This window comes from Schistocerca americana, chromosome 6 (genome assembly GCF_021461395.2).
Source record: "Schistocerca americana isolate TAMUIC-IGC-003095 chromosome 6, iqSchAmer2.1, whole genome shotgun sequence".
NCBI lineage: Eukaryota > Metazoa > Arthropoda > Insecta > Orthoptera > Acrididae > Schistocerca > Schistocerca americana.
In genome coordinates, this window is record NC_060124.1 from 485906643 (window position 1) to 485978731 (window position 72089).

General features: G+C 43.6%; 1 protein-coding gene across 1 annotated transcript; it reads left to right on the forward strand.

The window, feature by feature from the left end:
• The first annotated feature begins 3299 nt into the window (after positions 1-3299).
• Positions 3300-45824, forward strand: LOC124620235 (facilitated trehalose transporter Tret1-like). The gene is made up of 4 exons (XM_047146902.1): positions 3300-3541; positions 20879-21158; positions 34859-35146; positions 45321-45824. The coding sequence occupies exons 1-4, from the start codon at positions 3300-3302 to the stop codon at positions 45822-45824; spliced, it is 1314 nt and encodes a 437-aa protein (XP_047002858.1).
• The last annotated feature ends 26265 nt before the right edge of the window (positions 45825-72089 follow it).

A 72089-nucleotide genomic window follows, 5' to 3' on the forward strand; every position in this document is an offset into this window, starting at 1 on the left:
TCAACGGCTGAGGTCATTAGTCCCCTAGAACTTAGAACTAGTTAAACCTAACTAACCTAAGGACATCACACACATCCATGCCCGAGGCAGGATTCGAACCTGCGACCGTAGCGGTCTTGCGGTTCCAGACTGCAGCGCCTTTAATCGCACGGCCACTTCGGCCGGCTTGCACGGTTTCCGCATCCCCCCCCCCCCCCCCCAAAATCACGCTTTACATACCCTCTATTAATAGCGATTCCACTTGCACGTTGACATCGAACATAGGTGGCGGTCACATTAATGACTGGCTCGTCTGTGAAACAACCTACGAATGTTTGCCATTACGCATTGTATACTATAAAGTATAAGTGTACTGTAAAGCAGTTGTGTACATAATTAAAATGGGAAAAAATTAGATGTGGAAACAAAAAGGGGGGGGGAGAAGGGCGAGGGAGATAACGGTGGAAAGAAACCAGTGATTGGAGGGGTACGGGTGGAGGAGGCGGTGCGAGGGAGAGTAATAAGAGGAAAGTGAAAATATGAGGGAGGGATTTGATGGGCAGGGTAAGGAAAGCGGAAAAGAAAAGGATTAGAATGATTCGACATTCGCCTCTGCTCCACTTACGCTCTTTTCTCTTCGTGTCACGCTCCTGCAACACCAACATGTGGCATTTCATGTCGCGGTGGGCAGTGGGGATAATGTACTGGCTCACCAGTGTGTGTACCACAGGCGAGAAGAAGCGTTAAACATTCCAACGAGGGACAATTTTGATCTCGAACGCTCGGAATAACACTCGATCAGAAACAAAAATAGTGGTGTGTGTCACTTCCATGTAAAAAGTTAGCATTGGGCCACAAGTGACATTCAAAAAGTAACATGATATCAATATCATAGGAGAGAATTAAAAGTAATTCAGTGACGTCAATGTATCATCACATTTCCAATCAACAGTGCAAAAAACCCTTTGCTTAAAGTAATTATAATAGCGTAAAACACACTTGTCGCACACGTCTGATAGTGCTTATATTCTTCCTTATAGAACTACAGATTTCGATGAAGTGGTTAAAACAAAGAGGAAGAGAACAGTGTGCACACGTCACTATAGCCACGTTATTAAATTTAGAGTCGTTTTCGCACTCTAGCAGTCCAATATCAAAAGCCACACTAATTAAATTTTCAAATGATGAGATGGGTATATCAGTGTCATAACATGCCTTTTACCAATCATACTGCAACATAGACGTATACTTTGCTGCAGAAAATTAATTGTAAATCGCAGAATGAAGTCTGATGATTAAATGACGACCATGTATCCTCACTTGTGGTTTGTCACACTGTAATCTTACGAAATCAGCAATCCTTCATTGAGCTTATATTGCCGAAAGAAGTAGACATCAAGGGATTGGAAATATTTTGTTGTAATCGGTGGCAATATCTTCAGCATAACTTCTTAGTGTCGAAAACTTGCATCTGCAAGTGTACGATCTGTATTACCTGACCAGGAATCACACAGCAATAGCCTCTTTTCACTTGTTACATGTTCGCCATGGACTGGAGTTAGAAAAAGTTTGAAGTTCTTTAGTCATTTTTCTACTTTTGCTGGCGTGCACATGCATGTTTCGTGGACAGCTGTTTCGAGTTTCTTTGAAATATTTCGGCCAAAAGTGCCCTGAGCCATTTGAAAACAGATGTATAACTTATTTGCTAGTCTGCCTGTCAGTGATAAAGCCACATCGGTTGTCTACACGTGTCACTGATAAAGTCCCATCGGTTGTGTACCTGTATCACTGATAAAACTACATCGGTTGTGTAGCTGTGGGTAGAGCTACGTACAGACTGCAAAACCCTAGCTGTAGTTTTCTCTCCTCTGTGAGACAGTGTTTATGAGGAAGACATTTCACATTGGAAATTATTCTGGTCACTCTTCCAAACATTTTCTTTCCACACCCTGCTCTCTGATAAAGGTGTTCACTTCTTTTATAAACTTTTGTGCCTTCTGACGTTATTGTCGCCTTCTTACTTGTGACAAATGTAGAAAATATGCCTGGATGTAATGCCACATTTAGTCTTAACATTGTCGATAAGAGAAATCGAAGCTTTGAAATTGTCCAGTCCAACAATTTTAGAAGCTTTCTAGTGCCCACATTTGCATATGCCAACAGTGAACTTAGATCTAGATGACCTTGGTCTATCAAATTGTACCGCGCTAGTTTGGTCCCATAGGAACTTACCACCACCACCACCACCACCACCACCACCACCACCACCGTGTGTGTGTGTGTGTGTGTGTGTGTGTGTGTGTGTGTTTGTTTGTTTTGTCCTTAGTTTTAAGTTAGATTATGTAGTGTGTAAGCCTAGGACCGATGACCTCAACAGTTTGGTCCCATAGGAACTTACCACCACCACCACCACCTATCAAACTGCATTATTACATGGTCTTTCATAGTTTGTAATTGCGACCGTCTGTTATCTTTGAAACGAGCTCCTGTTCGCCTTTTGCTACATACATAATTTAGAATTAATCTACAATTTAATTTACTTTTAATGCACCTACAGCGCTTCATTAGTTTGCTCTAGGAACTAAAGCCACTATTGTAATGATCTTCATAAGTGTCTTCTAGTACGCTGTCATCAGTATCTTCTAATACACTGGGCCTCGACTGTTTGGCAGGAGAGAGTTCGTCCTCAGTTTGACTGGATTGTTTCAGTTGCTCTATGGATGAACGTCGTGTATTGCTTGAACAGCCACTTTCAGGTTCAGGTTCTTCTTGTCCTTCAAATTCAGTTTATCGATCTACCTTAACGTCACGTATTTCTGTGTCATCCCATTTCTGAGTTATTATGTAGTATAATACATCCACGAACTCCTTATCTTCGACCCTGATTTCATTTTCATATTCAGCACGCCCCAACTTTGCCCCCAATATTTGGACCACATTCATCGGACTAAATCTCTTGATATCATTACACACAGTTTCCATAGTAACTCGTATCCGAACACTCCAAGAGACAGCTATACCATTCACGCAACTCGAGAAATTGTTAGTGCAGCTGTAACATGCCATCATCTGATGGAGCTAGCAGACAAGTGCGGAGTTTTGCATGGAAATAACACAGACCACTGTGTTTTACATGGTCGAGCGTTAGTCTAAGAATGGTTCCTCGCGTTCTAGGTCAAAGACGTCCCTTATTAGTGTTAAGCAGGTCAGTTAGTAAGTGGTGCAGCAGCGAAAGACGTCTGCCACTCTCGACACACTGTTGCGCATGCGCAGTGAACCTGAACATGTTCGCCCTGGGCTCGTCCATGGGGTGGCCGGCGATGGCGCTGCCGCAGCTGCTGTCTGCGGAGGGCGACCTCAGAGACCGGCCGTTGACGGTAGACGAGGCATCCTGGCTGGCGTCGCTCATAATCGTGACCACGCTCGTGTTCGTCCCCGTGTTCTCGGCGGTCAGTGCACACATCGGCCGCAAAATGCTCGGATATGTCGCGATAGCTCCGCTGTTGGCCAGCTGGATCGTCAAGGTGTTCTCGACTTCCGTTGAAGCCCTCTATGTAGCAAGGTAAGAGTGAAAATCTTTAGACAGCATGGTCACTGTATTATGAAATCCTAATTTTTAAGGTTTTTTGGGTTCCAGCCTACTAAACTGGTAAAAACGTCTGTCTGTATGTCTACTAAGGCCCTTGTTTCGCAGGAATGGCTAGAGGTTTCAAGATGAAATTTCTATCAAATAATTAAGTCTACTGTCCCTTGGCGTTGTACGAGATTTAAGTTTCTAAGTCATCAAAATCTGTAAGGTACTTCCCGTTCACATAGAATTATGAAATTATCTCAAATATTTTGGTACTCACAAATTAGCTCATCAAAACCTATAGGGTACTTCCAGTAGACTTAGAATTATGAAATTTGTCAAGAAGCAAAGTTTCACAGGAAAAGTTAATTAAAAAACCCGAAAATTGTTAAGTTGTAAGTATATCACAATTTTTTTCATTTGTTGTCAGTCTGTCTATCTGTTAAGGCTCCCCCCCCCCCCCTCCCCCCCGCTTCACCTCCTCTTTCTTCAGAAACGGGTTGAGATATTAACTCCAAATTTGTGTCAGATACTATCTACTATCTACTCATTGCAATCAAAAGACACAGCCATTTATGTCGTATGTTTCTATACTCGTAAACTCATTGAACAATATCTGTAACCGGATAATTATAACTCAGGTCATGGCAGTTAGACATTGAAGAAACTCTGACGGTACAATTGTACATCGGGGACATCCTGCGTCGTCCTGTGTTACTGCTCATTCATCAGTATTGTGGTGCCATTTTTCGAAAGAAACATGCTCCTCCACACATGCATGTGTCTCCATGAACTGCTTGTGTGATGTTCAGACGTTCCCCGGGCCAGCAAGGTCCCCGGAAGTGTGTCCAATGAAACATGTGTGGGATCAGTTCGAATGTCAACTCCATCCCAGTCCCAGTATCAGGGCATCAAGGACGAGTTACAACAGCTGCACTCCAAAGAGGATACAACGGCTTTATGACACCCTTCCGAATCGAACCAGTGCGTGAATCCAGGCCACTGGTTATTGACCTCATACTGGCAAGTTCTTTGTACTTCGACTTCATTTTGAAATCATTGACACAGTATCACATACTTTCTCAACCTGTGAAGTTCGATTTGCTTTCCTCCTCTCCTTCTGGGTGCTTTATTTCTTTTTGTCAGAGATTTTTCACTCTAAAAAGGACGCACCACAATGTAATTATCCGAATGAGACGGAAATCGGTTGATGTGAGTTACATGTACATACAAAGAGATGACCACAGTTTCAGAAAAATGGACGGTTTATTCAAGAGAAAGAGTTTCACGAATTGAGCAAGTGAATAACGCGTTGGTCCACGTCTGGCCGTTATTCAAGCAAGTTCGGCACTGACTGGTAGAATTATTGGATGTCCTTCTGAGGGAAATCGTGCCAAATTCTGTGCAACTATTGCTTTAGATGGCCAAAATCCCAATGTGGCTGGAGGACCCTGACACTTCTTTGGCCTGGAATCTCTTCGACTGAAGTAAAAATGTCTTCAGCCCCCATGATCAGCGAATACAGGTCTGGAAACGCCACTGACAGAAGTGGAATGATAAGTTAACTGTCGCCAGCAATATGGCCCGGCAACCAGTAGTGATGGTCTGGGACACCATAGCTTTTCGTAACAGGTCCTCAAACCGTCTTGTGATTCTGACGATCTAAAACACCAACAGGACAGAATTTGGCTAGAAATCCCTCAGGAGAACTTCCAACAACTCTATCAATCAATGCCAAGAGAATAACTGCTTGCATAAGGGCCAGAGATGGACCAAAGCGTTATTGATTTCCCCTGTTTGTGACGCTCTCTCTCTCTCTCTCTCTCTCTCTCTCTTTTGAATATGTCATGCAATACTTCTCAAGTTGTAATCATTTCTTTCTCTGTACATGTTCTCACATCTAGCGATTTCCTTTTTCACAATATGCATGGTTACATACAGGGTGTCCGTAATTAAACTTCCTGTTTCAAAACGCTGTAGAAATAACATCAGATTTGAACAGCATGTATTGACGCATGGGACAACGTCATGGAACAAAAAAAAAAGTTTAAAGTTAAGAAAATTTGACCAATAGCGTCAGGATATGCACACCACCAGAGGCGTGGCACACAGCTGCTCTCAGTTGGAGTTCGAGACGCTCAGCGTGGCTGTTTGCATGAAGGATTGCGTACCGCTGGTAAAGCTCTTGTGCAAGAACGGTGACTGTTTGCCAGTGGCCCAGTAGAAGTACCGGACACCCAGCGGTATGAAAAATGGCTTTGGCCAGATATCTGCTAAGAGTCTGGACAAAATTATTACAAAATTCGGAAAGACAGGTTCTTTTGAGGTTAAATGTGACTGGGAGAGACAAGCAATTGCTGAGGCATCCGTCGAAGATATGGCCACAGCATTGCAGGAGTGGTCGAGTGGTGGTGTTCAAACACGCAATGCAAGAGGAATTGACCGGACGTTGGACATGGCTGCAAGCACGGTGCATAAAATCCCACGAAGCATCCTGCATTGCTACCCATTCAAAACCACCCATCTTCAAGAGTTGCTTCTTTTTAGCCTGCCAGGAAGACAAACATTCCCTGGAACATTTTGTGGACAGACGAAGCCCATTCCCATCTCCAAGGACATATCAATACGCAGAATTGCGGAATAAGGGCAATGGGAAACCCCTCACGCACATCAGCCGGTACCATTCCATTCCGCAGAAATGACTGTATGGAGCGGCTTGATGGCATCGTTTATCGGGGTGCTGTATTTTTTTGAGGGATGAGTCGTGCGGGTCCTTCTGTCTGTACCGTCACTGGTAAACGCTATGAGAGTCTTTGGCGCACCAACGTCATTGCAACCCTTCAAAATGGTTCAAATGGCTCTGAGCACTATGGGACTCAACTTCTCAGGTCATCAGTCCCCTAGAACTTAGAACTACTTAAACCTAACTAACCTAAGGACAGCACAGACATCCATGCCCGAGGTAGGATTCGAACCTGCGACGGTAGCGGTCGCGCGGTTCCAGACTGCAGCGCCTAGAACTGCTGCAACACTTCAACAGGGTGAATTTGTGGGTATGAGCGTTTTTATACAAGACGATGCTCCTCCCCGCATTCCACAGTAAAGCGCTGCTGCAGAGGCATTTCGGTAATGCTAGAATTATCAGCCGTCATTTCCCTGCAGCCTGGCCGTCCAGATCACTCGATCTTAGTCCGCGTGACTTCAACCTTTATCTGAAAGATGATGTACTCACAGCTCCAGATACTAACGTAGCTGAACTGAAGGCATACATTGCGTGATGCATTCTGCACTTGATCCCGGAGACACTCCGATCTGTACAGAACACTCTGCTTCTCGTTACCTGCTTCTACCAGAAAACGGCGGACAGGCTATTCAACATGTCTTGCGCCCGTCTCACGGCGTTTAGAAACCATTGTTATTTTACTTTTTATGCAGTTTTTGGCCTCAGGACAATTAAAAGCTTATTTTCCCCGCCGATGTGATGCGATGTTGTCGTGGTGGATGGGCTTACCTAACAAGCCCATAATTGTTGACTAACGATCTTGTGCAGTCATGCACATTGAACAGTACACATGGTGTAAATGAAACCCAGACCACTGACGCCGTGCCGGCCGCGGTGGTCTAGCGGTTCTAGGCGCGCAGTCCGGAACCGCGCGACTGCTACGGTCGCAGGTTCGAATCCTGCCTCGGGCATGGATGTGCGTGATGTCCTTAGGTTAGTTAGGTTTAAGTAGTTCTAGGGGACTGATGACCACAGTAGTTAAGTCCCATAGTGCTCAGAGCCATTTGAACCATTTGAACTGATGCCGTTTGTCTATCATCGTAGCCGAACGACCCCATTTACGTCAAGACTATGACAGCACCATCTATCGGTAAAATTTTCGTTAAGTGTTCTTTTTGTCATGACGTCTCCCACTGCGTCAATAATATGCTGTTTAAATTTGACATCATTCTGAACACTGGCTCTCTTTCTACAGCGTTTTGAAGCTGGAACTTTAATTACGGGCACCCTGTACTTTGTACACCAACGGCCTTGCCGCAGTGTAACACCGGTTTCCGAAAGATCACGGAAGTTAAACGCTGTCGGGCTTGGCTAAAACTTGCATCGGTGACCATCCGGCTCTGCCGAGCGCTTTTATCATCCCTTGTGAGACCAACTGAGTAGCTACTCGACTGAGAAGTAGCGGCTTCGGCCACGAAAGCTGCCTGCGGCCGGGAGAACGGTGTACTGACCCTCCGTGTCAGCATCTAGTGACGCCTATCGGTAAAGGATGATATGGCGGCCGGTCGGTCCCACTGGGCCTTTCGAAACTTGTTCGAACGGGGTATATTGTTTGATCGCTAGTTTTCAAGGCGTCCAAAGCCGAGAAACTATGCCCTTAGTTTTATAAGCACGAGGTCTCTAAATCGAATCTCGCTGCTAGTACTTCTTTCTTCATTCCCACATAATTGTGCCAATGTGCGATATAAAGTAATCCCTCCAATAAGTCATCCAACTCGCGCAGCCTTGCGACATTCATTTTTATAGTTAGGTGAAGAACCATACAAAACGACTAAAGTATTGCGCTTTCAGTATCGAACAGACTAGAGAGAGCTTGTCGAGAGGATTGCATAAAAGTTCGTTCGATCGGACACCATTGTCTGAACCAATATTGGGTGATATCCTTCGATATGCGAGGTATGCCGAGCAATTGTGTGATGACCGAGGACTGTTTATGAATGTAAAAATGGTTCAAATGGCTCTGTGCACTATGGGACTTAACTGCTGTGGTCATCAGTCCCTTAGAACATAGAACTACATAAACCTAACTAACCTAAGGACATCACACAAATCCATGCCCGAGGCAGGATTCGAACTTGCGACCGTAGCAGTCACGCGGTTCCGGACTGAGCGCCTAGAACCGCTCGTCCACCGCTGCCGGCTATGAACGTAAACGAAATCTGTTTTACAATAGGCACACTGGAAACACCACGCACAAGAAAAAAATTCGCCGTTCATTACATGTGGGGTATATCACAATGGTTACTGTTTCCCATGTTTTTACGATCAGTAACATCCTTAATCATGCAGTCCTCTGTAGGTTACAAATTCTAATTTTCACAACTGTAGGGACATCAACATGAGTAAAATGGCTATTCAAAGTTGTCCTGTTTCCTACTTTTTATTTCTCATTTCCTTACTAAACAATTTTTTGTCCTTTTTCCCGAATAAAGATTATGAAAATACTAAACGAGCACGTTCAACCTACCTCTTCAGTTATTTGGTGGATGTATTCCATCCTCTGTCTTCCTCAACAGTTTTTACCCTCTACAGCTTTGTGTACCATGGAAGTTATTCCCAGATATCGTAACACATATGCCATCATCCGGTCCTCTCTTCTTGACAGTGTTTTTCCATACATTCCTTTCCTCGCCGATTCTGTGGACCGCCTCCTCAGTGCCTTATAAGTCCACCTAATTTTCAGCACTCTTCTGTAGCACTATCTCAAATGCTTCGATTCTCTTCTGGTCCGGTTCTCTAAAGTACATGTTTCATTTCCATACAATGCTGTGCTCCAAACACAGAATTTCGAAAATTTCTTCCCTAGACTAAGCCCTGTCTATGATACTAGCAGACTTCTCTTCGCCAAGAATGCCGTTTTTGCCTGTGCTAATTTTCTTCTTATGTCCTCCTTTCTCCGTCCATTACGTGTTATTTTTCTGCCTCACTGATTCTGATATTATGCTTCTCGCTGTTCTTATTTATGCTGCTTCTCATTACTTTCGCCTTTCTTCGATTTATTCTCAATCCGTATTCCGTACTCTGTTCACTCAGCTCAACTGGTAATTCTTCTTGACTTTCAGTAAGGATAGTAATGTCATCAGCGAACCTTATCACTGATATCCTTTCACCCTGAAATTTAATTTCACACTCGAACCTTTCTTTTATTTCCGTCATTATTTCCTCGATGTATAGATTGAACAGTAGGGGCAAAAGACTACATCCCTGTCCTACATCTTTTTTTTAATCAGTGCACTTCCTTCTTATTCCCTCTTTGTTCTTACAGATATTATCTATTACCTGCTATACAAAGTATATGAGCATATCTAAAATTTGAAATTCGATTTTCTCGAAAATGGTTGAGTTGTTTCTTCATGTTCACATATGTTGAAGTCCTAGACGTATCTCGCATCAGTTGTCAGTATGAATCAAACAAGTGGTTGGAAGTTAGTACGCTCCCTCTGCAAGCTACACACAAGCTAATTCTTAACCTAGTGCACTCATTCGATTTTTCTCGTGACAGCCACTGAGCAAAGCGGGCAACCTCGATAACGTAAGCACGTTGTTCCGTACAACCAACACAAGGGAACTAATTAGAATACACCGCGCGCCACAGCTGAAGTATCGCTTGTTCGAAAGCTCATAATTGTCCCACTGCGACATATGAATTTGAAGTTGGCCTAGAACGTTCGTTTGCAATGGTGCCAAAGCGTGGAGCTTTGCGACGTCACCCTCGGGCTTGGTGATATTTCAAACAGCAAAGTGTCAATACATGCTAAAAAAGGCCAGAAGTTCATGTGCTGTCACATTGGCACCAAATTTCGCCACAATAATACCCAACGCCACCGTGGATGTGTCATGCAATGGGTATGTCGTCACACCCAGTTTTCCCCCCATTTCACCCCTTGTTTTGACGCCTCTGAGATAGTCAGAACCGCAACGCCGAGCGTTGGAATCATGCGATTTTCTTATGGGCGACCGGTGAAAATATTTGAAACACACCGCCGCTAGAAATCGACACGAGATAGCCTTAGAATTGCCCCACATCTCCCAGTCGCAAACAAAATTTCCCAGCGTGATGAAAGCAGGACGCCGTCCATGACGATCTTTGACTCTACTGATACGTCCCGTATGGTTCAACCGGTTTCAAAGGAGATCGTAGGCTAGGATCCCCACTGAACGTGGTCGCACCCCTTCGGAATGCAGTGCAACCATAATGTTTGCTGCGGTGTACAGGGTGAAACCAATACCGACTATTCAAAAACCAGTCGATGAAATTTGAACGGATGCGTAGCAGCAAAGGTTGCTTACGCTTCTACTGCTCTCCTATGTCGCTCCCTTCTGTTGTGTTGATCATAGAAGGGTGGGATGTTGATACGTTGACGCCTGTGTGAATAAAAATATAAAAGGATTGTTCTAAGCTCCCCTCCCCCCCCCCCCCACTCCTCCCAATTTAACACCACCCTCGGTGCCATCTGCCCACCTTGTTGAGCACCTTAAAAGTGTACCTGTATGAAGAGAGTCCTTGACTAGAGTCTTAGGCGCTTGCGGACGGGCTACGCTACTGCTGGTATGCCTGCTAATAAACCACCCATAACGGAGGGTTATCGAAGGGACTGCCTATCTGTGAGCCCGTAGGACTTCGTCATGGGTTGTTTCCATACAGGTATATTTTTAAAGTGGTCAGCAAAGGCGAATGGTTTGCACCGAGAGTGTTTCCATCTTGGGGTGGGGTCTGGGTGGGGGGGGGGGGTATTTCTTAGATGGATCACCGTTTGCCTTTTTATTTACGCATGTGTCACAGTCACACCCACCTACGGTCATTTTACAGGAAAGCACGAAACAGGAGGGCTGTAAAAATATAGGTAACCTTCGTTGCTTCGGGTCGAGCTCACATTTCGTCGAATGGGTTTCAAAGGTCCCTAGTAGTTCCATCCTGTACACCAGATCAAAAACTGAGGTCTCACTGCGCCACAAAGGGATGCGATCACGTTCAATGGGGTTACTGCTTCACGATGTCCTTAGAGAACGTTTCAATCGTCCGGGTGGTGTCAGTAATGTCAAAGGTTGTCAAGGTTGTCACACGACGAAAATGCAAAAAGGGTGGGAATCATTGCCTCAAGGGAAGGGTAGTTTCATTGACGTCCTTTGTGCCACCCTTTATGACCATTTAGTTTCGATTATGAGCTGCGGCGAATCTGAAATATTTTCCTCGTCCACCTCGGCACATTCTGACCTCCATCGCAGAGGCGTCAAAACAAGGATTGAAATGTGGATAACAGCGTGTGAGGCGATCGTAACATCGAGTGACACGTCCATGATGGTGTTGGGCAAAATTCTGGTGAAATTTAGTGCCAACGTGCTATCATTACCCCACCTTACACTTTACATGAACTGACCTGTGACCTGATTTTCGCCTGTATCCACAACTCACAGTTTGAAGCGTCGCTGACCCCGAGCGTGAAGTCGCAGGGGGCCAATCAAAAATGGCTCTGAGCACTATGGGACTCAACTGCTGTGGTCATAAGTCCCCTAGAACTTAGCACTACTTAAACCTAACTAACTTAAGGACATCACACACATCCATGCCCGAGGCAGGATTCGAACCTGCGACCGTTGCTGTCGTGCGGTTCCAGACTGAAGCGCCTTTAACCGCTCGGCCACTCCGCCGGCAGGGGGCCAATCTTTCGTATCTTAACAGAGGTAGGGTGCAGCCACCTTTGAGCAAATTTTCAAACCTATGCCTCGCAATGGGTTATACGAGGTTCAAAAAGCGCCAGATAGCTTCAGGCCTAAGTCCAGAGATTTTTATATTTGTTCTGCTCTGGTTCTTTCGTTTCCGAGCATAGTGACAGGGCACCATGAGACGGCTTTCCCTTATTGTATGCTTGCAGCACGTCTATCCGTCGCCAGATGACTGCCGGTGTTAAAAAGACGATACACTGGCTTTCCGTCTTTTACGAATCAACACTCTATGTGAATACGAACGGGCCTCTGGGACCGTTGTAGTGTACGGCTGTTTACGGCTTGCGCGTGAGGTCCTGTTCTGCGCTGCTATGCATGTTGTCACCTCCATAAGGTACGAGGTGCATTCAAGTTCTAAGGCCTCCGATTTTTTTTCTCCGGACTGGAAAGAGAAAGAAACATGCAAATTGTTTTAAAACGAGGACGCGTTCATTGTCAATACGTCCCAGAGATGGCAGCACCGTATGGCAGATAGAATTTTACCGCCAGCGGCGAGAATGAGAACTGTTTTAAATACTTAAAATGGCGACGTTTTCCTTACTCGAACAGCGTGCAACCATTCGTTTTCTGAATTTGCGTGGTGTGAAACCAATTGAAATTCATCGACAGTTGAAGGAGACATGTGGTGATGGAGTTATGGATGTGTCGAAAGTGCGTTCGTGGGTGCGTCAGTTTAATGAAGGCAGAACATCGTGTGACAACAAACCGAAACAACCTTGGGCTCGCACAAGCCGGTCTGACGACATGATCGAGAAAGTGGAGAGAATTGTTTTGGGGGATCGCCGAACTACTGTTGAACAGATCGCCTCCAGAGTTGGCATTTCTGTGGGTTCTGTGCACACAATCCTGCATGACGACCTGAAAATGCGAAAAGTGTCATCCAGGTGGGTGTCACGAATGCTGACGGACGACCACAAGGCTGCCCGTGTGGCATGTTGCCAAGCAATGTTGACGCGCAACGACAGCATGAATAGGACGTTCTTTTCGTCGGTTGTGACAATGGATGAGACGTGGATGCCATTTTTCAATCTAGAAACAAAGCGCCAGTCAGCTCAATGGAAGCACACAGATTCACCGCCACCAAAAAAATTTCGGGTAACCGAAAGTGCTGAAAAAATGATGGTGTCCATGTTCTGGGACAGCGAGGGCGTAATCCTTACCCATTGCTTTCGAAAGGGCACTACGGTAACAGGTGCATCCTACGAAAATGTTTTGAAGAACAAATTTCTTCCTGCACTGCAACAAAAACGTCCGGGAAGGGCTGCGCGTGTGCTGTTTCACCAAGACAACGCACCCACACATCGAGCTAACGTTACGCAACAGTTTCTTCGTGATAACAACTTTGAAGTGATTCCTCATGTGCCCTACTCACCTGACCTGGCTCCTAGTGACTTTTGGCTTTTTCCAACAATGAAAGAAACTCTCCGTGGCCGCACATTCACCAGCTGTGCTGCTATTGCCTCAGCGATTTTCCAGTGGTCAAAACAGACTCCTAAAGAAGCCTTCGCCACTGCCATGGAATCATGGCGTCAGCGTTGTGAAAAATGTGTACGTCTGCAGGGCGATTACGTCGAGAAGTAACGCCAGTTTCATCGATTTCGCGTGAGTAGTTAATTACAAAAAAAATCGGAGGCCTTATAACTTGAATGCACCTCGTAACACGCACTTTCAGTTCCTCCTTCGATCTCTACAAATGTCTGATCCCGATGATTTTACTTCATTGACTTTGAATGTTTTCCATATAGGTTGTCGTGTAGTATGTTTTTTGCTGTATCATGCCTTCTTGACAGATGCTGTTTGGCAGACAATTTCTGATTTTCAACGTGATTTACCGGGTGATCAAAAAGTCAGTATAAATTTGAAAACTGAATAAATCACGGAATAATGTAGATAGAGAGATACAAATTGACACACATGCTTGGAATGACATGGGGTTTTATTAGAACCAAAAAAAATACAAAAGTTCAAAAAATGTCCGACAGATGACACTTCAGCTGGTCAGAATAGCAATAATTAGTATAACAAAGTAAGATAAAGCAAAGATGATGTTCTTTACAGGAAATGCTCAATATGTCCACCATCATTCCTCAACAATAGCAGTAGTCGAGAAATAATGTTGTGAACAGCACTGTAAAGCATGTCCGGAGTTATGGTGAGGCATTGGCGTCGGATGTTGTCTTTCAGCATCTCTAGAGATGTAGGTCGATCACGATACACTTGCGACTTCAGGTAACCCCAAAGCCAATAATCGCACGGTCTGAGGTCTGGAGACCTGGGAGGCATGACGAAAGTGGCGGCTCAGCACACGATCATCACCAAACGACGCGCGCAAGAGATCTTTCACGCGTCTAGCAATATGGGGTGGAGCGCCATCCTGCATAATCATCGTACGTTCCAGCAGGTGTTTATCAGCCAGGCTGGGAATGATGCGATTCTGTAGCATATCGGCGTACCTCTCACCCGTCACGGTAGCAGTTACAAAACCAGAATCGCGTATTTCCTCGAAGAAAAAAGGCACGATAACGATAGATGTGGTAAATCCAACCCATACCGTGACTTTCTCGTCGTGCAATGGAGTTTCCAAGACAGTTCTAGGATTCTCGGCAGCCCAAATTTTGCAGTTGTGGGCGTTGACAGACCCTCGCAGCGTGAAATGAGCTTCATCGGTCCACAACACGTTACTCAACCAATCGTCATCTTTCGCCATGTTTTGAAACGTCCACACCGTATATGCCCTCCGCTTCACTAAATCGCCAGGTAACAGTTCATAATGCCGATGGATTTTGTACGGATAGCATCGGAGGGTACGCTTCAGTGCCAACCAAACGGTAGTGTATGGAATGCCGGTGCGACGTTCTACTGCACGACCGCTGAATTCCCCGTGCATAGACGAACCCGCTACAGTCCCCATTTCTTCCTGAACTGTCTCAGCAGCATTACGCCTTGTGCTCAGTCGGCCACTACGGGGTCTATCGTCGAAACAACCCGTGGCTTCGAACTTCGAAATCATTCTCGCCACAACTGCATTTGTCAACGGACCTTTACCCGTTCGTATCCCCTTTCTATGACGATAGGATCGTAACGCTGAACTAGCACATTCCCCATTCTGATAATACAGCTTCACTAAAAGCGCCTTTTCAGGTAACGTCAACATGCTGCGACTGCTGGCGCATCTGATTATCTCTCTTTTTTTTTCCTTCATTGTGATTTTAAACACCTTATACAAAGGCGGGCTGTCAGCAGCACAATACGCCGCTCTTCAGCCTTGAGTTTGACAACAAGTAGTACATAAAGGTGGCACAGAGTAGACAGTAAAAACGGTGGGCAAAAAATGTAGACAGTAAAAATCGAAAAAACATGGAGCCGTTCACGCTGGACGAGAAACATCACTAACACGAGGCGACACGGTGCACATAACATGGATGATGGCGACGGCACGTGAACGGTGGTGGCGTGACAGCGAACAACACTACACACAAACGAAAGCACACACACGAAACACTGACGGCGATGATCTCCGGCGCGCGAATGTCCACTGAGCGTGTACGAGTCTGGGGACCTGCCAAGAGAGGAGGTGGAGGAGGAGGAAGGGGAGAGGGGAGAGCAGAGATGCCATGAGCAGTGGAGAGAGGGGGAGGGAGGAAGGGGGTGGGGAAGCCCGGGATAGAGGGGAGGAAGGAGGGGGGAGATTATCTCTCTCTTTACAGCTCCTTTTATACACGATTGTCATGCGCAGTCACTGACGTTTTGCTATCCAGCGCCATCTGTCGGACATTTTGTGAACTTTGTTTTTTTTTTTTTTTTGTTCTAATGAAACCCCATGTCATTTCAAGCATATTTGTCAATTTTTACCTCTCTATCTACATTATTCCGTGGTTTGTTAAGTTTTCAAATTTATACTGACTTTTTCATCACCCGGTACATTACGTTTCTCTGCATAATTTTATTCAGTCGGGTTTTGAAGGTTATTTCGCTTTTATAGTAGTCCAGAGTATGGACGCGCCGGAGTAATTTGTAGAAAGATCTTATGGGACCAAACTGCTTAGGTCATCGGTCCCTAAGCTTTCAAACTACTTAATCTAACTTAAACTAACTTACGCTTTGGACAACGCACACACCCTTGCCGGAGGGAAGATTCGAACCTCAGACAGGGGTATCAGCGCGGACCGTGACAAGGCGCCCCTGACCGCGCGGCTACCCCACACGGCCGACGCCGCAGTTGTAATATAGTCGCCACTTATATTTTCAGATAACCTGATAATACCCTATCCAGTCGAAACGCTTCCTTCTTAAGTTAATAAAGAACATTCTGCAACCTATTGCTTCCTAAATAGCAGCCAATAAGGCGAAATTAGGTGATCTTTGAGAAGGCCGGCCCAAACGTTGACAGAAAATCATTGCTGGTGGCCACCGACGAGGGTGGCGTGGGGATTATCCTCACTCCAGGCATGGCTGATGCGGCTGTTGAAAACACCATCAATGTTGAATGAGGCCTCACTCTTGAACAATACAAACTGTACGAAGTTAGGCATTACGGCACTGCGGAGGATAATCGCTTGACAGATGGGAACGTGAGGCTCAAAATCCGTTGGTCCCAGTGCTTGCAAACGTTCTTTACCATACGAGACTAATACCTCGTCCACCAAAGTTTGCATGCGGCTTTTCGCGGATGATGCTGTAGTATACAGAGAAGTTGCAGCATTAGAAAATTGTAGCGAAATGCAGGAAGATCTGCAGCGGATAGGCACTTGGTGCAGGGAGTGGCAACTGACCCTTAACATAGACAAATGTAATGTATTGCGAATACATAGAAAGAAGGATCCTTTATTGTATGATTACATGATAGCGGAACAAACACTGGTAGCAGTTACTTCTGTAAAATATCTGGGAGTATGCGTGCGGAACGAATTGAAGTGGAATGATCATATAAAATTAATTGTTGGTAAGGCGGGTACCAGGTTGAGATTCATTGGGAGAGTGCTTAGAAAATGTAGTCCATCAACAAAAGAGGTGGCTTACAAAACACTCGTTCGACCTATACTTGAGTATTGCTCATCAGTGTGGGATCCGTACCAGATCGGTCTGACGGAGGAGATAGAGAAGATCCAAAGAAGAGCGGCGCGTTTCGTCACAGAGTTATTTGGTAACCGTGATAGCGTTACGGAGATGTTTAATAAACTCAAGTGGCAGACTCTGCAAGAGAGCCGCTCTGCATCGCGGTGTAGCTTGCTCGCTAGGTTTCGAGAGGGTGCGTTTCTGGATGAGGTATCGAATATATTGCTTCCCCCTACTTATACCTCCCGAGGAGATCACGAATGTAAAATTAGAGAGATTAGAGCGCGCACGGAGGCTTTCAGACAGTCGTTCTTCCCGCGAACCATACGCGACTGGAACAGGAAAGGGAGGTAATGACAGTGGCACGTAAAGTGCCCTCCGTCACACACCGTTGGGTGGCTTGCGGAGTATAAATGTAGATGTAGATGTAGATGCATTTCGCTGGAAAGTTGACGGGTGCTTGTTTCTGAGTGGCCAGGCGACTCAAACCCCCCTCTTCGAAGTCTGGTGTTCCGACATTTCTTTGGCGGGAACCTTGGCCGGCGCTCTGCGGCGTGCCGGCCAGTGTGGTCGAGCTGTTCTAGGCGATTCAGTCCGGAACCGCGCGAGCGCCCCGGTCGCAGGTTCGAATCCTGCTTCGGGCATGGATGTGTGAGATGTCCTTAGGTTAGCTGGGTTTAAGTAGTATTAAGTCTATGGGTCTAATCACCTCAGATGTTAAGTCCCATAGTGCTTAGAGCCATTTGAACCATTTTGAATCTCTGCGGCGTGAACTGTTTCTCACGTAAGTTGGTATCCAGTTAAGATGACACCCGTTGGGAAAGCGTTCTTTGCACTTTTGTGCTTCTTTACTGGCACCACATCCTGCCTCACCATACACTAAATGCATGTCTGCCAACTCTCGCGACGAGTAGTTTTCCATCTTTGACTCTGCATCATGCACTGTACACAGAAACGCAGCTCACCATGAAAACACACAAGCTGTCATATGCATTGGACAACTGACATCAGGGATAGTGGTGTGCACGTGGCGTGCCGGCCGCTGTGGCCAAGCGGTTCTAGGCACTTCAGTCCGGAACCAAGCGGCTGTTACGGTCGCAGGTTCGAATCCTGCCTCGTGCATCAATGTGTCTGACGTCCTCAGGTTAGTTAGGTTTAAGTAGTTCTACGTCTATGGGTCTAATGACCTCAGATGTTAAGTCCTATAGTGCTTAGAGCCATTTTGCATGTGGCACAGGTTAATGCAGCACTGCGATACGTGTTGACGTTACATGACACACGAGCTACGAGCTAAATCTGGTCGTCCGCTACTTGTTCCAGTCTACAACAGACACCGAGGATCTACTTGCGCCTTTACAATACATGCATAGAGACTGGCAGTCTTTACTTTCAATGGTTAGGAGGAGCTACTTTGTTGTTATGCTGTGTATGTCTATAACACGATAAATATGCATTTCCGACCATTGAGTTTCTATCTCAATATAATCGTTTGTGACCCCAGTAACCCCTGTTTCAGTTTGACCCAAAAGGTATATGACTCCTCTGTAGTCTTGTTACAATTGGTGTCTGTGTAATAAGCCATACAATACAAAATATAGTGATAGCTCGCAAAAGCATTAGTTTGTGAGCGTAATAGATATTCAGCCTAAGAATTCGCGATGAAAGTCCGTAATCTTGTTTCCACCGAACAGCCAGGCAACTTAAATCACTGAAACTTCCTGGCAGATTAAAACTGTGTGCCCGACCGAGACTCGAACTCGGGACCTTTGCCTTTGGCGGGCAAGTGCTCTACCATGTGAGCTACCGAAGCACGACTCACGCCCGGTACTCACAGCTTTACTTCTGCCAGTATCCTGTCTCCTATCTTCCAAACTTTACAGAAGCTCTTCTGCGAACCATGCAGAACTAGCACTCCTGAGACAAAGGAGTAAAGCTGTGAGTACCGGGCTTGAGTCGTGCTGCGGTAGCTCAGATGGTAGAACACATGCCCGCGAAAGGCAAAGGTCCCGAGTTCGAGTCTCAGTCGGGCACACAGTTTTAATCTGCCAGGAAGTTTCATATCAGCGCACACTCCGCTGCAGAGTGAAAATCTCATTCTGGAAACTTAAATCACTGTTTGGTCATGAGCACACCAAGCCAGACTGGCTCTTTTCTGCCAGTCTGTTTCTTCTCCACGTCGACCCACCTTACTGCACCAATTCTATTAAACCGACTGCCATGTGTAAACCACATAACTGCGATGACTTAATTCAGCAGCAGACGATCATTTGACCGCCTGGTACTAGGTTTACGTTTCTTACAGAGCTCCAAAACAACCAATGTTTCCTTTTAAGGACGTCACCAGTATTGTGGTCACTGAGCTCACATCCACAGCTCCTGAAATTCCATGCCACAGTTCCGAAGGAGTGCTTACAGTGAGGTGACAAATGTAATGGGATACCTCGTAATGTCGTGTCGGAACTCCTTTTGGCCAGTGTAGTGCACCATCTCGACATAGCGTGGACTCAACACATCGTTGGACGTCCTCTCCAGATGTATTAAGTCGCACTGCCTCAAGAGCCGTTCACCCTTACGGAAGTGTTGCCGGTACAGGATTTGTACACGATCTGGCCTTCCAATTAACGGTTCAATGGAATTCATGTCGGGGGATCAGCGAGGCCAAAACATTCGCTTGTATTGTCCAGAATGTTCTTCGAACCAGTCGCGAATTGTGACCTGGTGATACAGCCAATTGTCATCCATAAAAATTCCATCGTTGTTTGGGAACATGAAATCGATGAAGGTCTGCAAATGATGTCCAAGTAGCCAAACATAACCATTTCCAGTCAATGATGGATTCAGTTGGACCAGAGGACCCAGTCCATTCCACGTAAACTCAACCCCGTTGGGACTGTGCCACACTCGAACCCTACCAACAGCTGTTACCAACTGATATCGGGACTCATCTGATGAGGCCGCGGTTCTCCAGTCGCCTAGGGTCCAACCGATATGGTCATGGACCAAGGAGAGATGCTGTGGGCGATGTCGTACTGTTAGCAAAGACGCTAGCGGCGTTCGTCTGCTGACATAGCCCATTGACGCCAAATTTCGCCGCACTGTCCTAGCTCCTAAGATCGTCGTAGGTCCCACACTGATTTCTGTGGTTCTTTCATGCAGCGCTGCTTGTCTGTTAACAATGACAACTCTACGCAGACGTCGCTGCTCTCAGTAGTTAAGGCCGTCGGTCACTGTGTTGCCTGTGGCTATGTTGTTTGTGGTGATAGGCAATACCTGAAATTTGTTTTCTTGGCGCTCTCTTCACACTGTGGAATACTGAATTCCCTACAGATTTCCAAAATGGAAAATCCCATGCGTCTAGCTCCAGCTACCGTTCCACGTTCAAAATTGAAATGGCTCTGAGCACTGTGGGACTAAATATCTTAGGTAATCAGTCCCCTAGAACTTAGAACTACTTAAACCTAACCAACCTAAGGACATCACAAACATCCATGCCCGAGGCAGGATTCGAACCTGCGACCGTAGTGGTCTTGCGGTTCCAGACTGCAGCGCCTTTAACCGCACGGCCATTTCGGCCGGCTTTTATATGAATCACCTGAGTACAAATGACTCCGGTAACGCAGTGCCTTTTCTATACTTCGTGTACGCAACACAACCCCAGTCTGCATATGCCCGTATCGCTATCCCATTACATCTGTCACCGGAGTTTTAGTTTTAAATCCGTACGGTTGTGTGTCTGTGTCGTCAGTATCTTGCACCTCTGCCTGCAGGGTGCTGGCCGGTGCGCAGAGCGCCGGGTCGCTGATGCTGACGACGCTGTACGTCAGCGAGACGACCAGCGACGAGGTGCGGGGCAGGTTGGGCTGCCTGCTGCCCCTGCTGTGCAACAGCGGCCTGCTGTTCGCTTACGTCACCGGCGCCGTCCTGCCTTACTATACCGTGCTGTACGTGAACATCGCCCCTGCAGCCATCTTCATCATCTGTTTCGCCTTCATGCCTGAGACACCGTACAGGCTGGCAACCGTTCATCGGTATGACCAGGCGAGAAAGGTAATAGCTGCTGCAAGGGCTGTTTTTTCAGTTTTTACGGCAACAATCTAATAACTACATTTTTCGTACAAATTGTATTATTGTTTCTCCCACCTCACACAATTTAATGGCATGTATGGATACAAGCGGCAGCAGTCTTACAGCAGTTGTAACACTGTTTCCCTTCAGATCACCAAAGTTCAGCGCTGTCAGACTGGAGTGGCACTCGTGTTTGTGAGCGTCCGGATCCGTCGAGCTCTAGTCGCAAGTGGGGTCCATTCAGCACCTGGCCAGTTGAGCAGCTGCTTGATTGAGTAGTGGCCCCGGTCACCAAAACTGACGATGCCCGGGAGACCAATGTGCCGACCATTTACTCCTCCATATCCGCATCCAAAGATGCCTATCGCTGAAGAAGACACGGTGGTTGGCCGGTACCAGTGGGTATTCCGAGGCCTGTTCAGACAAAATTTAAATGATAATTAATTGAAACCCTCAGCTGCCGACAGGTGTTGTTGACATACTTCAATGGGGACCGTTGAAAATGTCTGTCCCGACCGGGACTCGAACCCGGGATCTCCTGCTTACATGGCAGACGCTTTATCCACCTGACCTTCGTCTGTGCGAATGGGCACAGGTTGCCCGAACTATTACGGGAATCGTCACCTTGGTGGGCGCTAGTGATGAGTGGAAGGGCAAAGTATTTATTAGGAACATTACGTATGTAGATTGTGGACAGTTGGGAATGTGGGTCTCACGGGAAGCGTGCAAGGGATAAGTCCCTGTAGTGGCGCTATTCATCTGTGTCCTCGGTGGCCCAGATGGACAGAGCGTCTGCCATGTATGCAGGAGATCCCGGGTTCGAGTCCCGGTCGGGGCACACACTTTCAGCTGTCCACATCAACAACACATGTCGGCAGCTGAGGTTTTCAATTAATTATCATTTATTCTAGAGAAGCTGCACGGTCATCAATGGTATCTGTTCTTTCGAAAACAGTTACTATCTTCATATATAGTTTAATTTCTTGTGGGTATTGGCAACAGGATTGAATACTCAAAAAGAGCAGCATAGACAGTTATGTCTTCTTTAAGTACAATCTATGAGGGTTTACTTTCACAAAACGAACTCCACACTCGCTGTGATGGTGTGTAAAGAAAAACTTCTGTTGGATACCGTGGGCGTCAATTTCGTATCAGACACACAGTATTGCAGTGATACTTGTGAAGTTTATCTCTGGAAAGAATCGAATGAAGACAGAGGATTGATGAACTCTGTATTCACCTTCAACAGATGGTGACAACTTTACAGTATTTATCTTAGCAAGAAATCGGTAGTGAATTAAAATGTGCGCGAAAGGTGACTTATGGGCAAAAAGAGGTGGTCTTGTAGGCATAAAAGGCAGTTGATATTCAGCGGAAATCCCTTGCGTAAGTCATTCATTGAGTCAAAAACAAGAAGTTTTTCAGAAACAGTAAAAGTTAATAAGAGTGTTCTCAGAGAACATCGCTTCCAAATTATGCTGGACCTCTCACAGAAACCCTTAGTTTTCACTATGGAAAAGGATAGAATAGAATGCTGATGTGTTAAGGAAATAATCACATTACAAAGTTAGCAAAATGGTTCAAATGGCTCTGAGCACTATGGGACTTAACTTCTGAGGTCATCAGTCCCCTAGAACTAGAACTACTTAAACCTAACTAACCTAAGGACATCACACACATCCATACCCCAAGCAGGATTCAAACCTGCGACCGTAGCGGTCGTGCGGTTCCAGACTGTAGCCCTAGACCCACTCGGCCACTCCGGCTGGCATACAGTTAGTAAGAAAAGCCCAGAAAATATTGTAGAGAGTAAACAATGCGGCAATTTTTTTAAGTTCATGTAATATGGGAAATTTCAGCATATGTGAATTTGATTAAAACGTCGTCAGTAGGAGGACAAAAGGCATTCTGATCACATTTGACCTCATGACTTATACTTTCAGCGTTACTGTTATCTATAGTCACCTAGCCAACACTCCCCCTTCCCCATCCTCTTCTGCCTTCCCCCACTCGATTCCCCATTCCTAAGCCTCACTCCTTCCTCTCCCTTATTTCTTTACTTTTTTTTCGTGTACTTTTAATAATATCCACCTTAATTTTTAACTTGTAATTTAAATCTACATCGAAATCGTCTAATTCTTTCTCCACCCAGAAATCTGACAGAAGCAGAGAAGGTATGTTCTCGAATTCTAATTATTTTCAAGTAAACTATCGCTTTCATCCTCTTAACAATTAGTTCTTCCTATTTTTGCAATTCTTCTAGCTGAGAGCCTTAGAGAATATTAATGTTGCTTTTGATTTTCTGTATAGGATTGCTGTTAAACATTCCACAATCTCTTGGGTGCACAACGGTTCCCCGCATTCTGGCAAAATTTCCACACAGAATTTCCAGTTTACGACTTTACCAAATGAATGGTCGTTAAATATAGTTATTCCTTTAATTTTAAGTTCTGAAAATGCCTTTCTGTTGCTAGATGAAAATATCACCCAATTAGATACAGTGCAACTAAATCACCGAATTTTTCTGGTCTTCGTTTCTTAGTGAAGTGTTCTCTGGCGTCCCACAAGGGGGCAGCTTTGCAGCTCATTGAAGGCATTGAATCACACGTGCAGCTTTATGCTAGTCTGGTCTTAGTGGCGTGTTTTGAATGACAGATGTCTGGTCGCCATGTTCTTGTTGGTGATCCTTTATTGTGATACTGTGGCTAGAACATCTGAGGAATTGCTGCTTCCCGCTACCTTATGTTTATGTATTGGCATGTTATGAGTCAGCATAGTTGTAATTTCTGCTGCCTTGGTTGGTAGATGTTGTTAAGCCAGCATTCCTTCTTTAACCACGGTTAGATGTAGAAACAAATGGTGAGCACCACATCTTGCAAATCTCCTGTCCTTTTACCTACACGGAGTTGCTGCAGTATCTCAGACACTTCATGTATTCTAGAAATTAAGGGAGTTCGATTTTAGACATACCACGAATTATTACTCTTTCAAATAAATGAAATGTAATTCATTTCCTTCGATTTTAAGGTGCTTGTTCATTCTTTAATTATTTAACGCATGCTGATAAAAGTGATATTCTTACTGAAAATAAATTTTATGTATTTACTCGATATAGTTGTTTTACTTTGCTTTCCTTGAGCAATTGTACTCTCGCCCGCACCACTGCACGCGCATCTTTATGTGCGGCTGGCTGTACGTTCTTTTCCCTAAAATTCTGGGGATTGACAAAAAAGACCCCCTTTTATTATTTTTATTCCATTTTTTCACATTTTTTCCCAGTTGGTAGCCGTTTCTGAAACTTTATTGCTCTTTCGCCGCCAAAGGACCCATAGACTGTCAGACAACAACGTAGTGTGTCAATTCAACAATACTGTTATTATTACATCCTAGATTTTCCATTGTTTGAGTATTTCAGTTCAGTTTTATCACAACTGTGCTCTGCAATAGTGCGAATATTGTGATTGCTACATCAGTATTTTCTGTCACAGTGTTAGTAAACTATTTTTTTCCGGCATGGATTAGTTCATTGTACGGAATGGTCTGACCTTGAGTGCAAGTAGTGGAACCCTCCGGCCCGAAAAAAAAGAAACCGAACGTAGGTAAAGGGCTACATGATAATTATCATCTTAATTATTTATCTTACTGTTTTGTGTAGTGACACAGCATGCCCAGATCCCCGAGTGAGTTGTGTGTGGTAAAAAAATGCAGCAATGCCCACAAAATTGAAACTACATCTGTCAACAAAACATTCCTCTCTATAGTGAAGACGTGAATTACTTTAGACGGTTGTTGTGTCGGAACAAAATAAGAAATAAGTGAAGCTCACGATTACATCGGGACGTGTTTCGTACAAAGTACAGGAAGGTGGCTGTAAGGCAGCCTAACTTATCGTAAAGATAAAAATAAAACACACAATACCAGAAAGGTTCTCAATGCCCGTGCGTAAAGAAATGGTAAAAATAATCGTTGGTTCAGAAGCTGTAACTAAAATTTCAAAAATTCCTCTCTCTGCTTACACAATCAGCAGCCGTGTTAGCGACATGTCCAGTGACATCAAAGACATTTTGAAGGAGAGAATAAACACCAGTCGTAAGTTCTCATTTCTGATTTCAAGTCCATCAACACTGGCGGTCACGCTGAACTTCTTTCCTATTTGAGGTATGTTAATGGGGATGTAATTGCAAATAATTTTTTTTTCCAAAGAAATATCCAAACGAGCAACCAGTGAAGAGATATTTCGTATAGCTAACGAATATTTGGTCCGGATGAACTAACGTGCTAGTGTTTACACCAATGGAGCTACTTCTATGACACGCCAGTTGAAATGATTCGTGAGTAAAGTACGCGGAGTAAATCCTAACTTATAAACCGACCATTGTCTCATTCACAGCGAAGCCTCTGTTAGTCCGCCTTGCAATATCCACTGAAAATTGTGGAGGACGAAGTAGTAAAAGACATCAGCTTCATCGAACTGCGGTGCCTACATATGCGCCATTTTAACTTGTCGTGTGAAGAATTTGGATCACAGCACACTACATTTCTGTGTACAGAAGTACGATTGTTAACTCGAGGTAAAATGTTAATGCAATCATTTGAGCTTAGAGGCGAGGAGGCACTTGCATTTTTGGCTGTTGAGGGTCATAAGTATATGGATTTATTTGCTGACAATGGATGAGTATCTAAGATGACGTGTCTTTCGGGTATTTTAGTGCACTTAACTAAATTAAGGAGAAAAATGCAAATGAAAACGAAAACGAAAATATTCTAACTAGTATGGTTAATATTCAAGGATTTATTAAAAAGTTAAATTTGTGGATACAGGCAATTGAAAATGGGTCACGTGATATGTTCCTAAATGTATGACCCCATACTGACCGTAACAAGATGTTGATGGGCTTAATTAAAGAGCACGTTCTTTTCTTGGAGCAGAATTTCAAAAAATATTTTGGAGAGAGTTCTGAAAATTTTGACAAGGTTCGCGATCCACTCGTGGATTCGAAACATTTTTCGTAAATTAAAGTTTAGGCTTAAAATAGGAACGAGCAGATTTGAAAGCAGGCAAAATACTGAAATAAAAATTTTTCTACGTGCCTCTGGATGCATTTTTGATGTCAATAAGCAGTGAATACGGGCTACCTCCCAATTGGCAATTAATGTGCTGTTACCATTTTCAAATGGCTCTGAGCACTATGGGACTTAACATCTGTGGTCATCAGTCCCCTACAATTTAGAACTACTAAAACCTAACTAACCTAAGGACATCACACACATCCATGCCCGAGGCAGGATTCGAACCTGCGACCGTATACCATTTTCATTCAGTAACATATTTGTGTGAAATGGGCTTCTCGGCGTTGACCCAAACTGAAATGTCAAAATGAGAGAGAGAGAGAGAGAGAGAGAGAGAGAGAGAGAGAGAGAGAGAGAGAGGGGGGGGGGGACTCAGATACATCGATGAAGAATTGAGAATTGCTTTGTCAACGATTCCGCCAGGAATCAGTTGCTATTGTGCAGTTAAGCATGCTGAAGTATCACTTTGAAAGTACGAGGAGAGTTATTTCCTTTAAAATTCGTATTAGAAAAGTCTCTTTTCTACAGTGAATTAACTTATAATACAGTGGGCACGAAACATGTTTCATAAAAGTTTATTTTTTTTATTTTTTTTTTTTCGAGAGGACATTCATCGACGAACAGGAAACAGTATTCTGCGATCATGTTAATATTTGGTTAGCGGCATACGCCGTTCAGTAAGGACGAGTTTTTAAACCTAGAGTACAAATATTCAGAGCACCTGAAAATAAAGCAAAGTTTCAGTAAGAAAAAAGTGAAAGCAGCTAAAGATTTTTACTGTGATTCTACGTAAAGACATGAAGACCTAAGGCTAAGGACAACTGAATCCACGAGTTTGCAGCGAGCAGCAGATTTCATCAATGTCATTATTCCACAGTCTAGGTGAACTGATGGACAGGCTCAATATTATGACCATTTATGATCAAATTACAATTTTTCCTAACAAATATGACTTCTCTACGCATAACAATTTCATGTCCGATACAACTGTGCAAAAATTTAAAAGACCAACATGAAAAAAGTGGAAGAATATTTTTAAAAACCAGCGAAAATTTAAAGTTATGACGTCGAGTTTCAAAATCCAATTTAGCAACGAGTCACAGAATGGTTTAGTGTGAAAAATGTCCCAATGCAAGCTAAAGAAAATATAATTTAGAAAATATTTACGTTTCCTATACTACCCGACGCTCACCCGCATTAAATGTTGGAGAGAGAGAGAGAGTTTCTGAGCATGTTTTCGCTGATATTACTTGTTATTCATTTCATCCCGCTGGCTTCATTAAATTAATTCCTACGAATTTAATGCTTACGGCACGATCCTCCTCGAAATCCGTTTCAAAATGGTATTCTACAACCACATCCCCCACTGGACAATCCCTATCTGTATTGTTCGAAAATCTCACGTAAAAAAAGTTGGTGGCAATCTAAGATCGATTCACGACTGTAAATATACCGGGTGATCAAAAAGTCAGTATAAATTTGAAAACTGAATAAATCGCGGAATAATGTAGATAGAGAGGTACAAATTGACACACATGCTTGGAATGACATGGGGTTTTATTAGAACCAAAAAAATACAAAAGTTCGAAAAATGTCGTGATCAGAATAGCAATAATTAGCATAACAAAGTAATAAAAAGCAAAGATGATGTGCTTTACAGGAAATGATCAATATGTCCACCATCATTCCTCAACAATACCTGTAGTCGAGAAATAATGTTGTGAACAGCACTGTAAAGCATGTCCGGAGTTATGGTGAGGCATTGGCGTCGGATGTTGTCTTTCAACATCCCTAGAGATGTCGGTCGATCACGATACACTTGCGACTTCAGGTAACCCCAGAGCCAATAATTGCACTGACTGAGGTCTGGGGACCTCGGAGGCCAAGCATGATGGAAGTGGCGGCTGAGCACACGATCATCACCAAACGACGCGTGCAAGAGAACTTTCACGCGTCTAGCAATATGGAGTGCAGCACCATCCTGCATAATCATCGTACGCTCCAGCAGGTGTTTATCAGCCAGCATGGGAATGATGTGATTCTGTAGCATATCGGCGTACCTCTCACCCGTCACGGTAGCCGTTACAAAACCAGCAATATTTTTTTTTTTTTGTTCTATTAAAACCCCACGTCATTCCAAGCACGTGTGTCAATTTTTTCCTCTCTATCTACATTATTCCGTGCTTTATTACTTTTTCAAATTTATACTGACTTTTTGATCACCCGGTACTCAGATAGTCCGACGGTTAAGGTGCATGCCTGCGAAAAGCACGAAATCAGGGTCGTAATGTTGGTAGAAAATGGTTCAAATCTCTCTGAGCACTATGGGACTCAACTGCTGAGGTCATTAGTCCCCTAGAACTTAGAACTAGTTAAACCTAACTAATCTAAGGACATCACACATATCCATGCCCGAGGCAGGATTCGAACCTGCGACCGTAGCGGTCTCGCGGTTGCAGACGGCAGCGCCAGAACCGCGCGGCCACTTCGGCCGGCAATCTTGGTAGAACAAAAATTTTTAATGGTTGTGACTTCACACATTACGCTGGTTTTTTTTTAATTTCGCTAATATTATTTCATTTCTGAGGATCTTCACTGATTTCAACCCCATTTTCCTCCATCCATATTATGACAGGGAGTTTATTTTTTGGTATAAGTTAAATTGTTTGACACACATTTTCATTTTTATTTGAATGTCTTAAAACGTATTGAGGTTGTAAATATTGTGTCCAAGTTCATTTCGAAATAAAGATGTTGTCATTTGTTTAGCCATGGTCCCGACGAGACGCGATCAATGTGACTAAGTATTCTTCCCGATATACCTGTAGTCTCATTCATGCAGTTAACGTGTCTAATTACTCTTCATAGGTTGTTATACACTGACGGGAAAAAAGTCGCAACACCAAAAAATAATCAAAGCAGAATAGTGAAACTTGGGGAATAGGTTTGTCAAGGTAATACATGTAAGTAGGAGAGGCCGTTAGCTACATAGCCGGCCGCTGTGGTCTCACGGTTCTAGGCCCTTCAGTCCGGAACCGCGCTGTTGCTGCGATCGCAGGTTCGAATCTTGCCTCGGGCGTGGATGTGTGTGATGTCGTTAGGTTTAAGTAGTTCTAAGTCTAGGGGACTGATGACCTTAGATGTTAAGTGTGGTGTCACCGCCAGACACCACACTTGCTAGGTGGTAGCCTTTAAATCGGCCGCGGTCCGGTAGCATACGTCGGACCCGCGTGTCGCCACTCTCAGTGATTGCAGACCGAGCGCCGCCACACGGCAGGTCTAGAGAGACTTCCTAGCACTCGCCCCAGTTGTACAGCCGACTTTGCTAGCGATGGTTCACTGACAAATTACGCTCTCATTTGCCGAGACGATAGTTAGCATAGCCTTCAGCTACGTCATTTGCTACGACCTAGCAAGGCGCCATTATCATTTGCTATTTCTCTTGTGATGCATGTACCGTCAGACCGATGTTCACCAATTATGGATTAAAGTTAAGTATTCCAGAAGCTACGTACCTTTTTTGCTAGTATAATTACTTTACCTGTTCCAGACCTCACGCCAGCCTGCGTGAGCTTAAACGCGTGCCTTTCGGCTACCTCCTAGTGGCTTGGCTGTCTTGCCAAGTCACAGCATTAAGTCCCATAGTGCTTAGATCCATTTGAACCATTTTTTATTTAAGTGATTAACACTGGGAGATCACAGGTTAATGTTAGCGGGAGATAAGCCATTGCAAATATGGAATACTGGTACCTTAATAAGCCGTGTAACAGCCAGAATGTTGAATGCAAGCGTGTCCGAAATGTTTTGACAGGTGCCGAATGCCAATTTGTGAGACGGAGTTCCATGTCTGTTGGATTGGTCAATACATGTTCGGTTAACACTGTTTGTGGACGACGCTTGAACTGTTGTCCGATGATGTCCCATATGTGCTCGATTGGAGACAGATATGGTGATGGTGCAGGTCAAGACAACAACTCGACACTCTATAGAGCATGTTGTGTCCCAGTAACGGTATGTGGGAGAGTATTATATTGTAGTAAAACACCCCCTGGAATGCTGTTCATGAATGGCAGCACAAGTCGAATCACCAGACTGACATGCAGATCTGCAGTCAGGGTGCGTAGGATAAACACGAGAGAGCTTCTGCTGTCGTACGATATCGCACCCTAGGCCATAACCCCAGGTGTAGATCCAGTGCGTCTAGAATGCAAACACATTGGCTGCAGGCCCTCTTCTAGCCGCCTCCCGACCAAATGGGCTCTCGTTTAACACCACTGAAGTCGTAAATGGCGGTGGTTTGGGGTAATGGAATGCACGCTACAGAGCGTCTGGCTCGAAGTCGTCCTCGAAGCAACCGACTTGTAACAGTTCGTTATGTCACTGTGGTGCCAAGTGCGGCTTAAATTGCTGCTTTAGGTGCAGTGCAATGCGCCGAACACGATAGTCTTCCCTCTCGGTAGTGCCACGTGGTATTCCGGAGCCCGGTCTCCTTGCAACCGTACATTCTCGTGATCTCCGCTACCAGCAATCATGTACACTGTGGTAAATTCGTGCTAAGTCCTTCTGCAATATCGCAGAAGGAATAATGCATCCCTATTTCACTACCTCGTTCAGACTCAATGCTGTGTTAACAAAGGGGTCTTTGTCGCCTTGACGATAAACTTCACTAAGGTCAACGTACCACCTCCCGTCCCAAAGGTAACTAACGCTTATGATTGTTACAGTGTGTATTTAAAGCGAACCTGCGATGCATCTTCATAGCGACGCTACTAGCACGGCTCATGCGACTGCTGCGGAATTTGAATAGCTTTCATCTTTCAGATGTGGCAACACCTCTAACAACTTTCCTGTATGTCGGACAACTCCGACTTGGTGTCACGATTTTTTTCCGTCAGTGTATTTCACACGTGCGTTTGAAATAACTGATTAGTAATATATGAGTAAATATGAATTACTTTCTCCAAGAAAAACGCTGCTCTGCTACGTAATCGCCCAATCTTTTATTCACATCCACAGCTACGTACATACTCTGCTAACAACTGTGAAGAGCAGTACAACGGTTCTTAGTATTCTACCAGGTGTTAGAGTTTGTTCCCTTTCCAACCACGAGTGGAACATGGGAAGAATGACTGCTTAAATGCTTCTGTGCGCTGTATTTCCTGTAGCTGGCCTAATCTAATAATTATGGAAATACAGTAATCACTTGAGCAAACACAGATTGTTCTGTTTAACTCCCAAAGATGTTTCTGTCCAGTTTCAGCGTGTTCACGTATTTTCTGTCAAATAACATGTAAAGAAATTTTCCATTATAATAAATATAGTTTTGAGTTACGGTACTCAGATTTATTAAATTATTTACAGAAAAAATATCTTAATTTCACATAATTTTTTATGTGGCTACCTGACATAGTATAGCTGATATTTTGTTCCACGTTGTCATCTGCAATTGATTAGGATTTTTCACTATTATATGACGCACATTTATTAAAATGTTAGGCCTCAAGCGAAACTACTACTTTTTTCCTGCGTTGCTAATATTAGAATATAGCACTGTCATTATATTTAACTGTCAATAACTACTTTTTTGTTATTTTATTACCGTTTGTTACGTTAAAATAACAAATTTAGAAAATGTTGCGGTTGTATGTTGATTATAAACGAACTATGTAAGTTGGTGAGCAGTAGGGTAGAGCCTTTTTATTTAAATTGAGTGTGTTTACTCTCTGTTGGTTCCAATTTTCTATTTCTCTACAGGATGGAGAGTGTGTGTGTGTGTGAGAGAGAGAGAGAGAGAGAGAGAGAGAGAGAGAGAGAGAGAGAGAGAAAGAGAGAGAGAGAGCGCGCTGAGAATGGGGCTCTATTGTAGAGCCCTGTGTATTCATTATGTCCTCATATTGTGGCTTGTGGTATAGGGTAATTTTTTCTGTTGTAAGTTTCTGTGTGGGCTTGTTGCTGCATTTAACAATTTTTAGGTTGGTCTTTATGTCTTTTGGTGCTTGCCGCCTACACATAAAAAAATGTGCAACTGCTACTGTCAGTCGTAATTACCCTCTTTGTCATAGTTGCACCTAATCCTGAAATTTTTTCCTTTGTGTCCACTAAAAACTGAGTTACAGTCTTCACATGTGAGTTCACAGATTCGAAATGTGTTGTGTTTGTCTGTTCTAGTGTTGGTTGTCTTCACTATCTTTTGTAAAGACTTGGCCACCCTGTCGGCTATTTTCAGTCTTTGTCAATTCTTTCAACATGCTGCCAGTCCTGTACGATACTTCATTGTTGTCGCAGAGCGTGTGCTATTTGCTTGCGATTGTGGATGTTTCTTATTCTTATGTTTATCGTGTGTTTGTACGTTCCCAGATGGCCTTGGCTGTCGTCACATCTCGTACAGGATTTGGGGAGGTGCGCTGGCCCCAGATCGAATAATACGTAGATACACTTCTAAAATACACAACTGGTCTGATTGGAATGTCCTGCTTATATTTTGTTATTCCTTGTAAAGCTGGTGCGTTGGGATTCTTTTGTTTTAGCCGTTTCATTTCCTGTTTTGTGAATAAGTGTGAAATTTTTTTAAAGTTCCTGTGTATTTTCCTTTATCTTTGTATTGAGCCACTGGTTAACTTCATTCTGCTACTGTCTCCTAGAAATTTTACAGACTTGTGACTGTATTATTCCTGTTTCGTTACGACTATAGGGCTCCCACGTCGGCTATTGTGATAAGGGCATGTTCTTTCCAAATTTATCTCTTATTTTCATGTACACTTTTTCTTCTTCACTTTTGTTTCCTGGTTTAATGTTAGTTTTTCCCTTATTATACACCTTATTTCCTTTGCTTTTAGCTCGCTTGTTACCCTATCTTTTTTTATTATGTATTCATTTTCTGTTATCAGATACTTCACTGTCTTGTATGTAACTTGTGTGTTGACGCTGAACTTAGGTACTCTTCCAAACAGGCTTAGTTCTCGACAAGCATGTCAATAAACAAAAACTGAACATTCTCGTTCCATTCGTGTTGATTATGTATTCACTTCCTGTTATCAGATTCTCCAATATCTTGTTTGTAGCCTGTGTGTTGATACTGTATTTAGCTCCTATTTCTAACAGGATTAGTTCATTTGAAGAGATTTCATCTTTCAGACAAGAACTACTGTACTTTCAAAGAAAGTAATTAGTCTTTGCATCACCTGAAAATATTACAAAGACCTGCTTCAATATTTGTGCAGCTCGAGATTTCGTGCCCTTTGACTACCACGTCAGTGAATTGGAATTGTATAACTCATATAAATATCTGAGTGTAGCTGTAAGAATATGGTATCACAAGATCACACAGACTAAGTGTGGTGTCACCGCCAGACACCACACTTGCTAGGTGGTAGCCTTTAAATCGGCCGCGGTCCGTTAGTATACGTCGGACCCGCGTGTCGCCACAGTGATTGCAGACCGAGCGCCGCCACACGGCAGGTCTAGTGTAGAGAGACTCCCTAGCACTTGCCCCAGTTGTACAGCCGACGTTGCTAGCGATGGTTCACTGTCTACATACGCCCTCATTTGCCGAGACTACAGTTTAGCATAGCCTTCAGCTACGTCATTTGCTACGACCTAGCAAGGCGCCAAGTTCAGTTACTATTCTGAACAGATAATATTGTGAATCATGTACCGTTAAGAGCGACGTTCATCATTGATGGATTAAAGTTAAGTATCAAACTAATTACGTCCGCTTTCTGAATTCTAATTCCTTGTCATGTTCCAGACCTCACGGCAGTATAGTCCTTCCCTCCTCACGCCAGCCTGCGCGAGCTAAAACGCATGCATTTCGGCCTCCACTCGTAACACCGTGTTGGCTCTTCTGCCAGCACAACACTAAGTATGGATAAATCCGGTGACAAATCTTGGTTCACTGGTAGGATAATAGGGAAATGCAATCAGCCTGCAAACGAGATTGCTTGTAAAACACACGTATGATACATTTTAGAATATTACTCAACGGTGAGAGACATGTAGCAGATACGAGTAATGAAGGATATTGAATATACACTAGTAATACCAGCACGAATGGTCACAGGTTTCCTTTAACGCTCAGAGAGTGTCATGAAAATGTTGAAGAAACAGGCAGGCACATGAAGAAAGACACAAACTATCTCAAAAAAGCCAACTTACAGTGTTTCATGAACCAACAATAAGTGGTGACTAGGAGTTTCGTGCAATCCCCTAAACATTGTTCTCCTGGGGATCGCAAAAACAAGATTAGAGTAATTACTGCATGCTACAAGGCGTTAAACAGACATGCTTCACACACATGAATGGAATAGGAAGAAGCCCCAATAACTGGTACAACAGGAAGTGCCCACTGCTACGCACTTCAGTGACGTTTGCAGAACATGGACGTAGAAGCAAAACAGGAGGAGCTCCAATACATTGCCTGGCATATGCCTTTCAAGAAATCCTCAATATGATTGTATCCTTTTTTAATGATCATTGATATAGTACCGAGTAAAGTTCTTTTTGCAATTCTAGATATACCGCATCAGTCTGACTGCACTGATCCGTGGCTTTCACGGCATCATTATGCTTCAGTTAGGACATTAAGTGAGTTGGGCGTGCGTCCTGTATTATAGGTGCTGAGGTGGCTGCGTCGAGGGATCTCAGAGGAACAGGTGGAGCACGAGATGGCACGCATTCTGGCATCGCTGGCCGGAGACCAAGAAGGTGGCACGGGACGCGTCACCCTCAAGGAACTCTGCTGCAGGGCCTCGCTCAGGGGCTTCGCCAATGCCATCAACCTAGGCACCAACCTGCAGCTCTGCGGTTCCTTCGCTGTGCTCAACTATGCCGTCATCATGTTCGATGAGGCTGGAGGATCCGTACCCTCCGAGATGGCAACGATCATCTTAGGTGCTTTGCAGGTACGTTATTGCCTCAGAGCTCAGCAGCCTCCATGTCAAGCGTTTCGATTGGATTCACGGTTTTCTCAGTCTTTTCTTATCTCGTACCTCTTGGCTGTTATTTTCATCTCTACAATTACAACTACACCAGACATCCTCTGCAATGCGTTATGCACAACCCAGCCTTTTGGAGCTCTAGTGGCTCAACTACGGTATATCAGCCTAAGAGTATGCACTGGGTGCCGTTTCCACGCTGATAAGTAAAAAATAAGGTGAAGGTAGGAGAAAAAGGGAATGAAGGAGGAGAAGCGAGAGAAAGAGGAACGGGAATATAAATAAGAAAAGGTAAGGAATGGTCTGAAGTTCATTAAAATAGTGAGGGAACGGAAATGCATGGAAAGGATTCATGAAGAGATTTAAATTCGACCCTGTGGAGCTACACTTCAGTAAGTCCTGTTACTACTCGACACATAGACCGTCTTTTCGTGTTTCCTTTGGTTGCAATGTGGGGCCACTTTCATTATACGAAGAGAGCAACACAGCAAAAGCGTGAAGAGCGTATAGGACTTCTAAAATAAAAATAAAAATATTAAAATAAAAAAAATGTTTCCGCAGGAATTGGTCAAAACAAAAAAATTACTATTATTTTACGTCCACAGACCAGTTTGTGTTGAGATAGGGACCTGTGGTGTGCTTACTGTAAGACCTTCGGTACACACACCATCAGATTAGTTGACTTGTCGCTCTAACGAAGTAGGCGAGTGTCAGCAATATGTCTCGTGGTCCTATGGTGGCGTGTTTATCTTCTGCCGTTAGGTCAGACGATAGAAATGACACTTGCCCGCTTAGAGTGGAAGATTGACAATGACCAATTTTAAACAGAACTAGATTAATTTTCACACACATTTAGTAAAATAATAAAAATCATAGATATTATGTAACTTGATTCTGGATGCTGTTTACAATTGACAATCTGAAGTTCCTTTGGTCTTGGTACGTTAATCTTATTCTCACATATCTCTGACACTTGACAAAGTGTCTATACATTTCTCTACATGGCTATGTACAGGAACATGATAACCTTATTAGGCGCAGGCTGAAACTTGACTATAGACTGATGCAGACTAGTGCAGACTAGTGCAGACAAATGCAGACTAGTGCAGACTGATGTAGACTAATACAGACTGACTAGTCGGAGGTCTTTACACTCGTTATAATATCTCGAGCGTTCAGGTATCACTGCGCGAGTGTGATTCGCGAGGAGAAAAGGTTCTACGTTAGCAGCAATCTCATTGGCTGCGTTACATATTAATATGCGGATCGGCGGAAGCAGAATTTGGTCCGTCTCTAAGACAGCGCCATGTCGTAGTGCGGAGATGGACGAGCGCTGCACCTGCGCTGTCGTGCTTCGGGGTGCGCTCTATTGGGAAAGTTGTGTACGCGCTGACTACGCGGAACTATATACACAACAGGACCGGTCTGTCTTTTCTCTCCCGTCTCTTACGTGGAAGCAGACACTACAGGGTAATTCATATTACACACTTCTAGACGTTGTAGAGGGGACTTATCAGATGAGGTTTGACACAGGAAACCATGTCAGAAATGTCATTCAACGATGCTACAGAGAAAATTACAGGCCCCGGCGCTTGTAAACGTGTGTATATACGGGGTGATTCCGTGGAGTACTTGTACATGTACTGTACATTAAAAACACGTACTGCAACAGTTGTTTTTGAGATTGCAGGGCAGGTAACTTTCAGAGACGTTAGTACGGACCAAAACAAGGAAAAGTACCTAGTAAACATGAGTTCCAAACTGTACACTGTTCAATAGAGATGTGTTTCATACTAGCGAAGATGAACAAATGCTCCTAGCTCCTCACGTGTGCATTTTAGAATCCATGATTACTGGACATCTTTTCTAGTCTTGACCCACACTACCACCTCTGAAAGTTGCATACCCTACATTCTTAGTAGCAACAGTACCGGTATATGTATTCCACTGTCAGGGGTATCAGAATGATTTTCGGTTGTAACTTTCGATTCACTCGTTTCCGGACCATGGACCCTTACCTCAAATTGATACATTTACCCGTCTCCATTAACAATGAAAGTTTGTGGTATCATCACAGAATCACCCCGTATACAGGGTGTTACAAAAAGGTACGACCAAACTTTCAGGAAACATTCCTCACACACAAATAAAGAAAAGATGTTACGTGGACATGTGTCCGGAAACGCTTAATTTCCATGTTAGAGCTCATTTTAGTTTCGTCCACCTACGCTCAATGGAGCACGTTATCATGATTTCATACGGGATACTCTACCTGTGCTGCTAGAACATGTGCCTTTACAAGTACGACACAACCTGTGGTTCATGCACGATGGAGCTCCTGCACATTTCAGTCGAAGTGTTCGAATGCTTCTCAACAACAGATTCGGTGACCGATGGATTGGTAGAGGCGGACCAATTCCATGGCCTCCACGCTCTCCTGACCTCAACCCTCTTGACTTTCATTTATGGGGGCATTTGGAAGCTCTTGTCTATGCAACCCCAAACCAAATGTAGAGACTCTTCGTGCTCGTATTGTGGACGGCTGTGATACAATACACCATTCTCCAGGGCTGCATCAGCGCATCAGGGATTCCATGCGACGGAGGGTGGATGCATGTATCCTCGCTAACGGAGGGCATTTTGAACATTTCCTGTAACAAAGTGTTTGAAGTCACTCTGGTACGTTCTGTTGCTGTGTGTTTCCATTCCATGATTAATGTGTTTTTAAGAGAAGTAATAAAATGAGCTCTAACATGGAAATTAAGCGTTTCCGGACACATGTCCACATAACATATTTTCTTCATTTGTGTGTGAGGAATGTTTCCTGAAAGTTTGGCCGTACCTTTTTGTAACACCCTGTATATGTACATCTACAGGCTCCAACGTTTTATAGCTTTGACGTTCTGTAGCGTCCTTGGATGACGTTTCTTGACATGGCTTGCTATGTAAAACTTGATCTGCTTAGTCCCCTCTACAATCTCTAGAAGTGTGTAAAATGAACTGTGAAACACCCTGTATACGCAGTATTGCGTGTGGTTACTATACATTCTGGCACATCCTTCAACCCTTCTTGGCAATGAATCACGCACTTCTTCAAATACATCTGGCTCCATCCGAATTGCGTCACGAGCTTTCATCACACGCCCATTTGACGTATGCAGATTGCCGATGGGCTGGGCGTCCACAGTGCCTTAATACTTCCTCATAACTATAAATGAAACTGATGTACATGCGGTGAAAGGGGTGGCCGTGCTACCGGATCGCTACGCGGCGTCGTGGTGGCGTACTGTTGCACGATCCGTACGAAATGGGGTGCTGCGCAGTCGTGCATAAAGCACCGTCATTGTCTTTCTGCAAGGGTAACATTCTCCAAAAACGCTGGTAATTCATCGGGCAGAAATCGTTGTTACACAGCACCTGTTAATCCGTTTGGTGAAGTGTTTGCCCTTTGAGTCTCGCACCAATAATTACTGTGCGTTCATTAAAGAAGCCATCTTGATTCTTCATCTTCATAACTGCTCGAGGATTGTCATCTACCCCCTCGTGCATGATGCGGTAATTTACTATCCCAATTCTCGGGAATCCTGCCTCATACTTAAATGCAGGCCGTGAACGCCATCTTCGAAGGCCCACGTCACAACACGTACTGGTTTCCGGACACACAATTATAGCAACTTTTCTTCTAGTTTTGACTAACGCTAGTTCGTGTAGAAATGCATTTCACTTTTATTTATGACGATCTATTTTGTATTTATTGTTTATTACGATTTGTAGTAAAGGAAAATTAAAGAATGCAAAAGGAATCGCGTTACTGTTGCAAGAAATACGAATTTGAATTGCATGTTACACATTTTGAATTATATCACAGGAAAAACAGTTATTGAAATGTGTACTTGTTAATTCAACGTGAAGTGTTGTTGATCCCAATAAGGGAAGAACCAGGCTAAGCAGCGCAGCGAATACGATGAAACAAAAACGTTGAGAGATGTCGGCAGGGACCGTGGGTGGAATGGGGAAGGGCAGACGAAGTTCAAGTTTGCCTTGGGCGCGCCAGTTTGCCAAATTAAGCCACCGATTTCTCCCGACTGATTTTTACTTCTACAGCTTAACTGTTCCTAGATGCAATAGCAAATGTCTCACTAGCTTGTCTCTTTCTCTTCTCCCGTTAAGCGTCTTCGACGGGCTTCTTTTCGTCATCTACCAGTGACCTTCTCCCTACGATTCCTTAAAGAATCGTGCTCCGTTTTTCACGCATCTCAGTGTTTAAGATACCACACTCCTGAACTCTGAGTCGTACAGTGATATAATTTTGCCGCTGCATCCGGTGATACATGTGAATACTGCCTACAAAATGAGATTCGGATAGAGTTGGTAGCAGACACGTAATGAATTAAAAACCTCACGCCTAATGCCAAAGTTTTACTGCATCAACAGCGAAAATCTAGTAAGCGATAGATTCTTTTCGTTTTCGACCGCTACGCTCGCAGGTTCGAATCCTGCCTCGGGCATGGATGTGTGTGATGTCCTTAGGTTAGTTAGGTTTAAGTAGTTCCAAGTTCTAGGGGACTGATGACCTCAGATGTTAAGTCCCATAGTGCTCAGAGTCATTTGAACCATTCTGAACTCTTTTCGTTTCATAAGTTTTTGGAGGGTTCAAATGGCTCTGAGCGCTATGGGACTCAACATCTGAGGTCATCAGTCCCCTAGAACTTAGAACTACTTAAACCTAAGTAACGTAAGGACATCACACACATCCATGCCCGAGGCAGGATTCGAACCTGCGACCGTAGCGGTCGCGCGGTTCCAGACTGAAGCGCCTAGAACCGCTTGGCCATATCGGCCGGCTTTTTGGAGGGTGCGGCAAGAAATATTTCAAATAGTTTCGAAAATATGTGTAAAGTTTGTTGGAAGTCTTGAGTGCTCTCTTTCTCAAATACTGAATGAATATACTCGGAGGTGACAAAAGTCAAGGGATGGCTCTGTGCACATTTACAGATGGCAGTAGTATCTCGTACCCATGGTATAACAAGGGCAATACATTGGCGGAGTTATTATTTGTACTCAGGTGATTCATGTGAAAAGATTTCCGAAGTGATTATAGCTGTACGACGGGAATTAACAGACTCTGAACACGGGATGGTACTTGGAGCTAGACGCATGGGAATTCAACATTTCGAGATTCACAGTGTCAAAAGTGTATCGAGAATACAAGATTTCCGGCATTACCTTTCACCACGAAAAACACAGTGGCCGATGTCTTTCACTTAATGGCGTAGAGCAGCGGAGTTTGCGTAGAGTTGTCAGTGCTAACAAACAAGCAACAATGTGTATAATAACCGCAGAAATCACTGTGAAACATACGACGAACATATCTGTCAGGACACTTCGCAGAAATTTGGCACTAATGGGCTATATAGCAGCAGACGACCGACGCGAGTGCCGTTGATAACAGCACGACATCGCCAGCAGCGCCTCTCCTGGGCTCCTGACCATATCGGTTGGATCCTAGACGACTGGCAAACCGTGAACTACAAAACTATTAAGGGTTTCGTGGCCACTTGCTGACAAACTGCCTATTGGCTTCTGTCTCGGGTTCTTCGGCCGACGTTCATCTAACGATTGTACTGACGTTTCGCCAACACGAGTGGCTGGCATTGTCAAGGCTTCACCCTCCATTGCCGGTGGTGAACTGGAGCCGAGCTCGCGGCCGCAGGCACTATATGTATGTGGCGCGCCAACATCCGAGGGCTTCTCCGCGGTCATTTCCGGTGCGGTTCTCCTCTTGCTACCTGCGACGGTCGTTCGCTGCAGTACGGGATGCCGGGATCCATTTACCTCAAGGCTTTCCTCCTCCTTGTTGAAGCTGTTGGCGTGTTTTTGTATTTCTACAGCTTCTCTGAACAAGCGCGTGTGATAGCGCTTCTCTAATAATTCGCCGACACGGAAGATCTGGCTGTAGAGAAGCACTACCACACGCACTTGTTCAGAGAAGCTGGAAAAATACAAAAACACGCCAACAGCTTCAACAAGAAAGAGGAAAGCCTTAAGGTAAACGGATCCTGGTTTCCCGTACTGCAGCAAACGACCGTCGCAGGTAGCAAGAGGAGAACTGCACCGGAAATGACCGCGGAGAAGCCCTCGGACATTGGCGCGCCGGGTACATATAGTCTGCGGCCGCGAGCTCGGATCCAGATCACCATCGGCGATGGAGGGTGAAGCTTTGACAATGCCAGCCACCCGCGCTGGCGAAACGTCAGTAAAATGATTACATGAACGTCGGCTGAAGAACCCGAGGCATAAGCCAACAGGCAGTTTGTCAAACCGTGAACTGATCAGATGATCCCGATTTCAGTGGGTAACAGCCGATGGTAGGGCTTGATTTCGGCGTAGACCCCACGGTGCCATGGACCTAAGTTGTTAACAAGGCACTGTGCAAGCTGATGGCGGCTCTGTCATCGCGTTGACTTTGTTCATATGGAATGGAATGGGTCCTCTCTGGTCCAAATGAACCAATCACTGACTGAAAATTGGTATGTTCGGCTAGTGGGAGACCATTTGCAGCCATTCATGGACTTCATGTTCCAAAACAATGAAGAAATTTTTTATGGATGACAATGCGGCACGTCACCCGGCCATAGTTGTTCGTGATCTGTTTGAAGAAGATTCTGGAGAATCCGTGAGAATGATGTGGCCACCCAGATCTCCCGACATAAATCCCACTGCACAGTTACGGGAGATAACCGAGACGTCAGTTCGAGCATAAAATCCTGCACCGGCAACAATTTCGCAGTTGTGGATAGCTACAGAAGCAGCATGGCTCAATATTTCTGCGGGGGACTTCCACAGACTTGTCGAGTCAACGCCACATCGAGCTGCTGTACCACGCCGGACAAAAGAATGTCCGTCACGATGTAGGGGGGTATGCCCTGGCGTTTGTCACCGCAGTGCAGTGTGGGTAATTTGTGCTCTGTGACTTAACGCTCCATCGACACACTATTTCTATCCTTAACACTTGACTTAATTTTGTTACACCTTTAATTCAAGATTATACCCTATAATGAATATATGAGAGCATTTTAAATTTTTTAAAATCTGTCAGCAATTGTATGAAACACTTTTTTTTTATTTCTTTGCCCGTGGAAACGGTTAGACAGGCAACTTTCTACTGGACATGGTGTCCATTTTAGCCGCTTAATCTACGTCTACATCCATACTCCGCAACCCACCTGACGGTGCGTGGCGGAGGGTACCTTGAGTACCTCTATCGGTTCTCCCTTCTATTCCAGTCTCGTATTGTTCGTGCAAAGAAAGATTGTCGGTATGCCTCTGTGTGGGCTCTAATCTCCCTGATTTTATCCTCATGGTCTCTTAGCGAGATATACGTAGGAGGGAGCAATATACTGCTTGACTCCTCGGTGAAGGTATGTTCTCGAAACTTCAACAAAAGCCCGTACCGAGCTACTGAGTGTCTCTCTTGCAGAGTCTTGCACCGGAGTTTGTCATCTCCGTCACGCTTTCCCGATTACTAAATGATCCTGTAACGAAGCGCGCTGCTCTCCGTTGGATCTTCTCTATCTCTTCTATCAATTCTATCTGGTACGGATCCCACACTGGTGAGTAATATTCAAGCAGTGGGCGAACGAGTGTACTGTAACCTACTTCCTTTGTTTTCGGACTGCATTTCCTTAAGATTCTTCCAATGAATCTCTGTCTGGAATCTGCTTTACTGACGATTAATTTTGTATGGTCATTCCATTTTAAATCATTCCTAATGCCTACGCCCAGATAATTTATGGAATTAACTGCTTCCAGTCGCTGACCTGCTATATCGTAGCTAAATGATAAAGGATGTTTCTTTCTATGTATTCGCAGCACATTACACTTGTCTACATTGAGATTCAATTGCCATTTCCTCCACCACGCGTCGATTCGTTGCAGCTCCTCTTGCATTTCAGTACAATTTTTCATTGTTAAAACCTCTCGATATACTACAACATCATCCACAAAAAGCCTCAGTGAACTTCCGATGTTATCCACAAGGTCATTTATATAGATTCTGAATAGCAACGGCCGGCCGGGGTAGCCGAGCGGTTCTAGGCGCTACAGCCTGGAACCGCGCGACCGCTACGGTCGCAGGTTCGAATCCTGCCTCGGGCATGGATGTGTGTGGATGTCCTTAGGTTAGTTGGGTTTACGTAGTTCTTAGTTACAGGGAACTGATGACCTCAGACGTTAAGTCCCGTAGTGCTCAGAGTCATTTGAACCATTTCTTTGAATAGCAACGGTCCTACGGCACTCCCCTGCGGTACACCTGAAATCTCTCTTACTTCGGAAGACTTCTCTCCATTGAGAATGACATCCTGCGTTGTGTTACCTAGGAACTCTTCAATCCAACCACACAATTGGTCTGATAGTCGATATGCTCTTACTTCGTTCATTAAACGACTGTGGGGAACTGTATCAAACGCCGTAACAATGTAGGTTCTTTTCAATACTCGTTTATTTCGTACTTGATAATTCAATTTCAACGTATCTCGATTACCCCAGTTTTAAAATACGTTCAGTTTCTTCTTGTCCAAATTAACATGGTTCTACACATTCCCGTATCAATAATACCAGACGAGCTTTTTCAAGCTTTCAAGGGAGAAAACAGCAGCACACAGATAAAAATTTAGTCGTTCCCGGATATGTCACACTAATACCGTGTAACACAGTCCTAAGTATTAATAATGGCCTCAATACGGTGAGGAACTGCTCACCCCCCCTCGCTGTAACTAGGCACCTTGCCGTTGGTGGCGTGTCTTGCGTGCCTCCGTGGTACAGGTAGCCGTATGGTAGCTGCAGCCACGACGGAGACCAGAGAAACATGTGATTCCAAGAATGGGCCACTAGCGTTTCCACTAATTGCAGTCTAGATTATTTACTGATCTGACCGTGTGGCATTAATCAAAACAGCCTTGTTGTACTGGTACTATGAGCGGCTGAAAGGAACTGGAAACTACGGTTGTAATTTTTCCCGAGGGCACGCAGCTCTGCTGTATGGTTAAACGATGATGGCCTTCTCGTGGGCAGAATATTCAGGAGGTAGAATGGTTCCCAGTTAGAATCGCCGGACGGGGATTACTCAGGAGGGTGTCGTCATCTAGGAAACAAAACTAGAACTATACCCAGAGTAAGTAGGTCAGAAAATTTGAAAAGAGAAATGGGTATGAAACTTCCTGGCAGATTAAAACTGTTTGCCGGACCAAGACTCGAACTCGGGACGGAGGTTTGGAAGGTAGGAGACGAGATACTGGCAGAAGTAAAGCTGTGAGGATGGGACGTGAGTCGTGCTTGGGTAGCTCAGTTGGTGGAGCACTTGCCCGCGAAAGGCAAAGGTCCCTAGTTCGAGTCTCGGTCCGGCACACAGTTTTAATCTGCCAGGAAGTTTAATATCAGCGCACACTCCGCTGCAGAGTGAAAAACTCACTCTGGAGAAATGGGTAGATTGCAGTTATGTATAGTGGGAATTAGTGACGTTCAGTGGCAGAGAGAGCAGGACTAAAGATTAGGTGTGTGCTTCACGTTACTTACGAGAGGCTACTGAACAGCATTGGGAAGAAATGAAATTTGAGGCTCAGCCTGACTAGGAGGGAGGGATAGGTTGATAGGACACATTCTGAGGCGTCAAGGGATCACCAGTTTAGTATTAGTGGCAAGTAGGGAAGAGGGGGGGGGGGGGGTGTACAAATCGTACAGGTAGACAAAGAGAACAGTACGGATATCAGTGACAGTTATTCGGAGATGAAAAGGTTTGCACAGTATATAGTAACATGGAGAGCTGCATCAAAGCAGTCTTCGAACTGGGAACCACAAAAGCAAACAGTGAGAAATGGAATTTATATGTTTCCTCAGTTACACAGTATCTAGCAGAAGCTTCTGACTGACGATTCGATAGCGCATTACCTTGATGTCTCCTGTGGGTGATTAATTTTTTGTTCGGTGTACTAAGTCCAGGATGAATAATACTCTCTATGTGAATTCAGACGTGATTTATACAACTACTTACACAATCGCATCCCCAATAACTCAATATTTCGAAAACAAACACGGTAAAGACATTTCCAAACGTAAAGTTACCATTTTTCTTCTGTTTGCACAGGTTGTTGGCGGTCTGGCGTCCGCTCTGGCGATGGATCGCCTCGGTCGACGACCCCTGCTGTTCCTCTCCAATGCGGTAATTGGAACTTGCGTCGCCCTCTTGGGGGTCTACATGTACCTCAAGCAGGAGACAGACGTAGACATATCGTCCGTCGGATGGTTGCCTGCCACATGCTTGTCCATATACGTGCTGATGCATTCGTTTGGCTTGAACCCACTGCCATATGTGGTGCTCTCCGAGATCGCGGCTCCGAGGATCAGAGGTCTGGCTGCCATTGCCATGTACACGATGGTCTGTGTCACTGCAACCATCCTGACCAAACTGTACCCAACCATGTCGGAGTCCATGGGAGTGTACGGCACCTTCTGGTTCTTCGCCGCTGCCTGTCTGACTTGCAGCCTCGTCGGATGGTGGCTGCTGCCGGAAACCAAGGGACGACCTTTGGAGGACATCCTCAAGGAACTCAACGGTGGAAAGGATGTCATCGTTGGCAGCTCCCAATGACGCGTTCTACTTGTGCCGAAGATATTTCTGACGTGTTTCGCAGTTTTTTTAGTCTGCCACGTTCAGTTGCACCCTGCACGGGAGTGATACTTCCAGAATACTTCTACATTGCCCCATATGTTGGACTGCGCCCCTTCTGGAGGACTGATCCGAAATATGTTGCAGAATTACGTTCTGCACCCACTACGTACACATACTGTCGCGACGTCAGGTTTTGACCCAAATTCTGCTGCCCAGAAACATTTAAAGTGTGCATCTGACTATTCGCCGACAAAACACGACACGTCAACTTAAACTGTATCGAAAAAAACATGTGTATTTCGGCCAGTAGAGAACCGGAGTCTGCGTACTCACAGGTGATCGTGCCTAGTCGTCATTACCGATTTCATCCAACTTTATGGTACATACTGGGCTTGGCCAAAAATGAGCGTGATATTAATGGGAGTCAGACGCGGGCTTGGCGAGAGATAAGTCATTTGTGTTATTGTAGTCCCCAGGCGCGGATGGAGCAGCTGAAAGAGTAGATTACGCTTATCCGAGGGTCGGAGACTCTGGGAGAATCCGTTTTTTTTTATTGTCTTTTTTTACGTTACCAACGGCCTTGCCGCAGTGCTAACACCGGTTCCCGTCAGATCACCTAAGTCAAGCGCAGTCGGGCTTGGCTAGCACTAGGATGCATGACAGTTCAAGTCTGACGAGCGCTGTTGACAAGGAGGGTACACAGAGACATTGTGAGGCCAACTGAGGAGTTACTTCACTGAGAAGTAGCGGCTCCGGTCACGAAAGCTGACGACGACCGGGAGACCAGTGTGCTGACCACATGTCCCTCCATACCCGTGTCCAGTGACGTCTTAAGCTCAGGATGACACGGCAGTCGAAGGCCTTCGAAGGCCTGTTAGGCTGGAGAGAGTTTTAGGTTACTTACAAGGAAATAAACCGAAATAATGCTCAATATACTGTACGTATTAATATTTTTATAAAAAGTATGAAAAGGATTGAAAATAAATCTCCATGAAAGGATTGTACTTACGGCATCCACAAGTACTCTGCAAATAACTTTCCAAGGAAGGCATTGTAATTAAAACGTCTGATCAAACAGGTGAGTCGAGAATTCTCATTCGTCGACGTCAATCGAAATACTGTAGCGATACGTATAATAAAATATTCACATACCTATGTTCTCTTTCCAGGTCGCGACTACGAAAAGACTTGTAACCAAACCCTGAACCATCGCGACGGGATACGGAGAAAGTGATTCACGCGTATACAGCGCAGTATACTGTAAACCTTCCAAGAACGTTATAGCCAAAGGTCTACGTATGCCTACGAGCGAGCACTGTCTCGTTAGACCGAGGATTCGAAAAAAACGGTGGATGAGTAGAAGGAAAAATGTGGGAACGTCATCATTCTTCCAGTAAAATCTGGGAGAATGTTCAAATGAGTGTGAATTCCTAAGGGACCAAACTGCTGAGGTCATCGTTCCCTATACGTACACACTACTTACACTAACTTATACTAACTTATCCTAACAAGGGAACCTCCCCATCACACCCCCCTCAGATTTCGTTATAAGTTGGCACAGTGCATAGGCCTTGAAAAACCGAATACAGATCGATCGAGAAAACAGGAAGTAGTTGTGTGGAACTATGAAAAAATAAGCAAAATATACAAACTGAGTAGTCCATGAGAAGATAAGCAACATCAAGGATAATCTGAGCTCCGGAGCGCCGTGGTCCCGTGGTTAGCGTGAGCAGTTGCGGAACGAGAGGTCCTTGGTTCAAGACTTCCCTCGAGTGAAAAGTTTTTCTTTATTTTTGCAAAGTTATGATCTGTCCGTTCGTTCACTGACGTCTCTGTTCATGGTAATGAGTTTAGTGTCTGTGTTTTGCGACCGCACCGCAAAACCGTGCGATTAGTAGACGAAAGGACGTGCCTCTCCAATGGGAACCGAAAACATTTGATCGCAAGGCCATAGGTCAACCGATTCCTCCACAGGAAAACACGTCTTATATATTCTATACGACACTGGCGACGGCATGTGCGTCACATGGCAGGAATATGTTGTCGACCCATTTAACTTGTACACTTGGCGAATGGGTAAAAAGATTCTCCTACCTTGCCCGATTTAGGTGTTCTTGTGGATGTGATAATCAACCCCAAAAAAGTGATGAAAACATAAGATTTTGTCACATAAACTGCAACAAATGAATGCAACAGTTTCACAGTCGCATAGTTTTCCCTGTGCTCTGTCAAAACATATGTTTTTAATGTTTTCAAATTTTTTCGGGTGTAGACCTTCAAATCCTGCATAAGCCCAAGCAAATCTGAACATGTCCTGGAATTTTGGAGAGCAAAGTTGATTATGTGTGAGTGCCTGAACTTTGATAATTGTCTGAAAATAAAAAATTAAAGTCTTCACTCGAGGGAAGATTTGAACCGAGGACCTCTCGCTCCGTAGCTGCTCACGCTAACCACGGGACCAAGGCGCTCCTAAGCTCACACTGTCCTTGATGATGCCTATCTTGTGCATGGACTACTCAGTTTGTATATTTTGCTTATTTTTTCATAGTTTCACATAACTTCTTCCTGTTTTCTCGATTGATCTGTGTTCAGATTTTCAAGGCCCATCCACTGTGCCAACTTATAATGAAATCTGAGGGGGGTGCGATGGGGAGGTTCCCTTGTAAGAACAACACACACACACACACACACACACACACACACACACACACACACACACACACACACACACACACACACCCATGCCCGAGGGAAGACTCGAACCTCCAGCAGGAGGGGCAGCGCAATCCGTGAAATGGCGCCTCCAACCGCGCGGCCACTCCGCGCGCGAAAATCTAGCAACAGACAAACACAACAAAATTTTTGACTGATGTGACTAACGCCACGTGAAGGAGAACATATTTTCTCTGTCAATTAACTCATCAGGAAGACAAACGAATTCATAATCATACTAGTAGATTTTTCGAGGTGAGGCATTGCCATCGTGCAGTATTCAAGTCATTCCCTGCGAGTGCGTTTCGCTGTTGCATCCATACGATATCTATTTTCATGGTTATGTAAGGCATTTGATCGTAAATATTCAAACCTGCTTTTAATTCATCCAGAGAAAAAAAGAATTCACATCCCGAGAAGACTGCATCAAAATACATATCACAGTAAATTGCAAGTTATCTTCGCCATTATTCGGCATGGTTTGATGACAGACTGTACGATGAGGGAAAACCTTTTATAAATGTAAACCGAGTTTATTTTTCTGTGGAAACATTAAAACAAACAAGTGATAGTAAAACTGCTGCTTTTATAATGTGTGCAAGGGACTAAGAAAATTACTGCTCCCCCTGATTCTAATATGAGTATCACACCAGCACGCGTAAATCATCAACCGTAAAATAATAAAGGTAATGTTATATACGAGCTTCCCGCGAACGCCTTACAATCTTTTCCTGGAATTTTATTAGCTACCACATTTTCCTACGCCTTTCCTTTCGGAGGCTTTTATGAAAATATTGGTGAATACACTATCATTTCGGTTTATTTCCAGGGTAGGTAACGTAAAAAAGGGAAATAAAACAGAGAAATTGTTTTATCCAGTTCCGATAGGCCAACCGCTGCCTGGTAACTACGCTGACAAGAATGGCTCATGGCTCGCCCCATCCGCGCCAAAAATGCTATTTCCTTATAAACGCTCGGCCATCTAGAGACCCCACTTCTGGACAAATTGGTGGTGGCGACTAGACGCGGTCCCCTTGTCAGAATGTTTCATACATAAAACAGCTTTAGCATATTTCCAGATAAAGGCACCGTCCATATACAATATGGTCTCAGCATTCTAGCAGCATGTATCATCATTTAATTCTAAATTACAGCCTCCATGACTAAGGCGACTACCACACTCCAGTCAATTCCTCCCAGTACTTCGGTGTCTTACTCCCGTTGGCCGACTGTATCACTGTCATATGCTAGGTAGAACCAAAAGCTTATATGACAGATACACAGAGACGGTGGCAGTCCACTACCCCAGCAACATTGTTCTTCGAAACAAATACCGAAGTTCTGGGATAAGTTTTGAAAAGGTCAGTGCCAGTAATTAAGCGCTAAGCGGAACGGAACTAACTATCGCAGTTTTTCTGGTTTATATCTGAAATTAAGCACTGGTTTTAGAAACTGAGCGATCCACTGTATTCTCATTGCACATGAAACACTAAAAATTACGTAAATTCTGCGAAATTACTAACATTAGTGCGATGGCTATTACCAGTTCGCTCAGATTAAATGTATTTCAAAGACATTACAGTTACATCATTAGCTGTGCATAATTTTTATAAGCGCCTGCACTATTTTATGTTCACTAAATTCTCCTTTTTTGTTTGCTTAAGCTAGTCCACAGTTCATAAAGTGCACAGATACAACGTATGAGTTTCTTATGAAGCATTACACAAAAATATGTGTAAGATGTTTGTTATGCTATTACCAAAGATGTCACTTGCTTTACCCATCATGTACGATTTTTCCCGAAAATGGCTCTTTACATTTCATGACTCCTGCTACATCCACTGCAGATACTGAAACAAAATTAAATCAGGTAGTATAATATATAGGAAAACTTTAATTATTGAGGTACCTGTTGTTGTGAGTCACATCATACACTATTTTGTCGCCTCAGAACCTTAATTTTTATTGACTTTTGAATCTCAGGATCTAAGTACATCCCAGTTTGTAACTCATGTAATGCTGGAAATTTCTGTGTCCGGATTTTTTAAAAGAATCCTTTTCACAGTAAAGCGATCTGTGAGCTCCCTTAATGTGTGAGTGTGTCAACAAGACATCTTGGAACATATTGTTTCTAGCCAAAACAGTGTGCATATCTTATAAAACTCTCACATTATTATGTCTCATTCTCTTTCATAGTGTCCCACGGATAGTAAGACATTTTAGTATATCCTGAACGCTATTCTAGTAACGTCACTATCAAGTTGATATGACTGCAGCAATAAAACTTTCTTTCCTGTAACTTTCGGTTGTTACTATTGTTTTAAAACCATCGCGGATGAACTTTGTGGGACAAAGAGGTACATCCAAACATGTTCCCATTGTGCAACAACACCGTTTTGGTAATCCTACAGGAAGGACAGGTAAGCGAATCTATGCGGAATGGGATCATTTTCACTTCCTACCAATGGTTCACTTTGTTTACGATCATCAATGAGCTATGAAATCTAAGTTAGTCACGAGAGTAGTTGTGGTATGTGCCATTCACAGTTACGTTTCTGATTCAGAACTCATTGACTTCTATGCTAGGAGTCGATATTTCGCAAGTTATGACAATAAAAAAGAAGTGAAAGAATAATAAGTACCATAATAACAGTGAAACCTCTGTCTTTACTTAAGTCTGTTGCATAGGGAAAATTAAATCTCCGTGGAAATTTCTTCTTGTTATTTTTGACATTTACTCTCTCAGCCAGGTTAAAACGTCAGGTTGAGTCTGGCATAGACATGTGGGAAAGAAAAGAGCAACAGTTACTGCGTAAAATTTGAGCTCATAGTAAATTATTTACAAATCACAAAAGTTATGCAAGCTAAATATGCTGAATAACATTCTGAAACTAACACCAAGCGTTAATTCCTGAGCAGGTAGAATTAATGACACAGTGCATTTCCAAAGAAGGGCATGCCAAATTGTTTATTTCTTACTCTTGTCCCTCACAAACAAAACCTAACAAAGAAAATACAAATAGGCACTTAATTAAACACACAATTTGTAGGCGCAGCCATTTTTAAATGATACAGAAATCAAATTTATATATGTTCTTTCTTTTGAAGGCAAGGGACCATACCTTCGTATGAACTCTATCGGCCGTAAACCTGTTACCAGTAGTTACAATTCCATAAAAAGAAATTCGTATCGTGAACAGAAGAAAAGAAAGGCAATATTAATTTTACACACATACATTAATGAGACAGTTGCAGAAAGATCCTTATCAATAAATTCAAAGAAATCATAATGAAATGCTGTTAAATAGATGATTAGCTCTGCTCGTCACGTCTTTAGTCTCTAAGCCTGTAATTCAATGACCTGATTTACAAAAATATATCAAAAATTTATTACTTGTAAAACAACATTATTTGTGGACAGATTTTTTTCATGTCATTTATCAGTCCACGAATCCAACTGCTTCCTAAGACTTCAACGTTATAACAAAAAGAATCAGTTCAAACATTACAATAAAAAAATTAACGTTCACTCCATAAGAAGACTTCTTTCACTATTCACCCGTCAGCTGATCGAGGTACTGGTTTTCATATAATTATGTTATATAGTGGTTCTCGTACCTGTGGTCAAACGCAAGACGCGTCAGTGAAGGATCTGACACCCCCTACTCCCTGTCTGTCAAATGGACCAGAAACACAACGTGCGAGTGACTCATACGCCATGTCACTGCGATGAAAATGGTACCTTTTTTCCCATACTTTTGCGCATTAAACATCTAGCGTTCTGAATAATTATCTAGTGGTTTCACTGGATTAATTAAAACTCATGCGAATTTTAAAGGCCTCTCTAACGATAAAGCGGAGTAACTTGATGTTACACTGTTTGCATAGTACGTACATAGACAGAGAACCGCTAGTCAGTGTCGAGTTTTACTGGATTACAACAGCGAAAATATTCGTATCCGTTTACTCTGTACCGCCATTTCCAATATGGGCTATACACCAGAGTCCAGATATTCATATGACATCACAAGTACATATGAAACTGTATCGACCTAATACGGACAAAAAACAATGCACAAATAGCAGCAAATCTAAAAACCGACTCCTCAAATGTTGGAAACTGCCCCGTTGATGACTTCATTATATTTACCGGCATGCAGCCTATGAGATATAAGTAACACTTGAATTGCCCAGAAATAATCAAATCATCACGATCTGGTGGATGTGTTCGGCAGAGGGGTTGATAATATATACTAAAGCAGTGCTGAGGGTTGAAGTAATTTCCTGTGTGAAGTTCCTAGAGCACTTAATAACGACGTCTTAGAAAGCGGACGCAAGAGTTAACGTACATACGACTGTTGTGTATACGAATGGAGATACGTACATTCCAGTGAACACTTTCAGCATTAGCTCTGAGGACAAAAGTTGTCTTCCAAACACACCGTTTGCTTTCGAACATAGAGAAGTTCGAACACAAAGCAAAGTGGGGCAAGACTGTGCACTTAAAGTTTAATTAGCAATATACTGATGAAAATTTCACAAATTGCACTTATATTTTAACTGATATTTCACAAGCAAATTAACTATTGCCTAACAAAGTCCGAAAGTCATAGTTACAATTTAAAGCGTAACTCGCACTTAGTTAAAAATAGAATGCAAATGCGCAGTCTTATCCGACCGTGGGGCAAGAGAGCATTTCTAGTGGTTAAATTTGCGCATTATTATTAAATGAGAAAAACGTATGGGTCATTCAGTTCTTCTTACTTATTTAATTTATAGCATACATAAACGTAGTATACCTTCCATAATTTTCCTTCTTTCTCAAAAAAATGGTTCAAATGGCTCTGAGCACTATGGGACTCAACTACTGAGGTCATTAGTCCCCTAGAACTTAGAACTAGTTAAACCTAACTAACCTAAGGACATCACAAACATCCATGCTGGAGGCAGGATTCGAACCTGCGACCGTAGCGGTCTTGCGGTTCCAGACTGCAGCGCCTTTAACCGCACGGCCACTTCGGCCGGCCCTTCTTTCTCAGCGTATAACAGTTTCTGTAGATGATGTTTTGATGTAATAAACGATCCTAGGGCGTGTGAAGAAGAACATGCAAAAATATTCCAATTGGAGGAAAAGCTGTTTAACAGAGATAAATAAAGTGCCCAGGACCTTCATAACAAGTGCAGAATTCATGCTACCACTCCTCGCACTTGAGGCACAGAATTCAGTCTTCTCTTGGTGGATTATTATACTTTTCAGTACGGCCTGGACAGTGAAAAGTATGTTCATTTTCCGCGGACGTATTTAAGATTTGGCTTACTTTCGTTTTGTTTGCTTGATCTGAACCAGGTAGTGTCCTCTTTGGTTTCTTTATTTCTTGTTCTGTTGATTAGGATTTCAGTTACTTCTCTAATGGCGTTCCGGATACTATTTCTGACTTTTTTTCCTTTTTCTGTCTTTCCTAGCATTATTTTCTTCTTGGCACAGGAATTATTTCTTTCAGGGAAACGCAGGTACTTGGTCCTGGTTGTGGTTCATTTGTAGTTGTCTGTGAATTTTAGCAGTAGAGAGATCCAGTTTCAACTGTGGACGCATCACTAAATTTGTCACTTTGGTCTTTAACAGTCGAGGGCAGGAAATCTTCCTCGGTGAATATCCGACGATCGATTGTATATATACCGCATATGTTGTCTGTCATTATGGCCATCCTTTGACATGCAATAAATTCTTGCCTAATTACTTATCCAGAATCTGGTTAATGAGCCACTGGTTGCATTCTTGTGAATAACAGCCTTTCAGCGGCTTGAAAAAGCAGCTATCCAGTGGCTGCAGATTGTGGCTGCTGTGTGGACGAATGGTAAGCACATGAATGTCATTCTCCCTGCAATAAAGGACGCCATGCAGACTCAAACGTAACGAGTGATTGTCAAAAATTAGCAAGACTGGATTTTCTTCTGTTGCCTGTGTGTGTTTCTCAGAATGTTGTAGCCATGTGAGATACAGGTCTGAGTCGATGTAAGCAGTGCCCGAACACATCATTAGTGATCCACAGAAGGGGCACTAGTCTTCGAACTCTCCTTCATCCTTTTCCGAGAAAATATTACTCCTGGAGGGATTGTTGGTACATCGGAGCACGACTTAAATAATTTGACGATTCAGAAGCTTCCTTTACCAGAATATAGATTAGTTGGCTGTTTTTCAAGGAGTTCCTTGGGAGTGGGGGAAGGGCAACGTAATTAAAAAACAGTATTCCGTTTGAGTCAATAGATGTGTCACAGCACTGCACTCAATAGATATTTGAATGTTGTGCAGGGGCAGTTGAACTTAGTGGAACTAAACTTATAATTGATGTTGTTTATAGGTTGTCTAACTCTGACTTCAGAGCATTTCTGCTCAAGCAAGAGAGGGTTCTTGATTCACTTCATAGGAAGTACCAGAAATTAGTTATATGTGGTGACTTCAGAATTAATTTTGTATATGATTGTGCAAGAAAAAGGATGTTGGTCGATCTCCTAAATTCGTATGATCTGATGCAGACTGTTTTTTCCAACTAGGGTGCAGGCGAACAGTAGCACAGCTGCAGACAATACTTTTATTGCTTTCTTAATTACTAGATGGGCATTCTGTTAGTAAGAGGGTGAATGGCCTTTCAGGCAACGATGCACAAATTTTAACACTAAAAGGCTTTTGTACTCAAACAAATATCACATGTAAGTGCAAACTATGCTTCCCTTAACACATTTCTGGTCTGGTGCTCTTTGAGAGTTGCTTTCCACTGGAATGGTCTAAACGGGGTACTAGCAGTAAAAGGCGGACTGGGTGGCTGATTAGTGGGATAAAGATACCATGTAGAACAAAGCGGGAATTATATCAAAATGTTAGAAGTAGTCACAATCAAGCTACACTAGCCCATTACAAACAGTATTGTAAGGTGCTTAAAAATGTTATTAGGCAGGCAAAGAGTATGTGGTACGCAAATAGAATAGCTAATTCACAGGATGAAATTAAAGCCATGTGGTCAGTCGTGAAGGAAGTATCTGGTCAGCAGCATAAGGTCGACGATATAAAGTCAGTTCGTAGTAAAAATATTTCTGTTACTGATAAGTCAGATATGTGTAGAGTATTTAACAATCATTTTCTGAGCATTGCTGGTGAATTTAATAAAAATTCAGTTTCTACAGGGAGTCATATTACACTCTTGGCAAATGCCTTTCCGAGACTGATGTCTGAGATACTCCTGTGTGATACAACAAAAGGGAGATTGGATCAATAATTAAATCACTTAAGACTAAGGACACTATGGATATGATGGAGTGCCTAGCAAAATATTAAAATACTGTGCTGCACATGTTAGCCCGGTAATTAACCACATTTATAATTTTTTTCTTTAGGAACTGTCAGTTGCCGAGCGGTTAAAGCGCTCAGTAGTAAAGCCGCTTTATAAAATGGGAGAAAGGGATAATGTAAACAATTTTAGACCTATTTCTGTGCCATCAGTGTTTGCTAAAATTATTGAAAACGCTGTGTATGTAAGGATAATTGATCGTTTTATATCACATAATTTGCTATCAAATGTACAGTTCGGCTTTATAAGCCGTTTAACAACTGAAAATGCTATATTCTCTTTTCTCTGTGAGGTTCTGGATGGGTTAAACAAAAGGTTTAGAACGCTAGGCATATTAATTGATTTAACTAAGGCGTTTGATTGTGTTGATCACAATATATTCCTCCAGAAATTGGACCATTACGGAATAAGGGAGTAGCTCACAACTGGTTCAACTCTTACTTTAACAACAGACAGCAAAGGACCATTTATTCACAGTGTTGAGAGTGGCTGTGATGTGGGGTCTGAGTGGGGTACGGCCACTCCTGTTTCTTATTTATATAAATGATATGCCCTCTAGTATTACGGGTAAGTGTAAAATAGTTCTGCTGCTGATGATAATAGCTTGGTAGAAGGGACGTTTTGTGCAACATTGGCTCGGTTTCAAATAGTGCAGTTCATGACATAAGTTCATGGCTTGTAGAAAACAAACTAACGCTAAATCACAGTCAGACTCAGTTTTTACAGTTTCTAACACACAATTCAACAAAACCCGACATTTTAATTTCACAGAATGGGCATACGATTAGCGAAACTGATCAGATTTCTGTGTGTTCAGATAGATAGTAAACTGTCGTGGAAAGCCCACGTTCAGGATCCTGTTCAGAGACTTAACGCTGCCATTTTTACTATTCGAACGGTATCTGAAGTAAGTGATCGTTGGACAGGAAGATTTGTCTAATTTGCTTATTTTCATTCGCTTATGTCGTATGGTATTATATTTTGGACTACGTCTTCCCGTTCTAAAACGATATTTTTGGCTCAAAAACGGGCGCTTCGGGCAATAAGTGGTGTAAGTTCACGAACCTCTTGTCGACCGCTGTTCACTAGTTTGAGTACTTTGACATTGGCCTCTCAATACATAAGTTCTTTACTGTCATTCCTTGTTAACAATATCAACTTATTGCCAAGAATAAGCAGCTCTGACTCAGTTAACACTCGGCAGAAATCCAACCTGCATTTGGATCGCACTTCCATAACTCGTGTGCAGAAACCTGTGCAGTATACTGCTGCATCAATTTTCAATAAGCTACCAAAAGAAATCAAAATCTTAGCAGTAATCCACGTTCTTTCAAATCGAAACTGAAGACTTTTCTCATGGATCACTCCTCCTATTCTGTTGGAGAGTTCCTTGAAAACTTAAGCTGATTCTTACGTTATACTGTTGATTGCGTTTACTTGAACTTATGACTTTTTCTGTGTTAATAAACATATTATTTTTTATCTGTTATTACTTTTATGTTCAAATTTCACGTACTGATGAGTTCCATGACCTTGGAGATTCGCTCACCAATTTAGTCCAACAGAGCTGGACGTGGAAATAAGTTAATGAATAAGATACGATGCGTGAAAATCTGCCACATCATGCTTGACATTTAAATTTAGTACTTCTCTGCTGCTAACTCCATTCGCAACACATTTTGCAGACAGTATTCACCTATGCCACTGAATTTACTTACATACAGGGTGTTTCAAAAATGACCGGTATATTTGAAACGGCAATAAAAACTAAACGAGCAGCGATAGAAATGCACCGTTTGTTGCAATATGCTTGAGAAAACAGTACATTTTCAGGCGGACAAACTTTCGAAATTACAGTAGTTACAATTTTCAACAACAGATGGCGCTGCGGTCTGGGAAACTCTATAGTACGATATTTTCCACATATCCACCATGCGCAGCAATAATATGGCGTAGTCTCTGAATGAAATTACCCGAAACCTTTGACAACATGTCTGGCGGAATGGCTTCACATGCAGATGAGATGTACTGCTTCAGCTGTTCAATTGTTTCTGGATTCTGGCGGTACACCTGGTCTTTCAAGTGTCCCCACAGAAAGAAGTCACAGGGGTTCATGTCTGGCGAATAGGGAGGCCAATCCACGCCGCCTCCTGTATGTTTCGGATAGCCCAAAGCAATCACACGATCATCGAAATATTCATTCAGGAAATTAAAGACGTCGGCCGTGCGATGTGGCCGGGCACCATCTTGCATAAACCACGAGGTGTTCGTAGTGTCGTCTAAGGCAGTTTGTACAGCCACAAATTCACGAAGAATGTCCAGATAGCGTGATGCAGTAATCGTTTCGGATCTGAAAAATGGGCCAATGATTCCTTTGGAAGAAATGGCGGCCCAGACCAGTACTTCTTGAGGATGCAGGGACGATGGGACTGCAACATGGGGCTTTTCGGTTCCCCATATGCGCCAGTTCTGTTTATTGACGAAGCCGTCCAGGTAAAAATAAGCTTCGTCAGTAAACCAAATGCTGCCCACATGCATATCGCCGTCATCAATCCTGTGCACTATATCGTTAGCGAATGTCTCTCGTGCAGCAATGGTAGCGGCGCTGAGGGGTTGCCGCGTTTGAATTTTGTATGGATAGAGGTGTAAACTCTGGCGCATGAGACGATACGTGGATGTTGGCGTCATTTGGACCGCAGCTGCAACACGGCGAATGGAAACCCGAGGCCGCTGTTGGATCACCTGCTGCACTAGCTGCGCGTTGCCCTCTGTGGTTGCCGTACGCGGTCGCCCTACCTTTCCAGCACGTTCATCCGTCACGTTCCCAGTCCGTTGAAATTTTTCAAACAGATCCTTTATTGTATCGCTTTTCGGTCCTTTGGTTACATTAAACCTCCGTTGAAAACTTCGTCTTGTTGCAACAACACTGTGTTCTAGGCGGTGGAATTCCAACACCAGAAAAATCCTCTGTTCTAAGGAATAAACCATGTTGTCTACAGCACACTTGCACGTTGTGAACAGCACACGCTTACAGCAGAAAGACGACGTACAGAATGGCGCACCCACAGACTGCGTTGTCTTCTATATCTTTCACATCACTTGCAGCTCCATCTGTTGTTGAAAATTGTAATTACTGTAATTTCGAAAGTTTGTCTGCCTGAAAATGTACTGTTGTCCCAAGCATATTGCAAAAAAAGGTGTATTTCTATCGCTGCTCGTTTAGTTTTTATTGCCGTTTCAAATATACCGGTCATTTTTGAAACACCCTGTAAATACATCATTGTACAACGTCTAGTTCAAGAGATATGACGTCGTAAGCACTGAGATGCGTGAGATGTTGCCGCATCATGCATGAAGTTTTAATACACTTTTTTCTTATTACTAAGACACTCATACAGCCGAGTCAAATTAATGAAATCCCTGACACCTGGCAGCGCTTTTGACATCTTTCAATTTCGGAGCGCTAACGAGTGCAGTCTGAAACAGTAGCCGTCTGCAGAGTTACGAAGAGGCATTGCCATAGAGACGTTTACAATACCGCCTTGAAGACACGAGAAGCAGCTGCACCTAACGTATAGAAACTGTCCGGAATCATGTTTCTTAATTTGGATACTGTACTTATACATTAGTACATTATGTATATTTCTGTGTGCGACCGTTCCATAATTTCAAAGATGTTCACACGAATACACGGAAATTAGGTTTTTTTTTTTTATACTTCACTACAAACATCAGTTTTGTTTTAGTTTCTAATAGAAATCGCAAAATGAAAACGCGAGCAGGCGACCAGTGTCGGGTTTGTCAACTAGTTTATTATATATTATAGTAATCTTGATCGCAACGCAATGTAACAATAACGAGACAACCGGTTTCGGTTGGCAAACAATCAACTTCAGGTCTGGTGATGTTCTGTTTGGTAACAGCTCGTAAAAACCGCCAAATCTTTTTTAAAACATAAAATTATAAGAAACATTAAAACATTAAACATTAAATACACTAAAACAACGCATTGTTCTTTCAGTGTAATTGGTAAGTAAGGCATCAGGCACGTTAACGACCACCAAGCTGTTATTACGAGCAACTTGTCGAAATATCCAAAATATGAAGCAGAACCTGTCTGTCGACGTATAAAATCTTATCATTGTGCGTTCCTATCTCCGTCATGGTGGTTCCCTAAATGTAACCAACAGGTGACGGACAAGAAGAAGCAGTCACAAATTGAGGAACTAAATAGAACTATATACTGGATTACAAAGATAAGGATGTAATTCACATACCGGTACATCAAATTCACAATCAAAATGCAAATACAAAATTCGCAAAAACTGTGTGAGGAAGGCTAATTTGGAAGAAGCCATGGGTATCTCAAGTTGCATGCGCACTACGAACTATATATTGCAAATGCCTGACTGTCCAGACGTTGCCACATGTGGTATAGGCAGCCGACAGCATTCTTTGTTTTCCGTAACCAGGATAAAGTGGCGCAATACCTCTGAGAACTATGGGGAGAGTTTGAGATGAAGATGCTTCCCTGACAGGTGTAAGTTACGGAAGTATAAGCATCGGAATATATACGGTTCATCTCTTTCGTCGAGAAGACGTTCTCTCTTAATGCAGTAGATAACTTCAAGGATTTCCACAAACGCTCAATGTTTTGCGTGTCGACGGATGCCTTCAGTCATTACTATTTACACCGTTATAAATGATATTCCACCGTAAGCGCAAAAAAACAACGTACAAATTCGCCGCCTCGACAGTGAGGTTCGAGAGTGAGGCATTCGATGCATATCGCTCTTAGCGTAAACGCGACTTCCATTCCTAAGGCTTCTTCCAAACTGTCTGGAAAAGATATAGTCCTTAGACGGTCATTACCTAAAATTTATGAAAGATAACAGCAAAACAAAGGATAAAACCAAAAACGTAAATTTTACAGTCCAGCGTTGAAGACTTTTAAAATTGGTAATAACTATACAGCTCGTAGGACAAGTAAGGAAAAGATTTTAAAAATGGTGGTTATTTCCAACTAGTGTTAAACTAAAGTAGGGTATAGAAATTCAAAATAACAGTAATACGGCAATTCGTTATATCAAATATGCCAACTGCAACTAAGAAAAAATTGAAACTTCCTGGCAGATTAAAACTGTGTGCCCGACCGAGACTCGAACTCGGGACCTTTGCCTTTCGCGGGCAAGTGCTCAGATGGTTGTGGTGGCAGTCGCTAGATGTCTTCAACCTTCCATCAGATACGGTGTTACTGACATCCCGTTACCTGCGGTTTGAAACAAGAGCAGTCACAGTAATCCAAAACCTATTTTCAGCCTTTTGAATGCATTATGGGAACAGCAGTGATCAATAAAATTGTAAATAATTACTATTAAAAACAGTCTTGATCACAATTTATTTTATCAGGTGACCGGTTTCGACCACTGCTGTGGTCATCTTCAGACCATTGAGTGGAAACCCCTCTCTGTTGGATTCTCCAACAGAAAGGGGTTTCCACTCAATGGTCTGAAGATGACCACAGCAGTGGTCGAAACCGGTCACCTTATAAAATAAATTGTGATCAAGACTGTTTTTAATAGTAATTATTTACTATTTTCAGCCGCTTTCTGTTGCGTTTGTACTTCGACCGTCACGCTCAGGTTTGCGTCCAACAGAACGGTCCAGTCACAGCAGCTTTTCGCAGTTTTCACTAGCTTTGCATTTTCTCTTGAAATATACATTTTGCAACTGGTACTAAACTGTTTTATTACTTGCCAGCTCTTGTATTCGACCCCAAATACACTATTTTGCGGTTAGGGCACATCGTTTTACACAGGTATTTTTCGTATACGGCGTATTGCTTCATTTCTCTACGAGAACTCAAAGTATTACGCTGAAGCGTCAAAGAAACTGGTATAGGGATGAGTATTCAAATACAGAGATATATATAAACAGGCAGAATACGGCGCCCCGTTCGGCAACGCCTATATAAAACAAGTGTCTCGCGCAGTACTTAGATCGGTTAATGCTGCTATCAAGAGTTCAATGAGTTTGAACGTTGTGTTATAGTCGACGCAAGAGCGATGAGACACAGCATCTCTGATGGAGCGATGAAGTGAGATTTTCCCGTGCGACTATTTCACGAGTCTATCGTGAATATCAATAACCCGGTAAAACATCAAATCTCCGATACCGCTGCGGCCGGAAAAAGATCCTGCAAGAATGGGACCAACGACGACTGAAGAGAATCGTTCAGTGTGACAGAAATGCAACGCTGTAGCAGATTGCTGCATATTTTAATGCTGGGCCATCAAGTGTCAACGTGCGAACCATTAAACGAAACACCATCCATATGGGCGTTCGGAGCCGAAGGCCCACTCGTGTAGTCCGCAGCTCGTGGTCGTGCGGTAGCGTTCTCGCTTCCCACGCCCGGGTTCCCGGGTTCGATTCCCGGCGGGGTCAGGGATTTTCTCTGCCTCGTGATGACTGGGTGTTGTGTGCTGTCCTTAGGTTAGTTAGGTTTAAGTAGTTCTAAGTTCTAGGGGACTGATGACCATAGATGTTAAGTCCCATAGTGCTCAGAGCCATTTGATTTGAACCCACTCGTGTACCCTTGATCACTGCACGACACAAATCTTTACGCCTCGCCTGGGTCCGTCAACACCGACATTAGACTGTTGACTGGAAACACGTTTCCTGGTCGGAGGAGTCTCGTTTCAGATTGTACCGAGCGGATGGACGTGTACGGGTATGGAGACAATCTCATGAATCCATGGACCCTGCATGTCAGCAGGTGACTGTTCAAGCTGGTGAAGGATCTGTAATGGTGTGGGACGTGTGCAGTTCCACTGATATGGGACCCGTGATACTTCTAGATACGACCCTGACATGTGACACGTACATAAGCATCCTCTCTGATCACCTGTATCCATTATTGAAGTTTGTGCATTCCGACGGACTAGAGCAATTCCGGCAGGAAAATGCGACATTCCAAACGTCCAGAATTGCTACAGGGTGGCTCCAGGGACATTCTTCTATGTTTAAATACTTCCGCTGGCCACAAAACTCCTCAGACATGAACATTATTGAGCTTATCTGGGATGCCTTGCAACGTGCTGTTCAGAAGAGATCTATACCCCCTTGTACTGTTACGGATTTATGGACAGCCCTGCAGCATTCATGGTGTCAGTTCCCTTCAGCACTACTTCAGACATTAGTCGACTTCATGCCACATCGTACTGTGGCACGTATGAGTGCTCGCGGGTGCCCTACACAATATTAGGCAAATGTAACATTTTATTTGGCTCTTCACTGTAGAAGTATTCATCTGCAGCGGCAAAATACAGAACTACAACTATTTAATATATGCAGTTTTACAAAACGGTCTTTTGATTTTTGTACTGAAATGATCACAGTTGACATCTTCAATTTTTTGGTCCTGTCCTCCTCAGTTGCGCGTAATACTACGGTATGTTGATGATTTTCACTTATGGACCGTCTGACAGCAACTGAATAAAACACAATTTTAGTGCCATACGCGTTTCGCCTTTATTTTCTGCAAGGCATCATCAGTGGCAGGTTGCGTAGACAGTTTCTTACATATTACGCTCCTGTTGCATTTTTGGTCTTGTTCTTCTTCCTATGAGCGCCAATTTGCTGTTTTTTCTGCATTCCACAGCACTATGCACTGAACGCTTGTTTTAATGCAATGTTTTGGTTTGATTTGCATTAAAACAAGCGTTCAGTGCATAGTGCTGTGGAATGCAGAAAAAACAGCAAATTGGCGCTCATAGGAAGAAGAACAAGACCAAAAATGCAACAGGAGCGTAATATGTAAGAAACTGTCTACGCAACCTGCCACTGATGATGCCTTGCAGAAAATAAAGGCGAAACGCGTATGGCACTAAAATTGTGTTTTATTCAGTTGCTGTCAGACGGTCCATAAGTGAAAATCATCAACATACCGTAGTGATCACAGTTGATCGTAGTTCGTTTCGTTACCTTGCAATACATGTTCATGAGACAGCACTCTTGCAAAGCTTTTTCGAGTCCTTCAAATTTCACTGATGTAACACTTTTCGAGTATTGTCGAAGCTTTTACGCCACGCTGACTCAACTCATTCACATAAAACAACTGCTAGCTACTAGCCACAATAGTATTTTAAGCATTTTACAAGTAAGGTAACAGGGTGCGACCTGGGTTAGAAAGACAGCGCATACTAACTATTACCCACAGCAGCGCTCTTGTAACAGTAGTTTTCTTACGATGCCTGCTGAAAAATAAGGGAGTGTTGAATAAGTAACGCAACACCTTTTTTTCTGCAAGACTGTTGATTTTATTCAGGATTCCCGTTCTTTTGGCTACAAAACCCTATTTTTCAACATAATCTCCATTCAGTGTGGCAACCTTAAGGCCACCTTACTGGCAGGACCTCTATGTCTGCATGATACCACTCCACTGATTGTGGTATACACCACTTCTAACAAACACCGAACAACGCGCTCCAGTACGCGGCCGCCAAATACATCGCTGGCCGCACTTCTCTGGGCGGCCCGCTGCTTCCTTCGCTGGCCGTCTTCACACGCACGCTCCCTTACGTGGCCGAGAAATACATCGCTGGCCGCACTTCTCCGGGCGGCTCGCGGCTACCACCGCTGGCCGCCTTCGCGCGCGTGCGTTTGTCAGCACACAGCAATTGGCTACGCCAGGAAACATTGCGATTGGTTTGCCCTGGAAAACAGCGACCCCAGCCGACGGCTCCATTAACTAGCAAGCCTTATATAAACGCGGCCGCCGTCGCAAACGACAGTTCTCATCGGGAAGTGCAGTACGCAGCTGCTTGTGGATGACTCGCCGCACCACTCGAGGTTACCTGGCTGCTCGGCGGAAAAATCTTGCGACTTCACTTGGAGAGATTGAACTTCACTGGACTTGGGAATAATTACGGAACGTGCACCCCACCATGCACATTAGGACATTGGTATAACCAAACTTTAATTCTGCATTACTTCTGAGTGTGAGCCTGGGTAGACGCTTGGCTAACATAATTGTTAATAAGTGATTTGTGATTTAATAAACCAAACTGAAGAGGTTATTGTGTTATTCCTGGTTATAACACTGATCAACGTCGGATCTAACGCCTTGCTGCATCGATAACCTCATTATCATGCATGTACTGCTTCCCACAGCATGCAACCTTCATTGGGCTGAACAAATGGAAATCTGAAGGTGTGAGATCTGGGCTGTAGAGTGGATGTGGAAGAATATTCCAAGGATATTCAGTGATCTCCTGTCTGGTGCGTAGACTTGTGTGACGTGCTGCGTTGTCATGGAGAAGGAGAAGTTCGTTTGCATTTTTGTGGCGACAAACAGGCTGAAGTCTTTTCTTCAGTTATCTAATAGTACCACAATACACCTCAGAATTGATCGTTGCACCATGTTGCATGGAGGACATCAAGCAGAATAACCCCATTAGAGTCCCAGAAGACCGTCGCTATGATTTTACCCTCTGAGGATGCAGCTTCAAACGCTTTCTTTGGCGGAGAGATGATGTGGTGCCACTCAATGGATTGCTGTTTTCTATCCAATTCGTAGTGATGAACCCATGCTTCATCAACTGAGATAATGTTGGACAAAAAATAGTCACGATCAGACTCTTACCGTACAATGTGGTCCACCCTTGCTCTTTCTGGTCTTCTGCTAGACGGCGAGGAACCCAGGGAGAACACACCACTGAGTACTCCAGCTGGTGGATGAGAGTGTCGCCACCACCACCAGTGGCGTCCAGTTCAGCAGCGAGATGTCTAATTACGATCCGTCGATCACCTCCAGTTAGAGTATGCGCATGTTCCAAAAATCGCAGGAGCCACAGTCGTGTGCGGCCGGCCGACATGCGATAGATCGTACAGGTTTATGGGAGGTTGTTGCGATGGTGACAGACGCCCCGCCCAACGACTCATCGTGCTTTTGTTCACTACGAGGTCTCCGTAGACATTCTGCAAGCGTTTTTAAATATCTTCGACGTTCTCGTTTCCCGGCAAGAGAAACTCAATAACAGCATTCTGCTTGGAACGTACTTCTGTTCCAGACGCCATATGAAGGGTACATATAGTGCTGCCATCTATCGGAACTTCAAAAAACCATAGGGGCTGGAGCAGGAATATTCGACTATGTCCGACAACAAATCTTGCATTTTTTCAACCAAAATTGGCAGAGAAAAATGTGTTGCATCGGTTATTCAACACCCTCGTATGTGCAGTAATGTCATCTGCCATCACATACCTACCTGTACGGGTAAGCATTGCTACTGAAGTGAAACATGGGTAAGTGTAGAAATTCTGGGTGTTCATGGGGAGGATTGCGTCCTATCAACTGAATAGTGCCTGCTTCACTCACACTCTGGTCATTTGCAAAGTCTGATGTGAAATGGCTGCTGGTCGCTGCAGCAGTCTCACGCAGTTTAGTGACGTCATGAGCGAACACACTCGAATCTGGTACTTTCTGGTTTGAAGAGCGTCTACCGCATTCTTTAGCGGCAACAGCAGGAGAAGCGTTTACATTACAGAACCCGTGCTCAATCATTTCAGCATTCTCAGCATTTGTAGATACATGGAAGATCCAAAACATTATGACCAGTTGCTTAATAGCTTGTTTGCCCATCTTTGGAAATACACATGTCACTGATTCTGGATATCATGTTCCGACAGATAGTTGGTAGGTTTGTGGAGGTACGTAGCATTAGATGTCTAACCACAGGTCATGCATTTCGCCGCTGATTTGCGTACGCAGTGATGGCGCCCGATAGCGACCCATAATGGTAACATAGGATTTACATCAGGCGAATTTGGTCGCAAAGATATCGACGTGAGTTTACTATAATGCTCCTCAAACCATTTTAGCACGGATCTGGCCCCGAGACATAGACAGAAAAAAGACCTCGCCATTGGGGAACACATCAGGCTTGAAGGGACGCACGTGGTTCGCAGCTGTCAGCGTGTTTTCGATTACTACCACAGGTCCCATAGAACAGCAGCAGACTAGAATAATACTGCTGAAACTGGCCTGTGTCCGTGGTGCGCTGTACGTCCGAGCCGCCGCTCACCTCGATGATGGCGTTTGTGGAGACGATAATCGACCTAGAGTAGCATAAATGTTATTCACGCGAAGAGCCGACACGTTTTCATTGGTCGACGGTCGAATTCCGATGGTCCCGTGCCCACTGCTGTCGTAACTGTGAAGATGTCCTTCGGTCAACACGTGAACACGTAGTTTGGTCTGTTGCGGAGCTCCATGTTCGACAACTTTTGATGAGCGGTATCCACCAAAACACTTGTGCATGCACCAGCATTGTGCTCTTTCGGCAGAAATGCCACAGATCACCATCTATCCTACTTTACAGAGCAGACAAGCTCCCCAACCCAATGTTCTATGTAGAGTAGTGAATGTCCAACCATTTAGCACCTAGTGGTAGTTCCACTGTCCTATCTCTTTCTATAGAGGGTCACGACAGTGGCACGTGAACATACGACCAGCTTCGCCGTTTCCGAGATACTCGTTCATAGGCGCTGCTTAATAATAACCTGCCCTATGTCAAAGTGGCTTCTCTCAAAGGATTTCCTCATTTTCAGCCCATATCTCCGCTAGGGTGATCCTCCATCTGTATCTGCTCCTCTTAGCGTACCTTTGTTATCTCGTCAGTGCCCAGAGTACGTAAGACACAGGTGAAAAATTCAATTCTGTTAACTCACGAACAACTTCACAACTTGAACTTCAAAACCAAGATGACAATCGACAAAAAAACTCGTGAAATTACAATGAAATCACTACGCTTAGCTGCATACAGGCATTGATATATCTCAGTGGGAACAGTTGAAAATGTGTGCCCCGACTGGGACTCGAACCCGGGATCTCCTGCTTACATGGCAGATGCTCTCTCCATCTGAGCCACCGAGAACACAGAGGACAGTGCGACTGCAGGGACTCATCTCTGGCACGCTTCCAGTGAGACCCACATTCCCAACTTACTGTTCCGCACTATATTCATAGTGCCCCTGCCCATTATACTTATTACTCGTGGCTTTTTGCCGATTCCCGTAAGAGTTAGGGCACTGTTTGTGCATCCGCAGAGAAGATGATGGTCAAATGGCCTGTGAGCCTTAACTATATATACGAAGATGGTATTTGTTCTTTCGGATATGTCCTAAAGCACAGATACTATCTTCATATAAATAAACGTATAGCAACTGGAATGCCAACGAAATAAAAACTTATCTCTGTAACCAGCGGTATCTCCGTAACCAATGAAACCTGATCACATGTTCTACGGACTGTTTTATCCCACTTAGTCCACATCACCACCTCGTAGAATATTTACTATTCTTTCTGAAACATCCGGTACAAGTGAGTCGTGTCTCTTCAGGCTTTCCGGGTGGACATATTCAGTATATGGCTCTCGGCTCTACCGCTGAATCACGTTTTGTAAATTGCCACATTTCCTCGAAGTAACTGCTCAACATGCATGCAGTCTAGCGGTCCATAAGAACACGTTTAGCGAAGACACTGCCATTTGCTACTAGCCAGCCGTAACCAGTAGCCAACAACACTCGATTTTGGCAGACAGCCGCCTGGAAGAGATTTAATGGCATCCGCCGGAAGATCCGAGAGCCAAATGTTGTACGTCAGTTGGTTGAATTAGTAAAATCGTCCATGGAACGGGAGTTTTCCACGAACAGATCTTCTGAATACCACTTCATCACTTCATCAGCAGCTTAATTTTTTGTGGTTGGGCCAAGCTATTAAGAGCGTATATTCCCAAACAACGAATATCTTTCCGCGGTACAGTAAATAACTCTAAGTCTTTATACAGGGTGCCCAGGGATGAATGGTCAGTATTCAGGGATATGACAGGAACGGTCATTTGAAGCAAAAATCTTCATGTGAATATATGCCCTTCTCCGAATATTTCGGATATGAGCCACATTTAATTTACGTTTTATTCTAGCCCAACCCACTTAACTCCTTTCAGCCTCGTTGACCTGAACTTTTTCTGCCATTAATCTAGACCGTTGAACCCACAGTAGTCCTTGTAAATGGAGTAGTGCAAGGGATTGAGAGTGTATCAGCGAGAAACATCAGTTAACCTTGTTTGTACATGCGTTGGCTAAAATACCACACTTCTACTCTAACTTGAACCTATTTCACATACAGCATGTCCACGATGTTCACATTGGCGGCAATTCTACACGAATTTTGGCACTAGTTAAATAACAATTGTCGTTCTCAACCGTTAATTCTATTCAGTGATGGAGCAGCGTTTACACGAAATGGAATCAACAACAGACGTAATAACCATCGACGATCACAGGAAAATTCATACGCTGCAGTGAAAACCAATTCCCAAGTTAGGCTTTCTATCAGTGTTTGGTGCGGCGTGTTTGGAAATATGTTGATAGGTCCAGTCATTTAAAAAGAGCAAACGATGGGACACAATTACTTGTATTTATTTGGAAAATTCGTTCGTTGAACGCCTTGATGACGGTCCTTCGGCTAAGCGGAATGCAGTGTACTTCCAGCACGACAGAGCTCCTCCAATTTTTTAACAGACTTTTAAGGGAACATCACAGCCGCACTTACCCTAATCGCTGCCTTGGTCGTAGTTGTACGGCCATCAGATTTTTGTTTATGAGGTTGGATGACGTCTGAGGTGTAGGAACGAAATATGAACAAGCGAGATGAACTGCTTGAGCACATCATGGTCACTGATGTCATCTTTAGCGAACGTGTAGAGACGTTCAGAGAAGCAACACACGTTCTCCCAAAAGTGGACTAATGCAGTGAAGTAGTTGGTGCGATGTTCGAACATGTGTTATGAACTGTTCAATAGCTGTAATGAGACTGTACGTGCTTAGAAGTGAATATGTTAAAAACAGGTATTTTTCAGTTTTTACTAACTGTGCTTATACATGCACTGGCTGAAAAGCCAAACATATACACTAACGAAAAATATGTTTACTACTTAGTGCACGTAAGAACTTATGTAAACCTGACAGTGTACTGAATAATAGACAGAATAAATAACAGTGTACATTAAATGTGTTCAGTCTCCGAAGCTATTCGGAATATGGCACTTGTCCATACGAAGTTTTGCTTCAAATAGCCCTTTCTGTCACATCCTTGAATATTGACCATTTCTCCTACGAAACTCTGTATAGAACGTTTTTATTCATGCTCATCATTCAGTGAACTGAGCTCTTGCTTTACAGGCATGGATAATTCTTATAGCAAACTGCGCTAAGGAATAAATAAACCAAAGTATTTAACATACGCAGTCCATTGAACAGGCTTCCTCACTACATTCTAGAATTCACACTGCAAATATTATTGAAGTCGTGAAACTTTAGCTTTGACCAGTAACCCAAAACGTTATATGGTATGACATTACGGAATAAAAATGAGGGAAACCAAGCCACCTTTCTTACTGTTAAATCACTTATTCTAATATCTCAGTTTTTTATGTAGCACACATGGCTACTGGTGTCTATCGGAATCGGGAAGAAAACAATCGACAGGTAGTGGGAACGTGGTGGTGCGGGTATTTTCTGCTAATGTAAGAGTGTTCGTAACAGTTTTATAAGTAAAGTGGACAAGAGAGCTTGAGGGTGTTCCAACCAGATTAGTGTACTGGCTTAGCAAGTCCTGTGGTCTCAAACAGAACGGTGGATAACTGGGATAGCACGCTTACAGATACTTGTGAATTTCCGCACCATTGTGGAAGTCCTATGGCTGCAAGGATCCAAACAGAATGGCCAGGGTGTGGCGCAAGACAGTGCCTTCACAATTTTTGCAGAGAAGGAGAACGGGAACGCAAATTCTAGAAGAATGTTATTTACATTATCGAGGCAGGCATTCAGATGGTTTGAATGTCGGAACACGTGACCGCTCAAGGTGCTGGTAAATTATGGAGGGCGAGAGAGAAGTATGGACAGAAGGCGAAAACGAAAGCTTTCTTGAAATTATTTACGAGCGCTGATTTGTGCAATGAGCAGCCATCCGACCAACACAAATACATAATAATGGCAGCGTCATCTGCATTAGACCAGTGGGGCTTGATGTTGGGTAGGAAATGCTGAACCATGCTATAGTATAGAAGGAGACAGAAAACTGATCTCCTGAGTTTTATATCGCACACTACAGAGAGTCGTGGTGCAAGTTAAAGAACTTCGCAGGGTGGCGTTTGTAAGCGCGGTGAAAACTGCACTCTCTCTTAGTAGACACAAATTACTTGATTCGAGATGAATTAGGCATATTTTTAGTGCAGTTTCTATTCGTGTGTTTCCTTCGATATAGTTAAAGCATTTTTAGCCCCTTTGAGTGTTTTTACATCTTGTATTGTGGGTGAGCTTGTTTGTTGATAATCTTTCTCTGTATCTTCAGTCCAACGAATGAACCGCGATCACAAGTTAACTAGTCAGAGGGTCTAAGAAAATCTATTACACTTATGGTCATTGGCCCATGTGGCTTTGTAGTTTTAGTTTGCTGTTTTAGTAGGTCCTGTCAATGATGTCTCAAGAGAAGACGATATTGTTTAAATAGACCACAAGGTGAGAAAAAATAAGAATATTACATAGTAAACAAACAATTGTATATGAGTTTCTGTAGAAATGAAATGTTAATACCAAGAATACTGCTCCGCGGTGTGTGATCCTTACCAGATACGACTGACTAAGTACATTGAAAACGTTCAAAGAAAGGCAGCACGTTTTATATTACCGCGAAATATGGGAGAGAAAGTGTCACAGAAATGATACAGGATTTGGGCTGGACATCACTGAAAGAAAGGCGTTTTTCGTTGCGACGGAATGTTCTCACGAAATTCCAGTCACCAACTTTCTCCTCCGAATGCGAAAATATTTTGTTGACACCGACCTACATAAGGAGGAACGATCACCACCATAAAATAAGGGAAATCAGAGCTCGTACGAAAGATGTAGGTGTTCATTCTTTCCACGCGCTATACGAGATTGGAATAATAGAGAATTGTGAAGGTGGTTCGATGAACCCTCTGTGAGGCACTTAAATGTGATGTACATCAAGTTACATCACTCTCTCCTATTTGCATACCCACATATTTTAAGCATATGGTGGTTAGAAAGGTCTTCCTTTCTCTGAACTTCACTTAGTTATTTTTTTATCCCTTTGAAATTTTAA

Coding starts and splice junctions, on each gene's coding strand:
- LOC124620235 (XM_047146902.1), top strand. CDS start 3,300: ATGGCGCTGCCGCAGCTGCTGTCTGCGGAGGGCGACCTCAGAGACCGG. Junction 3,542..20,878: donor GAAGCCCTCTATGTAGCAAG/GTAAGAGTGAAA, acceptor CTCTGCCTGCAG/GGTGCTGGCCGGTGCGCAGA. Junction 35,147..45,320: donor TCATCTTAGGTGCTTTGCAG/GTACGTTATTGC, acceptor CTGTTTGCACAG/GTTGTTGGCGGTCTGGCGTC.